Source organism: Chenopodium album, chromosome 10, assembly GCF_948465745.1.
Source record: "Chenopodium album chromosome 10, dcCheAlbu1.1, whole genome shotgun sequence".
Lineage (NCBI taxonomy): Eukaryota > Viridiplantae > Streptophyta > Magnoliopsida > Caryophyllales > Amaranthaceae > Chenopodium > Chenopodium album.
The window spans coordinates 42,816,746-42,868,197 of record NC_137843.1 but is presented as its reverse complement, the minus strand read 5'-3'; the positions used below and the strand labels follow the sequence as shown (position 1 = coordinate 42,868,197).

At 36.2% G+C, this 51,452-nt stretch overlaps 1 protein-coding gene across 1 annotated transcript; it reads left to right on the top strand.

The window, feature by feature from the left end:
- The first annotated feature begins 23,302 nt into the window (after positions 1-23,302).
- LOC145565220 (uncharacterized) lies at positions 23,303-23,983 on the top strand. The gene is made up of 2 exons (XM_081625291.1): positions 23,303-23,839; positions 23,918-23,983. Exons 1-2 carry the CDS (start codon positions 23,303-23,305, stop codon positions 23,981-23,983), a joined length of 603 nt encoding a protein of 200 aa, XP_081481417.1.
- Positions 23,984-51,452: the final 27,469 nt, after the last annotated feature.

Sequence of the window (51,452 nt, the reverse complement as noted above, 5' to 3'; positions counted from 1 at the left end):
TTCAAACGTTAAGGCTTTATCAGAAAATAGCAGCGGAAAAACTAAATCAATTATAAATAAGTTTCAAAACCAACGAATGAAACCAAATTAAGTCATACAACTTGGAACCATTAAGGCCCTTATTCAAAACCCAATAAAAGTAGTAAGTGATTAAATTCAGTGTTCAAATAAATTCAAACCCAAAAGAAATAGTGTCGAATAAAATCGAATTAAAATAAATTCAAACTTGCAAAAGAAATAAAATGCAAACAACCAACTCTCTACTCAAGATCCCACAACCCTGATGAATGCTGCATGTGTAAGAACCTGTGATAATTCTGCTCCCCAATATTACAAGTGTAAAAATTGGATCGTCACAGGGTAATTGAAAGGCGAAGGCCATGACCAAAGAAAGACACACAAAGCACGCAATCAGCAAAGCTGAGTACATACAAGCTGCAAAATAAATTAAGAAATCCATAACATGCTACTAATAATCAATCATCATGCATCATTAAATTATAGACTCAACACATGACTCAACTATTTATATTACTAAGACTCCATTAATTAATAATAGGTAAATCATTATTTTTATTCATTGGATTACGCAATAGACAAGGTTGTCCAACCCATGCTCCATTTGGAACATCAATAAAAGAAAAACTCCATGCCTTCTTTCGGAAACATCAATAAACATCCAACGACCACGGGCGCGACTCCGTGACCGTAGTTAGTATGAGATCTCACCTAACTCCTAGTTTTGAAAAATATTTGAAATAAGAGACTCGTAGATCAGACGGCCTCGAGAAAAGTACACGGCTTATACCCCATGTACCCCAACCCCTGATTGTCATTACTCCAGAAGTGCACCAATCCAGAGTTTTATTGCTCATCCATCTTGCACTTTACGTGATTTACAGGTTTAGACTTGGTGATGACTCATATGCATAACAATTCAATCAATCCAATATCAATTCAATCAAGTAAAACAACTTTTCAATTTCAATTCTTGATTTATTAGTGGCAAGCAACATTTATTATTTATTCCTTTACTACCTCGGTGTATAAACACCTTGAGTGCATAAGGCACCCCAAAACCTCAACCTCGTCTTAGAAGACTTAAATTCTTCCTTTACTCATTCTGCTTGCATAATCATGAATGAGTAATAAATTAATCATTACACCAATCATATACCTTTGCCTCTAAGCGCACCTTGCATAATTAGAGCACAAATAATACTTGCAATATAAAATAGGAAAAATTGGCCACAACAACACCAACTATGACAAAGGTGCGTGTAGCAGCACAACCTTTCAAGGGTGCACTCAACATCACAAACTATGCACTTGGGTGCACATAACAACATAAATGACATTGGCAAAATGTAGATTTCTTCTAAAAGTGAAATCTTAAATATTTTTAATGCCTTTTTGTTTAAAAATATTTTTGATTAATTTCATTCTACTTAATTTTCCATTTTCCATCACATGTAATTAAATAACCATTAAATTGAATTATTTCAAAAAGTTTTCGCCATTATTTTCTATCGTTTGTGTTTCTTCAATTACTTTTTTTACATCTCATGTGATGATTGACTTAGTTTCCTCTTCCATTATAATTAATTTTTTCCCTTTAAATTAATTCTCTCTTAACCTCCACAATTTAAGTGTTGTACATCAAAAACAAAAAAATCAATTTGACATATCCTAAAATCCAACTCTAAAATTATTTTTTGAATTAAGTATTTGAAATCACTTTGTGGGTTTTGATATTAGTATTTAGAAAGTTACCTATGTATCCTGAAATCTTGTAGAATAAAGGTATTTAAATGATTTTATTTTTTATTTTTTATTTTATTTATCAATTTAGTATTTAACTAGGTGGAAAGGGATAGGAAACTAAGTCAATCATGTGAGATCAATATTAGAAATAGTAATTGGAGAAGCGAACAAAGGAAAATAATAGCACAATTTTTTTTTTAAGGAATCCGCTTAATATAATGGTGGAGGTCAAGAAATGCTTAAATGAAAAAAAAAAAAAAAAGGTAAGGCTAATTTAGTTACGCATGATGGAAAATCATATATGTTTAAATAATGTTTAAACAATTATATAAAATAATAAAGATTCCACTTTTTTCCATGCAACCTTAGTTCATTAGTGTCATTTATGCTAATATGTGCACCCAATTACATAGTTTGTGCTGTAAACCGCACCCTTAAAAGGTTGTGCTGCTACACGCACCTTTGTCATAGTTGGTGTTGTTGCGGCCAATTTTTCCTATAAAATAGTGCACGTCATACGAAATTCACAATGTATAACCAAACAATTTAACTCAGTCATCCCTATACATGATACTAAGTTCTCGATCCGTCGTCCTTAAACATGCACCTAAAAGAAAGGTTTCATAACTTGTACGTACCTTGAGCAAACGAATTGGTATGCCACTTTACTAACTAGAAATCACCTTCAATAAACTCCTCTCCTAAGCAAAATAATAACATATCAATCAATTAATCATCATCATCACCTTCATTTTCAACCATTAAAAATACGTACCTTGAGCAAACGAATTGGTATGCTACAAGCTGAAGTTATTAAAAATCAAAAGATAACTATGAATACTATTATAAATTCATTAATAACAATTTCTACCCTTTCAAACATCAAACATGTAAGTACTCCATATGAAGTAGTATATAGCAACTACTATCACGGTTTGTATACAAATTATGAAAACACATTTTTTTTCAAGTACAAGAGCAATTAATATCCTACCTACACTTCCCTAAATAATAAACCTATAAAAGCACCAAGTCACAAAAAATAAATGGCTCCTTATGAATAGTGCACTGCCCATATTGCCCCTAAAATTTGTCTAGGATTTCCTTATGAATAATGTTCTTCCTGAATTGCCCTCAGTATATTTTGCATGTGAAAACACATGTGGTTTATGAGCTGGGAATCTGTGACCCTTTCTGATTTTTTTTTCTGAATTGATTCACCGTACTTATTTGCTTCTAATATCCACCTTAATCATCATCATCACCTTCATTTTCAACCATCACCACCATCATCGCCATCCACGTTAATCACCACCATCACCATATTGTCTTCATCTTCATCACCTCATCATCATCAATAACACCCTTTATTTTCTCCAATACTCCAATCATGACCTTTCAGATCTAAGCTGTTAAATTCAATCATCAATTATAAATTTCACAATCTAGGATTCACTTTTAATTTATTTGTCAGTTAAAGGACATTTTAGGGTAAATTCATCCGTCATTGTTCAGGTGTCAGTTATTATCGTAAGCTTCGTTTTTGGTGTTGATGCTGGTGTTAAGGTTGTGCTCGATGTCGGCGCTTTCTCTCTCCTCTTAGGTTTCGTCTCTTACTCTGAGGCTAAGGTAATTTTTTTTTATTTTACTCTGCTGCTTTCGGAGGTTGATAGATGAAAAATTGTCAAATAATTGTTCAAATTAAACTGTCTCTTTGTGGATTTTTGTGTTGTTGATGTAGCAAAGTAATTTCAATTTATTTGTCGTTTCCTAGGTGATTGAAATTATATATGGATTTTTAATTGTTTACGATAGAGAATGGTAAAATTGAAACTTATGCTTTAGTTTTTTAACAAATGTTATTAATTGCTGTGAAGAAGCCTCTAAGGAAACTGATTTCACATTTTGTGATCTACTTTTAACTATTTGGTGTTGTCATGTATGAAAGCCAGTCTCTGAGAATTTTGAGCAGTAATTAAATTCATTGCCTCTCTTTGTTGGTTCTTACTATATTTAAATTTGTTTTTAAATGGGTGATAAGAGTAACTTCATGTGGTTGTCTGGAATATTGGATGACAACTGAAAATCTGAAAATTTGTAGCCAAGTCATGGCCTTACTCCACTTGGTAAAGGCAGCCAATTGGTGTGTCCAATTTATATAGTATTTTACCCCCGTCCCTTGGTCATAATTGGTAGTGTTTTTGGCTCTTTAGAGCCACTTTTATTACTAATATGTGTTTTCTAGTGTTTTCGTAGTTTTGGTTGAGTTTTATAGGGAATTGCACTCTTGGAGCATTTTCCCGGGATTTTATGGAGCGACTACAAGCATTGGAGGAGCACGACCATCTTTCATAGCCCAAGATCGGTTAGAGTCATCGAACCGATGATTAAGGGCTCGACTTATGAGAAGAGAAACATTCATTGGGAGTAAAAAGGCGGGCCCGATCGGGCGGTGCCTCGCCCGATCGGGCGCGCATTGGCATTAGTAGATTTTTAATCGTCGTTTAAGTTTGTTTAGTTTAGGATTCTTGCTTAATATAAATACTTTTCCGTTAAGCAAGTTTAGTATCTTTTTTTAGACTCTTTTTTTATCTTCTCCTTTAGAATTTCTCTCTCTAATTAGATTATTTTCTCTCTCTACAACTTTGTTCTTAATTCAACTCTTTAATTCTGATTACTTTGGTAACGATTTCTTCTTCTTTAATCTCGGCTATTTACTTTATTTCTTTCATCATGACTTGTTTAATTGCCTCGTTTAGTTTATATTTAATTATGTCTGAGTAGTTTTCTTTCTAGGGTTTATGGGGATCCATAAATAATATGAAGGGGTAATTTATTGTTGTTGATTGTCAATGCTTGATTAATTTCCTATTGATTGATTTAATGCTCTGTGACTAGATTAGGCCTGATCTTTTATGCATGAGTTTGACAATATTGATTCGAGATTCGAGAGATGAGAATTGATGTTTAGGTCTAGTTTCAATAGGCAGATTAATTTATAAATGGTTAAGTCGAGATTCGAAAGATGAGATTTAATACCGGTAGATTAACTCTGTGATTGTGATACGTAGCGAAAGCCCTTTATGATCTGATTAATTGATGCATTGATGTTTGATTGTTATGTTTTACCCTGGAATATTATTTATTGGTGAACTTATGCCCTAGGTCTTTTATTATTTGATTTCTCCCTACTTTTATTTCTCCCTACTCATACTCTTTGTAGTATAGTTCCTTCAAATAACAACTTTTGGTTACTTAATAATTTAGATTATAATAATTAATTAGGAATAGAAAGACTCGTTTCCCTGTGGATTTGACCCTTCTTCCCTATCTACATAGTTAGTGGATTTAGGTATTATTTTTGATTGGGTGACTACGACTTTAGCCTGTCACCGATCAATCTTAAAACTTTAACCTCCAAAATATTTGAAAAAAAATAACAAATTTTCCAAGAAATAGCTTTTGCCAACCTCTGAGATTAATGTCGCCGTACATTGGGATTGTTAATGAGATTATTTTGTAATGTATATTTAAGCTAGCATTGGGCTTGAATAGGCGTGTAATAAGTAAGAGCTAAGAGTATATAGTCTGATATTGTATATATATATATATAGCTAATCCCAAAGTAATACAACGCATGAGAATGTTTGTTTCATAAGTTTATTGCTTCCCAAAGTACTACATTTATTTTAATTATTTTTTTCAAAACTTTTTGCAAATACCTTGATAAAATTCGAAACTTTGAGACAACCAATTGAAGTTAACATCCAAATTCAATTTTATAATTTTGGTTGTAAAGCTTCAAACTTTGATTTAATTAAGTGGGTATGTAATATTTTGTAAGATTAATAAAGAAAGAAGTATAATTTGTGGGTGGAAATTTAGGATTTTTTTTTTTTTTTTTTGAGTGGTGGCTGTAGCGGTGGAGGTGAGGGATGAGGAGAGATGTTGAGATTATCATATGCAGGGAGCAAGGTGAGGGAGGAGTGAGAGAGAGAAAGGGAGAGGATATAGAGGAGGGTGATTTGGGGTTAATAACAAAGTAATTGACCATTAAAATTTATTTCCCATGGTGTCAACCAAACAAATATTTACACTTCCTACACATTTAGCAAGGGAATTTATTTCCCATGAATTAAAACTTCCTACGGTAATTTAATTCCCACGATAACCAAATGAGTCCTAGGAGTGCTATTTAACATCTACAGAGTATTAAAGCTGAAAATGTGCTTCTTCTTAATTAAACGGTAGATTTCCCTGTAGTATTATAATAAAGAAGCTAATAATTTTCATATACAATAGTATTGAAATGATATAGAGTATGATATTATAGCAATGGAAATGATATATGATGTTTAATGGTTTATGAATGTAGAGTGGATTGTATGTAAGGTATTTAAGAGATATTGTTGTCATAAAAAATCGAGCTATGTTACTCAAATAGATACAAGTATCAGGGTGTGACTATATTATGATCTTGTTGATTAGACTCCTTTAATAGTGTGCTCATTCAAGTTATTGATGGTGCCTATTGACTTTAATTGATAGAATTAAATCATTTACCTTAAGTTATTTTATGGTAATCTATATTTGCTCAAGGTCTTCCAGATGTAATTTTGGTAATCACTATAACTTGCTCTTCTTTATTTTGTGACTTTGTACTTGTGATGACTAATTGTTCACGCCCAAAGCTGCCTATCGATTGAATGGAGAGGCTTGTAAGTATACAGACCAGTTCACTCTTTCTGTCTTTCACTCAAAAAAAATGATACAACTTTATTTTTATATCCGTCCTGAATTTGTTGTTATGTAATTTCTCTTCAATCAACTATGGAAAGATCCGGGTGATTAAATGTGTGTAAAAAACTAAATAAAAAATAAGCCTACATGTATTTTTAGAATTTGTTCCAATTTCCTTGTGTTGGATGTTCAGGTTTGGATCAAATTTATACTTTTATAGGGGGTTGAGACAATTTAAGGTTGGTGGTCAATCATAATACTCGATTAGAATTAATGTCATATCACTATAACTACAGATGAGAAAGAAGAAACAAAGACAGTCGTGGAGAACAAGAACGTGACAGAAATTATTAAGGAATGATATTTAGGCAACATTGGATTTGCATCCTTCAAAAATGTGCAATACGCGAAATAAATTGACAATAGTCAGTCAGTCACAAGCTAAGTAGCTCAAGATGAATACGATGACGTAGAGAGTTTTATTTATATCATTATTTATTTATAATTGATTTATACACATTAAGATTAACACCAACAAATATTTTAGCTTTATTTTTTAAAAAGGACAAATTGAAAAGACTTGCTAAAATGCGAATGAAAAAAGAGACTATATAAAAGATCACTTAAGAAAATAAAGACAACTATCTTAAGAGAGAAAAAGAGAAAACATCCACTTAAGAAAAAACATTTTTGAAAATAAGGTTAATTGTCTTTGGAGAGATGAGAGACCAATTAAGAAAGATCATATACAAAAATAGAGGCAATTAGCTTATAAGGGAGAAAGAGAGAGAGAAAGGGTCCACTAAGAAAGATCACTTAAGAAAAATGAGGCAATTAGCTTAAAAAATTACAATTAGATTAGAAAAAGGGTTACTTAAATGTGTGTGTGTGTGTGAGAGAGAGAGAGAGCACTAGCAAGAGAGACCACCGAAGAAAAACTACTTAAGAAATTAAAATCAGTGCAATTAGCTTAGGAAACGACCTACCAGAGAGAGAGCATTTACGAAAAATCATTTGAGAGAGAGCACTTTAGAAAGATCATGATCACTTAACAAAAAGAGGGAAGCCACTTGAAAGTTTACTTATGAAAATAAGAAAAATTAGGTTAGGAAAAAGAGTTATTAAAATGCTAGAAAGAAAGATAGACCACTTAAGAAATAACAATTAAGCAGAAAAATCCCTCAAGAAGAAAGATAAATCAAGGCAATTAGTTTAGATGAGAAACTTAGGGCAATTAGCTAAGGAGAGGAAAAGAAATAAACCATTAGTGAGAGAGACCACTTAAGAAAGAAAAATCACTCAAGAAAAAGAAAGATCACTCAAGAAAAAAGATCACTAAAGAAAGAAAGATAATTTAAGAAACTAGGGTAATTATAAACAATTAGTTTAGGAAAAAACTTAGGGCAATTAGTTTAGGAGAGGGAGAGAAAGAAACCATGAGTGAGAGAAACAACTTAAGAAAGGTTCATCATCTAAGAAAGTTAGGATGATTAGCTTATGAAAACACGATTAGCTTAGGAAAAAGACTTGCTAAAATGTGAAAGAAAAAAGAGACTACATAAAAGATTATTTAAGAAAACCAAGGCAACTATCTTAAGAGAGAAAAGGAGAAAACAACCTCTTTAAAAAACTATTTTTGAAAATAAGGTCAATTAGCTTTGGAGAGGTGCGAGACCAATTAATAAAGATCATACGCAAAAATCGAGGCAATTAGCTTATAAGAGAGAAAGAGAGAGAGAGAGAGAGAGAGAGAGAGAGAGAGAGAGAGAGAGAAAGAGTCCTCTTAAGAAAGATCATTTAAGAAAAATGAGGCAATTAGCTTAGGAAAACACAATTAGCTTAGAAAAAGGGTTACTTAAATGAGAGAGAGAGAGAAAGCACGCTAGCAAGAAAGACCACTAAAGAAAAACCACTTTAAAAATTTAAATCACTGCAATTAGCTTAGAAACCGACCTACTAAAGAGAGAGAGAGATCAATTACGAAAAATCCTCACTTGAGAGAGAGAAAGGGAGAGAGAGAGAGCATTTATGAAAAATCATTTGAGAGAGACCACTTTAGAAAGATCACTTAACAAAAAGAGGGAAGCATCTTGAAAGATTACTTATGAAAATAAGAAAAATTAGCTTAGGAAAAAGAGTTACTAAAATGCTAGAAAGAAAGGGAGACCAAGAAATATCAATTAAGAAGAAAAATCACTCAAGAAGAAAGATCACTAAAGAAAAGACGGATAACTTAGAAATCAGGGCAATTAGTTTAGGTGAGAAACTTAGGGAAATTAGCTTAGGAGAGGAAAAGAAAGAAACCATTAGTGAGAGAGACCACTTAAGAAAGAAAAATCACTCAAGAAAAAGAAAAATCACTCAAGAAAAAGGATCACTAAATAAAGAAAGATAACTTAAGAAACTAGGGCAATTGTAAACAATTAGTTTAGGAGAAAAACATAGGGCAATTAGTTTAGGAGAGGAAGAGAAATAAACCATGAGTGAGAGAGACAACTTAAGAAAGGTCCATCACTTAAGAAAGTTAGGGCGATTAGCTTATGAAAACACAAAAGCGCACTAGCAAGAGAGATCACTAAGGAAAAACCACTTAAGAAATTAAAATAAGTGCAATTAGCTTAAGAAGCGACCTACTAGAGAGAGAGAGATCAATTACGAAAAATCATTTCAGAAAGACCTTTTTATAAAGATCACTTAACAAAAAGAGGGAAGCCTCTTGAAATATTACTTATGAAAATAAGAAAAATTAACTTAGGAAAAAGAGTTATTAAATGCTAGAAATTAAAGAAAGAGAGACCACTTAAGAAATATCAATTATGAGGAAAAATCACTCAAGAAGAAAGATCACTAAAGAAAAGAAAGATAGCTTAGAACTCAGAGCAATTAGTTTAGATGAGAATCTTAGGGCAATTAGATAGCTTAGGAGAGGAAAATAAAGAAACCATTAGTGAAAGAGACCACTTAAGAAAGAAAAATCACTCAAGATAAAGAAAGATCACTTAAGAAAAACGACCACTAAAGAAAGAAATATAACTTAAGAAAGTAGGGCAATTATAAGCAATTAGTTTAGGAGAAAAACTTAGGGCAATTAGCTTAATTAGGAGAGGGAGACAAAGAAACAATGAGTTAGAGAGACAACTTAAGAAAGGTCAATCACCTAAGAAAGTTAGGGCGATTAGCTTATGAAAACACAATTAGCTTAAGAAAAAAATTTACTAAAATGCTAGAGAAAAAAAAAAAAGACTACATAAAAAATCACTTAAGAAAATCAAGGCAACTGTCTTAAGAGAGAAAAAGAGAAAACAACCACTTAAGAAAAATCATTTTTAAAAATAAGGTCAATTGGCTTTAATTTGTAGAGATGAGAGACCAAGTAATTGACTTTCTTTTTTTACCTTACCAAAAACATTATTATCAATTTTTATTAAAGTTACCCAATATACATTTCTTTCCAAACACATTACCTACTTAGAAAAAAAAACCCCATATTGCCACATCTCAAAGCAAGAATGACACATTAAAATTCACATTAGAAGGAGCGCGTAGCGCGCACGAGCCCCCTAGTAGAGATAAATAAAACTAGCATTAAAAACTTCATTCATTCTACTTGTATTCATTGTTTTTCCCATCCTTAACTTCTCATACAGTTGTCAAAAAAAAAAAAGACTTCTCATACAATCTATACTCTCACCACTCAACTTGCAACCTGCAACGTACGTAAGTTGATCTTGTTCTTTTTCATTTTTATTTCTAATCTTTGCAAGAAAAATTATTATCTTATGTGTTCATGCATGCTTAATATAATTTTTTTTTCTTGATGTATTACTTGTTGGTGACTTGATGTGTTTGATTAGTTAAGTGGTAGATTTTATATGTATTCTTGGTAAAATTGTCTTGGTTGATGTGATTTATCTCCAAAACATTTTTTTTTTACTATTTGTTATTGGGAAATTAATTAGTATATTGTTTGTATAAAATTAAAATAATAGGAAAAATTATCTAAAAGGGGGATATGACGTAGATGGAGTGAGGATGTTGTTATTATTTTTTCTTATACAATGTTTTCTTATTAAAAAAAAGGATTATACGTACCTTGGTAGATTTTATATGTGTTCTTATACTATGTTTTTTTTTTATACCTTAAAGAATGCTTTCAATTAATTAAATTGCAACCTGCCATTTTGTGTCTTGACCGTGGAAAGGTATTTTTGGTTCTTCCATTAAATACAATATTTTAGTAATATATATATATATATATATATATATATATATATATATATATATATATATATATATATATATATATATATATATATATATATATATATATATATATATATATATATATATATATATATAGTTTGGGTGCAAAAGATGATATATATTGTATATATTAGGTATATACTTAAGTTTGTAATATCTTTTAATTTGTTTTGAAGTTTATACTTTTTAATCACAAATGTCTCCTCCGAAGAGAGTGACTTGGAACAATGAAGATACGCACAATTTTTTAGAGATTTGCATACAATTGAAAGTTGGAAAAAAAGGGTTCTTAAAAAAAAAAAAAAGGAAAGTTGGAAAAAAGGGGAGTAACACAAATTTGATTAACATTGCAACTAGTTTGAATTTAGCAACCGGCAAAGAATTTACAGATAAATAAGCTAGGAACAAGTACGATGACTTAAGGGGACTATTTAAAATCTAGAATGAAATGGAATCGAATTGGACTGGCCTTGCATTTGACCCCGAAACCGGTTGCCCACAAGTTGATCAAGATGATAGATGGAAGGGGTTTGTGGAGGTAATATACTAGTAGCTCTTCCATATTGAATTACTTTCACTAGTTTTCTTTGTATATAATAAAGTAACTTTTTAAATTTGTATAACACAGAAACATAAGGGAATACCTGCTCGGTTCTTGAAGAAGCCTTTGCCCCATTTACCATTACTTCGTAGTCTTTTTAGTGGATCATTTACAACTAGTAAATATAGTTATTCCCCGGCATGTGAAAGTGAAAGGGCATTACTTCGCAAAGGAAATGGAGATGGAAATGAACACTCTGGTGATAGTGATGAAATGTATGATTTTGAACCAGCTAAGGAACCATGTCAATCTAGTGAAGAGAGTAAAAGTCCCCCTAAGACCATCTTAAGGGAAAAACGTAAGAGTGAGGGAAGTGTTAGTAGTGCCAAAAAAACTAGAAGTGACATCCAAGCATGTTTGGATATTTTGAAGATGTCTATTCAAGCCGGGGGACCATCACCACCACCAACTAATAAATATTCCCAAATTGCAGAAGCTCTAAATGATATAAAGGAAGTTAAAGAGATGGGTGATTTTTTTGTGTTTCAATGTATGGAACTTTTACGACAAGGTGATAATGGTGATTTTTTCTTGCCACTCTCTTCAAAAGAGCAAAAACTCTTATACTTAAAGACGACTTTTGACTCACAACCGCCATATCCACCACATCCATGACTTGCTTTGCTTATCAGAGTTTGTTTACACTAAGCTAGTTTATTCCTTTTGTATTAGGTGTTGATGCTAACGTGCTAATTAGAATTACTCATTGCACCTTTGACTTTAATTAATTAATATTGTGTAATATATGTTTTTCTTGTAATATACTAAGTTAAGTAGAAACTTAAGTAGAAAGTTCTACGCATGGTATATTTTACTTTTTAGTATCATTATTATTATTGGTAATTAACATTATTGTTTCGATATACTTATAAAGCATATATATGATGATAACTAATGTCATTGTTTCTTTATTTTAATATATGTTATATAACTTTGCAACTTTATTTAAAGGTCCATATATTTTTGTTATAATGCTACTGCGTAATGTATGTGTTGGATAGTAGGGAATATTTCAAGCCATCCCACACTTGAGCCCTACTGTGATCATACACTTAAGCATGGTGGCGTCCAAAGGGAAGGAAGCTAGAGCAAAAGAGTCGCCAACAAGTTTTAGGAACTTGTAAACCGTTCACAAGGTGAAGGTTACACCCCTTAACGATCTAGGAGATCGTTAACTCCAATAGGTCTGGAACCAAGACTGGAAGTTCGGGGATGAAGGTACAAATCCAATCTAAAAGAGAAAGAACTCGCCCTATAAAATAGGCCTCTACTTTATTCTTCTTGTATTCATGTGCGCTTTCTGACTAACATGCAATCAATAGGTTAACCCTAACCCTAAACCTGTTTATCTATGTTGGTTGAATATTAATGCACAAACAAAACTATTATTGGCGATCACTTGAATTATAATCATATTAGCCCTAAACAAGATTATTAATTATCTTATTAAGCGTGATTACAAGTACAAATTCCCTTTAATCCTGCAAGAGAGGGCGTGATCAAGCAATAACAATGACAATATATATATCAAGCAACAATAATAAATAATGATTATCATAACAATCACCATAATCATAATCATATCAACGCTAAAGCATAATAATAGCAAGATCCTAGGCATGATACTAACAAGATTAATAACAAACCCTAACATGTCACTAAACATCAAAAATCAAAGCTTTAGCCCTAAAATGATACTAACATGATATTGATATGAAATTAGAAAGCTAGAAAGCACCCTAAACATGATACTAGAAAGCAATAATAACATCCTAACATGATGCTAGGAATTAATAAATAATAAACATGCTTTCTACAAGAATAGAGCATTAAGACTACATACTTTGATGCCTCGTGCCTCTTTCTAATAACAAAATACACACGTTAGTAACTTCAAGAAAAATAATAAATCAAACAATTAAACTAAATAATTGAAATAGAGATTTGGGACCAAACCCTCAGAAATATCAAACCTTTCATGTCTAGGGCGAAGGCAACTTCGAACTTGGCTAGGTGTGTCTAGTGCTAATGTATGAGGAATTTTGTGAAAGGGAAGGTTTAGAAAAAGAAGAGAGAGAGAAGGAAAGCTTCTAGCTTAGAGAGAGAAAGAATTAGAGAATTCTAGTTCTTGAAAAACGGAGGTCCAGGGACCCTATTTATAAGAAAATAGTCCGGAATTGATAGAAACGAATCAGAGTTCGAAAAGAAATAAAACACACTTCTATCGCCAACGACATGGCTCGTTGCTAGGCGACGAAATCGTCGCCAGGCGACGAAACTGTCGTTTGGCGATGCAGAAGGTTTTCCACGCGTTTTCAACACGGAATCTATCTTTCTATAAAATCAAGTCGTAAAATCCGTACGAAGAGTAAAATCGTAATTTCATTTAAACACTTCTTTTATTCCAAATAAAACTCATAAAACATAATTATCAATCCTAATCCCTTTAGGATTCAAAAGAACCTTCTAGAAGATTCTAGAAGACTATAATCAATCCTAATTTCATTAGAAATGATAATTCATAATAGGCCCTCCTCTAGATCATTGGGCCACATATAAGAACCAAACTGGGCCCAGTTTAGTATTTTGGCCATAGCTTCCTCATTATTCATCGGAATTGGGCTTATAATATATCATTGAAAAGCTCTTTTCGAGCCCAATCCAACTACACCATTATTGGACCCTTATCATGGACCAAACTAAACTGAATTGGCTATTTTTATAAAATAGAGCAGGTTTTTGAAAACAGAAAGAAAGATTTTTAATAAAAACTAACCACAACATTAGACTTTCCACACTTTCACCTCGTTTGATTATGATTCAACGCGAAAGGTATTCATCACTGGGTTTGATTTTGGGGAGACACATTTGGGTGTCTACAGATATGAGTTTGGTTCGTTCTTGAGCGATGATCATTGCTTTAGAAGAATTAAAGAGAGTACTCACGCCACTTGAAAGGAGGCCTTTATGGGTAGGGGTGAGCCTGGGTGTGATTACATATACAGATTATTATCTTGTCATCCTGACTTATGCATTGAACAATTAAGATTAGATCGAGACATATTCATTGATTTAGTCAAATATGTAGAGGCCAGAGGGCTACTATCAGATGGTAGATTTATAGATATCGCTGAGCAAATTGGGATAGCTTTATTTATAATGGGACAAGGAGTTACATATAGGCAGGCAGCTAATAAGTTTCAACATGGTTTGGCAACAATTAGAAAATACTTTAGAAATGCACTACATGCATTTAATGCTCTCTCAACTGAAGTTATTAAACCATTTCAAAAATTGGATGAGGTTCCCGGAAAAATTGCAAGCTGTTGAAAATATTGGCCATTTTTTAAGGTAATATGTCATTTGTGTTTCATCTTTAAATTTTTTTAAAACAAAAAAATATATTTAATTATTATGTGTTTTAGAATTGTGTTGGAGCCATCGATGGAACTCATATAAAAGCTGTTACATCAGACAACGATGGCTAGCCATTTCGGGGACGTAAAGGAAACAAAACATGGAATGTTATGGCTAGTTGTTCCTTTGATAGACTTTTCACTTTTGTTAATGGGATTTGAAAGGAGTGCTCACGATATCACAGTATGGAGCCATTGTTTGTCGGAGTCGAAATTTCGATTCCATATCCACCTCCATGTAACATGAGATGTATTTTATTTGCTTAAATATACAAGTAAAGCAATAATGTCATATACTAAATTTAATTATATTATAGGAAAATACTACTTGGTGGATTCAGGATATACAAATACCCTTGGATATCTTAGTCCAATAAGAGAATACAATGTCAGATATCATAATACCAGACTTTCGTGATGGCCCTCCACCAGACGGAATACTTGAAAATTATAACTACCGACACTCGTCTTTGAGAAACGTAATTGAGAGATGTTTCTCAACAATTAAAAATCGATGGAGGATACTAAACAACATGCCTAAGATGGAAATTGAATATCAACTAGCAATCATAGTGTCAACATTTGCACTTTACAATTTCATATGCCTTCACGAGTTGGGTATTCCAATATCTAATGGTGTGAACATTGAACCAAGATCTGATACAAGCATATTTGATGACAATCGGAAAAAAAGATGGATCAAGTACGATATAAGATAGCAAAAAAATTTGGCGTTTAATAGGGGGGACCGTGGAATCTTCTGATTCTGATTCCGATTTTGAAGGTGAAAACATGGAAACATAAATTAATGTACTTGTATGTTATTTTGTACACTGAAATTAGTGACCATTGATTTCCTATTGTATTTTAAACAAAAATTTTTGAATTAGAGTACAATTTTTTTTTTTGGTCATAATAGGTCATAAATATTATTATTATTAAAGAGTTAGTAATAATTATAATAAAATCAATAATAGTATAAAATAAATATATATATTTCAATTAAGTAATAATTATAAAAATAAAAAAAAGTTGTTAAACAATGATAATAAAATTCAAATCAGATCAGACAGATTTAGATCAGACCAGACCAAATCAGAAATATTCAGATCAGACCAGAAAGATTCAGATCAGATCAAACTAGATCAGACGAAGAGAGCAAGTCCTATAAAAATAAATACTACGAAGTACCTCTGTTTTTTTAGTTGACACGTTTTGACTTTAACACTATTCATACACTCCCTTTTGACCGTGTTTTATGATTATAAATAATGAAAAGGAAATTTTAGATTTTAACACCTAAAAAACCGAAAATGGTTTTTAACACCCCCATAAAAATAATTAATTTTAACACCATAAATTTTTTTGAAAATTCAATTTTACCACCACTTAACAAATTGCGTCCATGAATTTGTTACGTGGGCTGTACACTGCCACATGTTGCTTTCTGGTTAGTCAAGAAAATAAAAAAAATAAATCAAAACAAAAAAAGAAAAATTAAATAAAAAAATCTAAAACTACCCGCCACCACTACCTCCCTGTTTTCCACCCTGACTTAGTGCAATTGCTGGCCCTTGCCCCATCACCGCCACCAAAACCTCTCCTAGCCTAACCTAGCCCACCGGAACCCAAACTCCTCCCTTTCCCGCAGCCAAAACCGTCGCGGAAGCACTAGATCGCATCCCCCTTTTCCACAAAAACGACACGATTTCGGCCACTAATGGCCGAAACCGGCCACTTAAGGCCACTCAGCCCTAGAACTGGCCGATTTTGGCCATTACTAACCGATTTCATGGCCGTTTTTAGAATTTAGGGTTTTGATTTAGATGGCTTATGGGAGCGAGAATGGGAGGGGGCCGGGATGGGTTCGGTGGTCAGGGATGTAGAGGATAGTGGGTTACGGTGGTCTAGGTTGGGGAGGGTGTGGGTTACGGTGTCGGCGGGTTGAAGCCGTGCGTGTGGGGTGGGCATGTAGTGTTGGTGGTGGTGGTGTTTGGGTGGCTGTAGGTTTTTTCTATTTTATTTATTTATTTTTTTAACCAATAGTATAACAACATGTGGCAGTATGGACCCCACTTAACGGATTCTTAGACGGAATTTGTTAAGTGGTGGTAAAATCAATTTTCTAAGAAATGTTTTGGTGTTAAAATTAATTTTTTTTTCTAATGGGGGTGTTAAAAACCATTTTTAGTCTTTTTCTGGTGTTAAAATCCAAAATTTCCTAATGAAAAATATATTCATGTGGGGTCTTGTTAGATTCGTCACGATATATATTTTCAAAATATCAAATTTTTGTAATTTTTGCTTTCGATATTAAAGATATTAGTTAGTTGAATATGTGTGTAGGGAATATATCAAGCATCCCACACTTGAGCCCCATTGTGATCATACACTTAAGCATGGTGGCGTCCAAAGGGAAGGAAGCTAGAGTAAAAGAGTCGCCAACAAGTTTTAGGAACTTGTAAACCATTCACAGGGTGAAGGTTACACCCCTTCACGATCCATGAGATCGCTAACTCCATAGTGGTCCTGAACCATGACTGGATATTCGGGAATGAAGGTGCAAATCCAACCTAAAAGAGATTGAACCTGCCCTAAATATAGGCGTCTACTTTATTCTTCTCATATTTATGTGCCCTTTCTGACTAACATACAAAAAATATATCAATCCTAAAACTGTTTAATTTATGTTGGTTGAATATTAATGCACAAACAATACTATTATTGGCGATCACTTGAATTAAAATCATATTAGCCTAAATAAAATTATTAATTATCTTATTAAGCGTGATTACAAGTACAAATTCCCTTTAAACCTACAAGAGAGGGCGTGATCAAGCAATAACAATAATAATATATCAAACAACATAATAACAACAACAATCATCATCATAATAATCTCAATAAAGCACAATAATATTAGCAAGATCCTAGACATGATACTAACAAGATTAATAACAATCCTAGCACGTCACTAAATAATAAAGACCAAAGCTTTATTCCTAATATGATACTAACATGATAGAAGAAATAGGAAGCAATCTAAACATGATACTAGAAAGCAATAAAAACATCCTAACATGATACTAGGAATTAAAATAATCTAAGCACGCTTTCTAAAGATATAACAATGAAACAACTTACTTTGTTTCCTCGTATCTCTTTCTATCAAAACAACACACACGTTAGTAACTTCAAGGAAAATATTAAATCAAACAATTAAACAATTGAAATAGGGATTTGGGAACAAACTCTCAGAAATTATCAACCTTTCACGTCTAGGACGAAGGCAACTTCGAGCTTGGCTAGGTGTGTCTAGAACTCGTGAATGCGATATTGTGTTTAAAAAGGGAAGGCTTGGAAAGAGGGAGAGAGAATAAGCTTCTATCTTGGAGAGAGAAGAAAGAATAGAATTAGATGATTGTTGATGATTGTGAATGATTAAAAACGAGGAAATACGACCCTATTTATAAGAAAAATAGTCCGAAAATGATTAGAAAAAGACCAAATCCAATATGGAATAAAACTACTTCTGTCGCGGCACGACAGGGTCCAGCGCGGCGTGACAGCTTTGTCATGGCGCGACATGTTTGTCGCGGCGCTAGTTCTGTCGTTTCGCGATGGTTCACGCGTTTTCTAAAATCCATATGGAATCCTTAATCTAATTAGATTAATTAAAGTCCGTACTTATTTTTGAAAATCAGATTTAATCCTTTAAAAACACTTGTTTTAATCCAAATAGAATTCTTTTATTTTCTAAAAGATATAATTACTAATCCTAATTCCACTAGAACTTAAAAGAACCTTCTAGATTATTCTAGAAGATTAAAGTCAATCCTAATGACTTTAGGAATATTAATTAATGGGCCCTCCACTAGATCATTGGGCCGTATATAAAACTTGTTTCAGGCTCAATTTAATATTTTGGCTATAACTTCCTCATTATTCATCGGAATTGGGCTTATAATATATCATTGGAAAGCTCTTTTCGAGCCCAATCCAACTACACTATTATTGGACCCTTATCATGGACCAAACTAAATTGGACGGGACATTTTCATAAATAGAGTACATTTCGAAAACAGAAAGAAAGTATTTTTATTAAAACAACCGCATCACAAGACTTTTCACACTTTCACTTCGTTTGATAATCAAATGACGTGAAAGGTATTCATCACTGGGTTTGGTTTTTGGGGAGACACAATTAGGTTTCTACAGAAGCCCCCACTTTGACTGAGTTTGGAGAAACACATGTTTCGAAAACAAAAGTCAAAGTGGCGATAGGGATGGAGAATGATTCAGAACGTTCTGCGATCCTATATCATTCTTGTAACGCCGTTACCTGCAAACTAGCATTAGTTTAAACAGATAAACGAGTTAGAAACGCGTATCTTGCACCGTCGAGCACACGTCTTTGGAGTAACCGATTTTATTGTTGCATTTTTGTTGTGACGACCTCCACAAGCTAGGGAACGCCATCTCGCTGTTGTTGATGTTCACTCGTCTCTGAACAAAAAAGCTTCTTTTTGAGGAATGTTCACTCGTCTCTGAACAATGGAGCTTTTTTGGAAGAATGTTCACTCGTCTCTAAACAATGGAGCTTTTTTGGAAGAATGTTCACTCGTCTCTGAACAATGGATCTTTTTTTGGAATGTCCACGCGTCTCTGAACAAAGAGCTTGATAAGAATGTCCACGTGTCTCTAAACAAAGAGCTTTGAATGATATGCCCATGCGTCTCTAAGCAAAAGAGCTTTGAAAGAAATGTCCACGCGTCTTTGAAGAAAAGAGCTTTGAATGCTTGAATGTTTGTTGAGATCGTTCGGTTGGTCGCGAACAGGAGCTTTGTTGAATGGTTGTATCCTGTAAAATCAAAAGATTGCCAAAAGACTTTGTTGGGGTTTTTCTTAGGGTTGACCTAAGGCTTGACTGATTGCTTTGACTTGAGGTTGACTCAAGGTGCTTTGACCGACTTGAGGTTGACTCAATGTGTTTGATACGTGTGTGTAAACTCAACTCGATGTGATGTGACATGACATGACTTAGCGTACACGAATCGTGTGTGTATTGTAATATGATTGTGCGACTCGAAAATGCAAAAAAGCAAAAATTTTCCGTCATTAGGGTACGGACTTTCTCCCAAAAAAGAAAGACACGACAAAGAATCGAAGTGAGTGTTTGAGCGTTTGCGGTGCATGTTGAATGAGCTTAGTCAAATGTATGCGTTGACGTTGTATCTCACAGTGCAAGGAGTAATTCATCCTAGGCTATCTCAATTGTTGACTCGATGATGAAAGTATTTGGGTAACTTACAACTTAGGCACGGAGGCTAAGTATTTCATACTTTGTGATGCAATGATGTTTATGAATGATAAGTGATCTTGATATGACAAGGCATGCTTCAACATCGTGTTAAGATTTCATGAAAAAGGGTTCCTAAAGGAAGGTTTATTTGGTCATGTATATGTGATGTGTGTGAAAGTGATACTAAAGTTAGGCCGCAAAGGCTAACGGTGTGGAAATATATTGAAAAGAGTCAAATAATGGTGACTCTTAGGCTGGGTAGGCTAATGATGTAAGGATCAAGCCCCCAAGTCTAGCTCTAAATGGATAGGGATGAGCATTGGATATCCCTTGATATGATCATGTATGAATATGAATGCATTTTATTATGGCCCCACCTCGATGTAAGGTTGCCTACGTATCCATTAGGAATCAAGCCGAACGTAGCTCTAGCCGAACCTCGCACAAGTGTGTGTATACCTAAAAGAGGTCTTTGAAGGGTTGTAATGTGGTTAGGCTAGGTTTAAGAAGAAGGGGATAAAGGCTCAGGACCCTAGATAAGCCCCCAAGGTGTACAACCTTGCTATTGAAATCTTTATATTTTTATGCTTGAGGTTTCCTCACTTTTTAACTCTCTTTCTTTTGTTTATTTTTTGCTCTCTCTTTTTTGCTTTATCATTTTATTTTGATAAGTGTGGGCAATCCCAATCATGCGGTCTATCACTCACTTGGAATTCATGTTTCTCAGGCACGGTACCGAGCACTCGATAAGAGACGCAATCTGAGACGTGTTCATATCAAAGACATGTTTATGTCAAAGACATTGGAACACTTGCTCTCTTGCACGCTTTTATTGTTTTTTTGCTTATTTTATATTAATTTTTTGAAATCATTCAAGCTTTTGTTATTTGGAAATTGCATAAGTTGCACACCATCCCATCCCAAGGTTAGGTAGATGTGGGTTGAAGAAATAAAAGTCTATCGTTAGACGAAGCTCAAAGTGGTTCATCAAGAAAGGATTGTATATTTGAAGATGATATGATATGGCTACAAGGTGTGCCTCAAATCATTAGTATACCTTGTGCTTAGTCTAGCATTTTTTCTTTTTTTGGGAAATTCTACATGGTGGCTTGATACTTCTTATTTTTCTATGTGGAAGATGATGTTTTTTTCAATTCTCTTAAGTGGCACCCAAATTTAACTAATTTGGTTTAAATGGCCTAATTGTCATTAAATGGGCTAACCAACTTCTAAATGGGTCATTTTCTAACTTAATACACAAAAAGACTAACCTACCCCTGAATTAATTCATTCCCACCCCTTTCATTTATGCTAACTGCATCTCCTCAGTCTTCCTCACTGTTCCTCGACATTGAAGAAAAAAATCCCAAAATTTTCTCAAATGCTTCAACCTACATCAAATCAGTAATGAAACAAATTATTTAAAAAATTGTAGGAATCAAACACAATTGATTGACGAATTATTTGCGAACGGTTTGGAATAGTTCAACATTTGGTGAAGCGCAATTTAGGGTTTTTGGTTGGAATTCTAACGGAATTTGCATAATCGTCGACCTCCTACCAGTTGCTAAGTGGTATACAGATCTTAAGCAAGGTATGTCCTTAAATAATGCGTTTGTTGAGGTTTTTTTCAAACTTGTAGAAGTTAAATGCTCTGTTTTGGTTGTTTGAGTATACGTTGATTAAAGATGATATCTTTATGCTTATTAGTACATGTTTGATGTTAAAATATATGTGTCTTGTTGTTATGTTGCAGAATGGATCAAGTTATGCTTAAGTTTGCCCATATGGGTAATTCAATTGGTGTTTTTGTTGAAGATGTTGACAAAGTCATGTGGATAGATTTGATCATTGAGTGTGAGGAAGGGTTTAGGAAAAACAACTTTGAGTTCCCTAAATTCCCTAAATTTCACTACTGCTATAAGATGAAAGATGTTAAAATTACTTCTGATAGTGATCTAATAGGTATGCTAGATAAATTAAGGGATAGGGAAGAGATTACTATTTGGATTGGGTATGGGGATAAACCTAGTGACTGTGTAATTGCTGTTAAAAAGCTAGTTGAATCACTGAAACAAAACAACCCTACTGTACAGACAAAAACTAGCCCACCTAAAACAAAGAAGATTCTAGAAAGGGAACATTCTCAGATCGAGGGGGGGTTGAATCAGGTTGAACAATGTTTGAATGAAAACTGCCCTGAAGATGAGGATTACTTTAATGATTTTAGGGTAGAAGCTGAATTAAACTACAGTGCAGCACTTGATGAGGAAGATGAGTATGAACAGGAGATTCAACAAAAGGGGAAAAGAAAGATTGCACCCAAAACTAGGAAACCTAAGAAACTACCTGTCAAGAGAAAGCTGTAAGTAACCACTGATACAGAAAACTTGCCCCCACAAGAAACTTTCTCAAATGCTCCTATAGTTCCTCAAACATTAAACACTGCCTTGCCAACACCCTGTCCTCTTGTCCTACACAAAATTCCAAAGAGTACAACTGCTAGAAAGAAGGGTTCTCAGAACAATAACACTATGGTTGAAGTAATGGTGGTAAGTGAGAGTGAGTTCAATGAAGCAGTTAGGAATAGGCAGGATAAGGAAGCTGAGGTTGTGGGAACACATGAGAGTAGTTAAAATAGTATGGCTATGACAAATACTAGTGCAAGGATGGAAGATGAAATGGATGCAGGAGCTGAGCAGGAAAATGAGATGGATGCAGGGGCTGAGCATCAAGATCAACTGGATGTAGGGGCTGAGCAGGAAGATGATATGGATGCTGATATTAAAGAGGATGAAGAAATTGGGAATATTCATGACATATATGACCCATACATATCAGATTGCTGGCAAAGAGATCTAGGTGCAGATGAAACTTATTTCAGCAGGATGTATAGAAATGGTGAATTTGTGTCTGATGTTAAGTTTGGCAGTATAGTGTTGAAGCCCTGGATGATATTCAGTGATAAAGACCATTTCATGTCTGTCTTCAGAGATTATTGTATACAATGTGGCTTTGCAGTAGTGGTTGATAGGAGCAGTCCAAGGAGGTTCACTACTTCATGTCTTGATTTACATTGTGGTTGGAGGCTTTATTCAAGTAGGCTACCAGATGGAGTTACTTGGGCAATAAAGAGCATAAAGAACTCTGAGCACACTTGCAGAGGTTTAGATGAAAGGAATCCCTTGGTGACTGAAATGGGCTGCAGAAAAACTAATGGAAGATATAAGGGCTAATAATGACAATTCTAGGAAGACACTTAATGAGCTCTTATTTAGTAGATATGGAGTGCTCATGGCAACCAGTACCCTTTATAAGATGAGAGGGGTAGCTTTGAGGGAGATAAATGGTGGGCATGATACTTCCTATGGACATTTGCCAAAATACTGTGAGATGGTGAAAGCAACCAACCCAGGATCTGTAGCTCACTGTGTATGGAAGCAACTTAATCCATCTTATCTATCCTTCGCCTTTTCAACTATATTCATTTCATTTAAGGCTGCCATAGATGGTGTTATTACAGAATGTAGGAGTTTAGTGGGGGTTGATGGAGCCCACTTGAAAGGACATTTTGGTGGGGTCCTTTTGTTTGTTGTGGTTGTAGATGGAAACAATGAATTGTTTCCCTTTGCTTGGGCTATAGTTCCCAAGGAAAATGCTGACACTTGGAAGTTCTTTTTTTGGCATTTGAAGAACATTCTGTTAGATTCTGGGAGGGGTAATGGCTGGTGTATCAGTTCAGACAGACAAAAAGTAAGTTTTCTCTAGTATTAATACTTTGATTTATGATATTGCAAGAAATAGCTGATTTTAAGTTTGTGTATTTTACAGGGAATAGATTTCACTACTAGAAATAGGCCCATTTTCGACGAAAAAATTCCGTCGGAAACACCCTGAAATCCGTCGAAAAAGGTGTTTCTGACGGAATTCCGTCGGAAATGGTTGTCGGAATCAACATCGTAGGAAAAACCACCTTTTTCGTCGGAAATTTTGTCGGAAATACTTTTCCGACAGAATTTTCCGTCGTTGGATATTTTCAGGCACCAGAAAAGTCCGTCGGAAATTTCCGACGGACTAGTAAATTCGGTCGGAAATTTCCGACGGGAATTCCATCGGAAAGTTCATTTATGCAATTAAAAAAAAAACGCCGTGCCACCTCCAACCACCCAAAACGCCGCTGTCAAGCCCACCCTAACCGACCCACCAGCCCCCACCCAGTACCACTAGCCCCCACCCGAGAACCATTGCACACCGACCTCAACCACAAACCCACCCTTATCCCACCACCACACACCACCATCGACACACCACCACCACACATAACCACCGACACACACCACTACCACAAACCCAGTAAATTAAACACCACACACCACCACCACAAACCCAGTAAATTAAACCCATAAACACGAAAATCAACCCCAACAAAATGAAAATCCCCCAAAATCGAAAATTAACACCAAAAAACGAAAATTGGCCCAAAAATCTTAAAATTAACAACAAAATCGAAAGATACCACACCAAAAAAAAAATCAAAACCTGTAGATCTACATATTTGAGTATAATTTCGTTTAAAAAAACGATAATTTTATTACAGGAAATATATAAATATACAATTATCTAATAAATTGATAAATTAACATAACAATTACAAAAAAAATTAACTAGATCTACAATCTAACCTAAATTAAAACTAGATCTACAAAACAAAAACCTTGATAGTGGGTGGCTCGAGACGGTGGTTGTCGACTTTGTAATTGTTGCGTTGTTATTGTTGCGGTTGATGTTGTTGCGGTCGATGTTGGTGGTGGTTGACGTTGTAGCATTGTTGATGTTGTTGCGGTCGATGTTGGTGGTGGTTGACGTTGCGGTCGATGCTGGTGGTGGACGGAAAGAGAAGGGGATGACGGAGAGAGACAAGAGAAAGATAAGAGGAAAAGGAAGAGGAGAAGAGGAGAAAGAAAGAGAAGGAGAGGAGGGGTAGAGGGGAAAGAGAAGAGGAGAGGAGAGAGAAAGAGAATGAGAAGGAAAAGGGGAAAGTGAAAAGAGGCGGAGGGGAGCACTTGCTGTCTAGGGTTTTCATTTTGAAACAAGTGATTTAAAAAAAAAAACAATTCTGACGGAAATTCCGTCGTAAATTTCTGACGAAATAATCCGTCGGAAAGTGCATATTTTTCGACGGAATAATTTTCCGTCGGAAATTTTTGATTTCGTCGGAAATGTACGATGGAATATAATTCCGCCGGATATTTTGGTTTTTCCGACGGAATTTCAGGTCCGTCGGAACCTTTCCGTCGGAATTCGACCCGATTCTTGTAGTGTCTAGCACTGACTGAGATATGGCTTGAGGTGGACAGGAGGTATTGTTGTAAACACTTAGCTTCCAATTGGAAAGGAGCATTTCCTGGCCCTTTGATGCATTCACTGTTCTGGTTAACCTGCAGTGCCACATCTTCTTTCACATTTAAAAAGGCCATGGATAGGATTAAGCCTGTGAATCCTAAGGCTTGTGAATGGTTGGCTGACTTGGGGAACCAGTCAAGGTGGACAAGGCACAAATTTGATCCCAAGATCTGCAATGATGAAAACAAGACCAACTTTGTAGAGAGTTACAATTCAACATTGGGTGTGAATAGATGCAGGCCTGTATTAACACTTTTGGAAGGTATAACTGGTCTTTTGTAACTTCTTTAATGTTAATTGACATATACTTACTGATGCTAACCTAGCTTAACATGCTTGCTTAGGTATAAGAAGAATGTGTATGGTGAGACTTTCAACAAGAAGGTAAAAGTGCAACAGCTGCAATGAGGATGAACCTTGCCCAAATATAGTAAAGAGATTAAGGGTGTTTACCTTTGAATCAAGAACTTGCAAAGCTTATCAATCTAAGGAGGGTGAATATGAAGTGAGGGATGGGAAGTCTATGCTTCCCGTGTCACTGAACAAGAAGACTTGTATATGTGGTTTATGGCAAATTTCAGGTTTGCCTTGCAAACATGCTGTTAGAGCAATATTGGCTGATGGATTGAACCCATACAACTTCTGCAACACATGGTTCTTAGTCCAAACTTATAAGCAAGCTTATGCCAACTCTATACACTCTGTACCAGATTTTAAGCACTGGCCAGAGATTGATATGCCTACAATATTACCACCACAAGTGACAAGAGGCATTGGTAGGCCATCTAGACAGAGAAAGAGGGCAGCTGATGAACCAGACAAAGGGAAAAGGTCAACAACAGTCCAATGTTCTAAGTGCATGTGCTATGGACACAACAAACAGACCTGTAAAGGTGGACTCACAGTAGCTGAGCAAAGTGCTAAGGATGGCAAGAAGATTGCAAAGACAAGAGCTAAGAATGCAGCAGAGAAAGCTTCTAAACAAAGTGTAGCACAGAGTACTTCCACATCACAGCCTACTGCAAAGACAAGATTCATAAGAAGCTCATTGAAGTTTGCTTCTCAACCTGAGCCCTCCACTAACACAACTCAGCATTCCCATAAAGCATTTAAAGGTCCTAGTAGCCAACCTGTTACTAGGGCAAAGACAAATGCAAAAGGAAAGAACAAAGTCTAAGTTGTCCTGTGACTTGTACCTTGCTGAACTAAGTCTTTAGTTAGGTGTTTTTTTTGTAAATGATAGTGCAATTGCTTGTCTTTGATTAGGTTTTTGCCTTAAGACATATATATGATCTGTACTTTGACTAGATTCCTTTTTGTCCTGTTTTTTGACATTGCCACAGGCTTTTGATTTCATATTTATGTGCAATATCATTTACATATTAATCTTTCTGGAATTTCAGAGATTATTTGAAGTGTAAGTTTGCTTTTCAATCTGTTTTGTAACATATTCCACTAAATTAGGGGCTAAATTAACATAACCAAAGCAAATACCATACATAAACATCCATTAAATATAATAGACAAAAGCAAATTCCATAACCAAGTTTTATTTATACTTAATTAAATTACATAACTTCATTCATAAAACCCATACAAATGAGGATTCACCTACTTGCTACTACCCCTTTCTTTCATTACCCTGAGTACATCATTTCATGTAAAAAAAACACAAATTACTAATATGAAAAAAGCAATTTTCATAACCCTCTTGTAGCAAGCAGAAAGGTCTTCCACCATGTTATGTATTGTAGCAATCTCTGAATTTGGTGAAGCATCATAAAAACTCACATCATCTTCAGTAACCCAGTCAAAAAACCCGCAACCTCTGATTTTTTCCCTGTATTTGTAGTACAGCTTCTTAGGATTGCTCATGGAATCAGAAAACCTAACCTAAGCGTTTTTAGGAGGGTTGCAATTGTAGAGCTTCATCCTTACCCAGTTGAAACTTCCATTAGATACGCCCCTCTTCCTTGAAGAAACTCCCCGAAAATTCATGGTCAGAATTTTTTGTTTCGATTGAAAATGGAGATGAAACCCTAATTTATGAATTGGAAGAGGGAAGGAATATATAAAGGGGGAAGAGGATGATAGGGCAGGAAAATGTTTAAAAAGGGGTGGGAAATAAATTAATTCAGGGGTAGGTTAGTCTTTTTGTGTAATTAAGTTAGAAAATGACCCATTTAGAAGTTGGTTAGCCCATTTAATGACAATTAGGCCACATAAACCAAATTAGTTAGATTTGGGTGCTACTTAAGGTAATCGAAAAAAACATCGTCTTTCACGTAGAAAAATAAGAAGTATCAGGCCACCATGTAGAATTTCCCTTTTTTTTAATGCAATGCAATGAAATGATCATATGCAAGGAAAGAAATGCTCATTTTATTAAAAGAAAAAAAAAGTAAAATCCTATAAAATAAATCTAATAAAAGATGCCTATACTAGACTTATTGGGAAAGGATGAATAAAAGAAAGAAGAAGAGGTCATGAAGTCTTGTTGTTGAAGCCCGCCTCGTGTCTTGTGCTTCATCACTCGGTCTTCTTGCCAGTTGGTGGGAATGGAAGCTTATTTGCATCGATGAGGTCTTGAATGAGATTTCGAAACTTGCAACATTGATTTGTAGTGTGACCGTTGCTTTGATGGTACTTGCAATAAGAGTCTAGATTCCATTAGGGTGTTCTCCTTTTAAGAGGAAGATCTTGCATAGGCCCAATTGGTGTGATGAGTCCCATAGCAAGGAGTCGATCAAAAGCGATATTATAGCTCATCCCAATTGGGGTGAACTTTCTTTCTTGTTCTTTTGCCTTTAAGGTCTTTTTATCGATGCAACTTCCATTATGATAGGAAGAAACGAAAGAAGGATTGTCGTTCTTCCTGCTCTTGCCATCAATAATATTGATTTTGACTTTCTTGTCGCTCAGAGAAATACAAAGGTAATTTGAATCAAGAAGGTCTTGAATTCGGTCTTTGAGGGTGAAGCACTCTTCAGTGGTGTGACCATGGCCTCTATGATATTTGCAATAGGAGTTTGGATCCCAGTTGGGAAGCTGTTTCTCAGGTGGTGGGTCTTGGCTTAGACCAATGGGATGAATGAGACCCTGACCGTGAAAACATTCGAAGGCTTCACTATAAGTCATTCCTATTACTGTGTATTCTTCAATGGTTTGTTTTACCTGTGTTTTAGGAGCACTGGATTTTCCTTTAAGTTCTTGATGGGAAGAAGAAGAAGGAAGATACCTGTCCTTTTCATTCTTATGGTCTTGGTGATGGTAGCGTTGTTTGATGACTGGTATCCGATTTGCTAGGCCTTCCACCATATTCAATAGCATGGCGATGATATCTTGCAGTTTTCGAACGTCTTCTTTTAGACTTGTCGAGTTTTCCTTGGTATCATCTAAGAAATTTCCTTCATCCTCCTCAATCATGGTCACTTCATCGATAGAGGTTATATAGCCTACCTCGATCAAGGGCTCACCTACAAGTGTGATAAGGAGCGAAGGATTGAAGGATGTTTGATCTTTTGCGATGGCTAGAATCTCAGAAGTTTTATTGTTATTGATCAGGTCTTGAATAGCTTATTTGAGTTTCCAACACTCCTTAGTGTCGTGACCCTTTCCTTGATGATATTTGCAGTGTTTATTAGGATCCCACTTAGGTGGCCTAGCTTCTAGAACTGGGTCTTTAATGGGTCCTATGGGCATGACTAGTCCTTTATGGTGTAGATTTTCGAAAGCTGTCTCCTAACTCATACCAAGTGGAGTGAACATTCTTTTCGACCTTTGGATTCGTTGTTTACAGGTGTTTGTAGAATGTACTTCATTAATGGGAGAGGAAGAAAAAGGATGGTTGTTCTTCTTTCCTTTCGCATTATCAACTTTCAAAAGGTCGTCTTCGATATCAATGCCTATGTCATAGACAACCTTGAAAGTATCCAACTTGTGTTGGTATTTTAAGTGCTTTGAATATTTTTCTTGGAGGTTCTTGATGAACATCCTTACAGACTCCTTTTCAGTAGGAACCTCAACCATATTAGCGGAAATTTCCCTCCACTTGTTGAAGAAAGAGGTGAACCCTTCGTTTTCTTTTTGCTTTAGAATCTCAAGTTGTATGTGGTCTGTTTTAACTTGAATGTTGCACTTATATCTATCTATGAAAGCGTTTATTATGGAATCCCAAGAAGAGGTCTTCTCTTTTTCAAGGGAAAAGAACCATTGTTGACAAACAGTTTCTAAAGATAGTGAGAACAAAGAATGAAAAACCTTCCTATCAATGCCCTTAATGTTCATTATTATTTCAAAAGCTCTTAAATGGAAATAGGGGTTGTCAGTTGGCTTGAACTTAGGGATGTCATTGGAATTGAGCTTCTGCAGAAGAAGTTTCTTGTCCACTAAGACTCCTTGTGAGCTAATCTCTTGAAACTTATAGTCATTGGAGAGTTTGCTTAAGCTTTCCTCCATTCGCTCCATCTGTTGTTGTTTCGCAGGATCATTGACTTGAAGAGCAATGGTCTTCATTATCTCAGTTAAATTGGCTAAGCTTTGCCTAATTTCATTAACTTCTTCTTGAGACGCCATTCTCTTTTTAGTTTTTCTTCTTTGTCGAATCGGTTTATCAAAGAGTAGTACTTGGATGAAAGTGTTGTCCTTGATTAATCGCCCTTCTCTCCTTGACCAAGTGTTGTGGAAAGGGAAGTTAGGGATACTTTTTGTTAATTATTTGACTCAATCTCAATTCAACATGCAACAGATGGGAAAGAGTATGGAAGAATGAAGAGTATGATATGCATGGAGAAAGCATTTAGAGAGTGGAAAGATGATGTAGATGGAGAGATACGGAAGAATTCATAATAGAATGGACCCCTAATTCAAATGACGGAAAAAACGACTCATGCATGAACCTAGGACATGATCATGGTGACATATACACAAAGTGTGTGCTAAGACTAGTGAGTGTAAGTGGCATGTTAAGACTTGTTTAAGACCATGGGGATATGTGCTTGGACTCAATTAAGGACTAAATATGGTTTTTGTCATTAATAAACTGATAAATTAGACTCAGCGTGAAGACTCAAGCACGAAATTGGACCATCGCATAAACAACGGTACTGGCGCATCATTGCTGAAACATTGGTCTGGGCTTGTTTCCAGCGTTCTACCTTAAGGGAGAAAACCTATAGTCGTACTAAGTCAGGTTCGATCAATTTATTTAGACTTTAATTACTTATATTAATTGGTTAATTAATTAAGCAAATTCCTTCAGTCATTAATTAGTTTATTTAAGCATATTTATAATCACAAGTCAAACCAAACGGTTAATTTAATCACATATAAGTATGCACAAGCAAGGATGCACAAATAGTCAAGTAAGCACAATATGATGCAATGAGTTTGTAACCTAAAACCATGGCTCTAGTTCTCTAAAATTCAAGGATAAGGGTTAGTCAAAGAGGGTCCATGGTTATGAGTCCGGATGCATCGCACGGAAGCCTTATCTTTGAGATTGTTGGCGCGTATGGATGGGACCCCGCAAGTTAAACTTGCTTCCATGGTTTGGTGAATTCATAAACTTGGATGTACCCTTCGTTACAATGAGCGTTCGATTGGGTAGATGGGGCGTGAGTTCCCATAGGGTTATGGAAATATTTAGAACACATATGGGTTCAGAAAAGTGAGAAAAACTCAATCAGGAAGTAGAATCGAGCAAACAGTACTAGAACTAGTCAAAGCTAGAAGGTAGATTTCTGGCTCGATATTGGAACAACTTAGTGCGAGAAAACAGGGCCTGTCGCGAGACGATGACCTTGTCGCCACGCGACATTGCTGTCGCCCAGCGACAGTGCCATCGTACTGCGACGGGCACTGTTTTCTCAGCACCAGTTCCTACATGCCTCAGTAGCTTTTTGTTCTTAGAATTTTCCAGTTTTTCGTAGCGTTATTTCAATTCTAGTTGTGAAAGATATTTCCCAAATTTCCTACGTGTAAAAATCCTATGTTTTTGACGCATTACGGATGGTCTATCCAATGCAGACCTTTTTTATGCTTATGCTAATAATGTCAATCAAAATTACGCACGTGAATACTTAGAACGTTTCGAGTCTCATCCACTCATTCTAAATTATTGCCAAAATAAATTTTAGGAATTAAAATAGAAATCCTCCCCAGCAGAGTCGCCAAAAACTGTAGGGAATACTTCAAGCATCCCACACTTGAGCCCCATTGTGATCATACACTTAAGCATGGTGACGTCCAAAGGGAAGGAAGCTAGAGTAAAAGAGTCGCCAACAAGTTTTAGGAACTTGTAAACCGTTCACAGGGTGAAGGTTACACCCCTTCACGATCCATGAGATCGCTAACTCCATAGTGGTCCTGAACCATGACTGGATATTCGGGGATGAAGGTACAAATCCAACCTAAAAGAGATTGAACCTGCCCTAAATATAGGCCTCTACTTTATTCTTCTCATATTCTTGTGCGCTTTCTGACTAACATACAAAAAATATATCAATCTTAAACCTGTTTAATTTATGTTGGTTGAATATTAATGCACAAACAATACTATTATTGGCAATCACTTGAATTAAAATCATATTAGCCTAAATAAATTATTAATTATCTTATTAAGCGTGATTACAAGTACAAATTCCCTTTAAACCTGCAAGAGAGGGCGTGATCAAGCAATAACAATAATAATATATCAAGCAACATAATAACAACAATCATCATCATAATAATCTCAATAAAGCACAATAATATTGGCAAGATCCTAGGCATGATACTAACAAGATTAATAACAATTTCTAGCACCTCACTAAATAATAAAGATCAAAGCTTTATTCCTAACATGATACTAACATGATAGAAGAAATAGGAAGCAATCTAAACATGATACTAGAAAGCAATAAAAACATCCTAACATGTTACTAGGAATTAAAATAATCTAAGCATGCTTTCTAAAGATATAGCAATGAAACAACTTACTTTGTTGCCTCGTATCTCTTTCTATCAAAACAACACACACGTTAGTAACTGCAAGGAAAATATTAAATCAAACAATTAATTTAAGTAATTCTGACTAACTGGTTTGTCAAAAAGTAGTATTTGAACAAAGGTGTTGTCTTTGATTAATCGCCCTTCTCTTCTTGACCAAGTGCTGTGAAGAGGGAAGTTATGGATACTTTTTGTTAATTATTTGACTCAAACTCTATTCAACATGCAGTAGATGGAAGGAGGTAGGAAGAATGAAGGTTGTGATATGAGGAAAGCATGTAGAGAATGGAAAGATATGAAAGAATTAGGAATAGAATGTACCCCCAACTCAAATGACGGAAAAAATCGACTCATGCATGAACCTAAGACATGGTCATGGTGACATATTCACAAAGTTTGTGCTAATATTAATGTGTGTGAGCGGCATGTTTGACTCGTGTCATGACCATGTGACTAGACTCAAACAAAGACTAAGCTAAGACTTCACGTATGTGCACTAAACTGGACAAGCTGTAGTATTTTAGTCAAAACTTTTGATCTGTGAATCCGAATTGGACGAAACCAACGACAAATGAAATATAAAACTCGAGGCTACAGATCCATAGGTTGGTTGACTAGTAACTCTTCCTAGAACTCCGGCTATGACCAAAACAAGTTGATGTTTGTGCAGTATACAGGAATAAAAATCCGGGTTGACTCAAAGGAACTATGACTTGATTTTAGGAATATTTATTGGTTCAAATTAATTAATTAATTAATTAATTAAGCAAAGTCTTTTAGTCCTTGGTTAGTTTATTTAAGCATATTCATAATCACAAGTCAAACCAAACGGTTAGTTTAATCACATGTAAGTATGCACAAGCAAATAATGCATAAGTAGTCAAATAGTCATAATATGATGCAATGAGTTTCCAACCTAACCATGGCTCTAGTTCTCTAAAGTTCAAGATATGGGTTAGTCAAAGAAGGTCCATGGTTAGGTATGATACTAACAATATATATAATAAGCAACATAATAACAATCATCATCATAATAATAATATTCTCAATCTCAAAGCATAATAATATTAGCAAGATCCTAGGCATGATACTAACAAGATTAATAACAAACTCTAGCATGTCACTAAACATTAAAGATCAAAACTTTATCCCTAACATGATACTAACATGATATTAGGAAAGAAATAGGAAGCAACCTAAACATGATACTAGAAACATACATGATATTAGAAATTTTAGTTATTACCCTAAACATGATACTAGGAATCATAAAGACATCCTAACATGATACTAGGAATTAATAAAATAATCTAAGCATGATTTCTATATCAAAAGAATTAAAGCAACTACTTACTTGGATGTTTCGTATCTCTTTCTAATAACAAAATACACGCGTTAGTAACTTCAAGGAAAATATTAAATCAAACAATTAAACTAAATAATTGAAATAGGAATTTGGGACTAAACCCTCAGAAATTATAAACTTTTTCACGTCTAAGGCGAAGGCAACTTCGAACTTGGCTAGGTGTGTCTAGAACTTGTGTATGTGGAATTTTGAGAGAGGGAAGGTTTAGAAAAAGGATAGAGAAAGCTTCTAGCTTTTAGAGAGAGAATAAGAGATGATTGGTGAATGATGAAAAAGGGGAGATACGACCCCTTTTTATAGGAAAAATAGCACGGGATCAAAGCAATTCATATTTGGAATAAAATACCTCCTGTCGCCAATGACAGAAGTCAGCGCTAGACGACAAGCTCGTCGCCAGGCGCCTGGCGACGAGCTTGTCGTTTGGCGCTGGGATAGTTTTTTTGCGGATTTTGTTTTTATCATATCTGTTGATCCACAAGTCCAAATAAGTCATATTATATGTCGTTGGAAAGCTCTTGAACTCTACTTTCCAACCCAATTAGAATCAGATTAAAATATTTTGTTGATAAAAAGATATGGTCGAAATAGTGGAAGGGTGTCAGATTTGAATAGAGTTTCGTATTCCTTTCATATCTTTTTCGTTATAGCTCGGAATTAATATTATAATATATCATTGGAAAGACAATTTCAAGATCTATCCATCCAACCATATAAGATTTGGATAAAGATTATGAGGTACAAAAATAATATCTGACTATCTTTTAACATCATTAAATTCGAATAGAATTAGGACTTAAAAAAGGAAAGTTTTATTCAATTTCAAATTCTTTGATTTTATCTTTTCAAAAAGGATAATTAAGATCTTTTAGAAATTCATAGAAGCTTCTAATTAATCCTAATTAGTTTAGGAATAGGATTAAACCTTTGGACCCTCCACATGATCATTAGGTCGTAGGTAAAATCCGGTTTGGGCCCAGTTTAGTATTTTGGCCATAACTTCCTCATTATTCATCGGAATTGGGATTATAACATATCGTTGGAAAGGTCTTTTCAAGTCCCATCCAACTACACTATTATTGGACCCTTATCATGGACCAAACTAAACTGGACTGGACATTTTTCATAAATAGGGTACGAAAAAGAATATTTTAGAAAACAGAAAGAAGCATTTTTATTAAAAACAACCACATCACTAGACTTTTCACACTTTCACTTCGTTCGATAATCAAGAGACGTGAAAGGTATTCATCACTAGGTTTGGTTTTGGGGAGACACATTTGGGTGTCTACAACGACATTTTTCAAATTCACTATATACCAATCAATTTCACAAAAATGTCACAACATGCCCTATTGACTCTATTAGTCATCAACGTTAGTTGTGTCACGTGGAAGCTTGTAATTTGTTTTTAATAATATTATTAGTTTAATTAACTAACTTTTAAAAAATCACTAATTAAAATTATATAAAAAAGCACCAACCCAACCACCGCCGCCCCCAAGCCTAGACCCCCACCCCAGACTGGCTGGCGCCCATCCTCATTCCCCCCCAGCGACAACCCCACCCCACCCCACCCTCCCCTCTCCCTTTCCCCTACATACCCTCTCCCCGATTTCCTCAACTCGACGCCACCCTCTCCCTTTCCCCTGCACACCCTCTCCCCGATTTCCTCAACTCGACGCCACCCTCTCCCCTATTTGCCCCACCTCAGAAATGACCCTCCCTCTTGAAAACTACCCTCCCATTTTTGCTAGCCCCTAAAACTAAAGTTGTTCATGGGCGGGATAGCCCACTAAGCCCACCAACCCGGCCCGTAAATAGGGCGGGCTTGGACAACCTTTTTGAAAAAAATTGGATACTTGGGCGGACTAGGCCCGGCTCGTTAATATAAATGGACGGGTATGGACAAGAAAATATGTATCGTGGGCTAGCCCGCCTAGCCCATTTACTAAATAATAATAATAATAATAATAATAATAATAATAATAATAATAATAATAATAATATGAATAATATTATGGGGCGATTAGGGTGCGATCAAGTTTCTCGTCCTCGTCAATAACCCGGCAGGTTCCACGTTAATTTTCTGGCAGGTTCATCGGCGGCTTCTGCAGCGGTGGTCCGGCATACATAGAGGCAGCAACGGCTCTATTTTCAGGCGATTTCCTCGTTCAATTTGGTGCTGTTTTAGGGCGTAATTCAGGCAGTTTTCTGGCGGTTTTCAGGCGAATTTTCTGGTGTATTTTGGTGCAGCGTCGGGTTCATTTTTTTTGGTTTATGGTGATCGTTATAAAGCGGCTTTCTAATCAGGTCTGTTTTCTAGGTTTTTTTGGCAGTTTGTGGGCAGTTTTGGGATGTTTTTGGGTGCAATTTCAGGCGATTTTCTGGCAAAAATAGGGTGTGTTTCCGGCGTATTTTCTGGTGTGTTTCAGGCGTGTTTTCTTGCTGCTTTCTGGTCAGTTTTCTGGTCGGTTTTTGGGCAGTTTGGCAGCCATTTTTTTGATCAGTTTTGGGAAGGTTTTTGGGTTGTTTTCTGGTGTGTTTCAGGCGTGTTTTCTTGCTGTTTTCTGGTCAGTTTTCTGGTCGGTTTTTGGGCAGTTTGGCAGCCGTTTTTTTATCAGTTTCGGGAAGGTTTTTGGGTTGTGTTCTGGTGCGTTTCTGGTGGATTTTCTGGTGCATTTCAGGCGGGTTCTGCAGTTGGTTCAGTGGTATTTGGGGCGTGTTTCTGCAGTGGTTCAGAGGAGCTTCTTCGTTGGTTTCTATTTTGGGTTTCGGTGATCAATATTTCCAGCAATTTTTTCGATATTGGGGGCTGTTTTGGAGCAGTTTTGGGTGCAGTTTCTGGTGCAGTTTCTGGTCCAGTTTTGTCAGCTCTTGGGTGCAGTTTTGGGTGCTGTTTTGCGGCAGTTTCTGGTGCTCTTTCGGGCGTTGTTCAGTTTTGGGTGGTGCAAGTCAGCTATGTCGGCTGCCGTTGTGAAGTTTCATTGTCCCTTTGTGGGTCTTAGTGGTTGTCAAGATGGGAGTGGAAATGGCCTTACTCGACGTTCTCTAATCAGACATCTTAGTGATCGTCATTGTTGTATCGGTGCGCGAGATATCACCCGACATTCTCTTACTTCTAATTTGGCTGTTTATAATGAGGCAGAAGTTACTTTTAGGCGTATGGGGATTTGGTTATGTGGAGTTTGCTATAAAACGCACACGGTACGTATTAAGTGTCGTCATGGTAGGGATGAGGATGTGTCACCCCCCGATGAAGGAGATGGTATTGTTCATTTTGTGCTTCATAATTTCACCAAGCCGCAATCTCCTTCTTCTACTGCTCGAGTTAATCGTATGGATGGATTGGTACGAGATCATAACGGTGGTTTTGATGTGGCTCTCCTTGATTGTTTATTCTCTAAGGGGTTTCGCTCTGTTAAGTCTATCCCTCCCAAGTGTCGTTTGGGGTTTTCTCGGGTTCTGAAAGGTGCTCTTGATAAGGTGATCTCTAAGCCTGATGACATTTCTAATTGGGTCTCTCTGTTGGTGTTACCTCTTTGCATCCTTAAGATCTTTCGCCCGCGGAGTAGTCGTGAGTCTCGGTCTTCGGTAAGACGTCGGCATCAAGAAGAGACTATTTCCCGTGCTATTTGTTCTTGGAGTGTAGCGGGTGGTAATTTGCAGCTTGTGAGGGAAATTTTGGCAGAGGATTCTCCTACTTTGTTGGCGGTTGATGATGAGGACATTGATTTGGAAGAGCGTAATATTAAGCAGTGTCGTAGGAAGATTTGCGATGGTCATTACACTGCTGCAGTTCGGGTTCTTTCTTCTTCAGGCGTTGCTCCTTATAATGACGCCACTCTTGCAGATTTACAGTCAAAGCACCCTTCATCTCCAGCTCCATCCTTGCCTGATATACCTATTGATCACCTTCATCTCGTTACGACTTCTGCTGTTGTTTTGGACCGGATTAGGAGTGTCCTTGTGGCACATCATGTGGTAGGGATGGTTTGCGTGCTCAACATCTTATGGATTGCTTGAGTGGTGCAGCTGTGGCAGTCTTAGATGAGTTGGTTGACTTTATTACCGGGGTGGTTAATCTCTTTCTAGCTGGAAGATGTCCAATGAAATTAGGAGAGTACATTGCTAGTGCTCCTCTTACGCCACTTGTCAAGCCCGGTGGTGGTATCCGTCCTATTGCTGTGGGTACGGTTTGGCGGCGTCTCGTTTCGAAGGTGGGTGCTGTTATGGTTGGTCAGTCTTTAGGGAGTTACTTTGATGGCCTTCAATTTGGTGTTGGGGTTTCTTCAGGTGGTGAGGCAATTCTTCATGCGGTGAATCGGTTGATTGAGGATCGTGGTTCGGATGTTGGTCTATCTATGTTGTTGGTGGATTTTCAGAATGCCTTCAATCTAGTTGATCGTTCGGTCATGTTACGTGAGGTACGTCGTCGTTGTCCGGGCATTTCGCGATGGGTAGAATTCTGCTATTCTAATCCAGCCAGGTTGTACTATGGGGACCAAACCTTATGGTCGTCTCAAGGGGTGCAGTAGGGTGATCCCCTTGGTCCTTTGCTTTTTTCTTTGGTTTTACAACCCCTGGTGTGTAAAATCAGAGAGACTTTTGATGTATGTCTTCAAGCTTGGTATTTAGATGACGGCACGATTATTGGTGACACTTTGGTGGTGGGGCAAGTTCTACAGTTGATTATGGAGGAAGGACCTCATTCTGGGTTATGTCTTAATGTGGAAAAAACTGAAGTTTTCTGGCCTACAGAAGACCCTCGAAGCAGGCTGGTGGGTGTCTTTCCACCTAATATTGCTCGACCTTTGCGTGGTGTTAGGTTGCTTGGAGGTTTTAGTGGTGAGCTTGTGATGCAGAGGGTGACCAAGACCATTGCCCTTATGGATAAGGTCGCTATGCTCGATGATCCTCAGTGTGAGCTGTTGTTACTTAGGGCATGTACTGGAGTTTCAAAACTCTACTTTGCATTGTGTACTTGTCCTCCTAGTACTTTTGAGGTGGCTCAGCGCACTTTTGATGGAGCTCTTCGATCTTCCTTGGAGCGTATTGTTACTGCTTCGGGGCCTGGGTTTGGTGATTGGCAGTGGGGGCTTGCCACCTTACCATTTGCGTTTGGAGGGCTTGGTGTTTATTCTGCCGGTGATGTTCGTCACTATGCTTTTCTTGCTTCTCGGTTACAGTCTGCTGGGTTGCAGATACAACTTCTTCGGCATGCTGGCATTGTTGGTCTTGGACGAGCCTTTGAGGATGCGTTGAGTCTGTTTAATGGAACAGTGGAGTCTGACATTTTGAGTAATCCTAGTGAGGTCGCTGCCCCTAAACTCATGAAGAAATTGGCAGATATGTATTTCACAAAGGTTACCGCTTCCGCAGAATCTGCTTATTCTTTAACTCCTCGACAATCAGCATTATGGAAATCACAGCAGGGTGATCACACCTCTGCTTGGCTTCGGGCGGTTCCTATTTCGGGGTTGGGTCAGACGATGAACGCCAAGACTTATCGCTGTGTGTTGTCCTATCGGTTGGGTGTTCCATTGTTCTCTATCTCGACGTTGTGCTCTGCTTGTTCGAGGGTTTTTGCTGGAGATATTTTCGGTGATCACGTGGTGTCTTGTGCTGGTATTGTGGGTATTAAACATCGGCATAATTTTGTTCGGGATACCCTTGTTGATGTTTGCTATCGTTCTGGGATTTCCGCGAGAAAAGAGGTTGACATTGGGTTGGCTGGAGGGAACGACGAGGCCCTCAGACCTGCGGATGTGTTACTTTATTCATGGGATCGTGGTCGCGATGTCTGTGTTGATTTGACAGGGTCTTCTCCTTTGACACAGTCAGGGCTATCTGACTTCATTCCTGGGCGGGTTGTGGCTGATGCAGCTCATCGGAAGCGGGTTAAGTATGAAGCTCGATGTCAGGCGATTGGATATGGTTTCATTCCCTTCTCCTTTTCTTCGCTTGGGGAATTAGAGAAAGAGGCTGATGCGTTACTGAAGCGGATTCAGAGGTTCTCGACGACGCAAGACATTGGGGCTCGTGCTGCAGCTCATATCTTCACTAGGGTAGGATTTGCAATAGCTAGAGGAGTGGGGGCCCAGATTGTATCTCGGCTTCCCACTAATTTATTGTAGGTTGTATGCCTTTTGTTTTTGAGATAATAATAATAATAATAATAATAATAATAATAATAATAATAATAATAATAATAATCACTGGTACACTCCAACTTCTGGCTTTTATCTTTGATACATCTCATTAAATTTTCATTATCAGCGGTACACTCATAATTAGCACTTATTTACTTAAGTAACTAAAATGTTAAGTAAACATTTAGTTAGTTAATCTAAAACATTTTAGTTAAAAAAAAAGAGGAAAAGACTCTCAATGCCCTCCCACTTAATCTCCCTCCAACATTTCCCTCCTTATTTTGAAAAAAAAAAAAAAAACCAATTGCCACTACATTAACCCTTATAAATACATGCTCTTCTCCATACTTTGTTTTACAATCTCTTTTCCTTTTGTTTTTTTTTCTTTATTTATTTATTTATTTTTTTGCTATCTTACTTCTAAGTTCGAAACTACAATGGCTTCCTCTTCTGGCACAAAATCTATTTCAAGCAACAAAAATATAAGAGGTGTGTGGGTTAAAACCATTACTTACAACTGTAATCCTCCAAGATCTGCAGACATCAAGTTCTTAAACTCAACAGCTAATCTTGGAAGGTCCTATTATAAGTGCAAGCTCTGTGATTTGTTCTTGTGGCTGACTGATGAACACATTGTAAAGGAGGTTGATGGCAGACCTGGTGTCATGTCAGAAGCAGCATATGTTCAACTATTAAGGGCATAATTCACTAAGTTCATGAAGAAGACAGATGACTTTGCTGATTTTGTTCACATGGTTGTTAAGATTGTTGTTGTTATGTATTTGGTACTATTGGTTGTAGTTTTGAAATAGATGCAGTTCAAGCTAAGTGTGGGTGTGTGGCAATGAGAACTCAGTCTTCAGATGTAATTTTAAATAATATAAATAAAAGTGTTTGCTTTATGTTATACTCCCCTGTTTCTTTAATTATGAACACTTAATGGTGCACTAATAAAAAAATAAGGATAAGATGAAGTGACATAGACAAAATGCATATATAGCATATTGTATCATAGGGTTACATCAAAAGTAAGACAAACCTAATAAAAAACCTGAACCAAGTTCCCAGCAAGAGTAATTGTTTCAACAAAGCAAATCTTAACAAGTTTAATGTATAAACAACACTAAACTTATGTTTATGTTGTTAAAAAAATTACATCTTTGTCTCAGCTCTAGGATTGTGATAGATCTTGAGGCTAACTTGACAGTTGTGAGATTGTGAGCTTTGTTGTACCAGACCCTTCACCCTTTGCTTTTGCTTTTTCTTCTTTTACAGCATTTGTCTGATCTCTCACTCTTGGGTTTTGTATCACAAGTGCTTGTCCAGCCCTTAGCTCTTTTCCAGTCATCCCTCCTTTGCAAGTTTTTTGTTAAGTCCAAAACAACCACAACTAGAGCATCTCACAGTTCTTGATCTTTTGCGCTGGTACTCTACTTCTCCCTTTTTCCTATTTCTACTAGGTCTACTAACCCCTTTTTCATCTTTGGTGGGTGAACACGATGAGCGTTCTCAGCAGCAGATTTAGGCCATTGACTAAGATCAGGGATAGGTGTGATACAATTACTATACACTTTTTTTTTTGTAGGTTTATGCAGAATACCAAGAACTGGCATATTTGTGAGGGTCAACTTAAGCATGAGTCTTTGCCCTGATAGCATGTCTGCAAGGTATGCCAGACAATTGCTAAGCTCCACATGAGAAAATCTTACTGTTTAGGCTAAGAGGGAACCGTGATTTACCCTCATGAATCTCATATTCCCCTAGGCTTGACTGAAAAGCTCTGCAAGTTGTAGTGGCTTTGCTGATGTCTCTTACCAACGTTGCTATCTCGGGGCACAGTTCATCATCACTCAAGGCCATTTGCAGCCTCATGCCTTAAAGCTATCCTGACCATGCAAACTCTCCTTATACCTAGCATAGCATAACAACAAAATTATACATGTAATCATTAAAACTCTCCTTCTACCTAGCATATCATAACAACAAACTATCATTACCTGATACATTATCTAGTAAGCTAGAGTAGGCTATGAAAAGTGCTAAAAAGAGTACTGCTAAGCATAAGTTGTTTCTTATGTATTTTGCCAAGTGCTTGTATGCTATATGGCTATATAAGAATGATCAGATCTTTAACTAAGGCCAAAGAACTATGATTGCTGCTGTTATTTTTCGACAAATCAGCTTTAAGGTTGCTAGCAGATGGAGTGATGATCAGAGGAAAATTTTGATTAGTTGATTGTTATCTCTTTTTTTGGTGTTTTTGCTTGTTTTGGTTGATTTTGGCATTCAAGTCAGGTTCTTTTGGGAGTGTGGGTGTAATTTTCTTATTCTTCCTTTGGTAATTAATAAAATTTCTTTTAATTGCCAAAAACAAAAACTACCATTACCTTCTAATAAAGTTAATACTGGCCTGCACTTGTCAGCTCCAAGTGTCGAGTTGAAACTCTCAACAAAGTTTGAAGTGTTAGAGTCATTGCACACATTTGGATCAAATTTGTGCTTACTCCACTTAGACTGATGCCCTAAATCTGCAAACCATTTCATGACCTCCTCTCCACCTTCCTTTTTAAGTCTCTATATTGCCTTTCTAAATGTGAATTTGTTAGTTTCAATGCAAGCTCTCCAGAAAAGGATGTACATAAGTGGACCTAGGAAAGCTTTCTTGTAATTTCTACTCAGGTGTCTACAATAGTACCTTCTCTTAGCTTTAGGCCAAACTTCTTTCAATGCAACATCAACACCCTACAATAATCAAATTTATCAATGTATGCCATAGACATGCAATTAAAATATGCAATCAAGAAATGAAAAAAGGAAATAACACACACCTTCTGTCTGTCAGAAATGATTGTCCAGTCTTTCCTCCCTGAATCTTTGACTATATTGTGGATGTGCCAGAAAAAATAACTTAATGTGCCCTTGTCTTCACTGCTCACAATTGCATATGCAACTGGGTATATTTCATTACTACCATCTAAGGCAACAACAGAGAGTAAAATTTCACCATAATTGCCCTTCAAATGAGCACCGTCACCTCCAATAAATGGCCTGCAGCCTGTTAGAAAGCCTTGTCACTGTCCAGCAAATGAGATGAATATGCTGCTAAACAAGTTAACCCTTGGAATGCTTTCATGCCATGCCACAAAAGCCTATGAACCTAGGTTGGTGCTCATCATCACTTGAGCATATCTAGGAAAATGGCTGTATGACTCATCATGTCCTCTAAATAACTCATGAACAACATATCTCTTTAACCTATACAAGGTGGCTTGCTTCAAGTAAATGCCAAACCTCTAAAATAGAAGCTCATTAAGGGCCTTTTCTAGAATGTCTGGATTTCCCTTATGTCTTCCATTACCTTTGGAGCAGCCCATTTAACTGTACAAATTGGGTTAAACATTTCTAACCCCTTGCAATTATGCACATATGGCCAAATCTTCTTTATAGCCCAAGTCTTTCCATCTGGCAGCCTACTAGCGTGCATCCTCCACCCACAGCATTGTGCCAAGCAAGTTACAATGTACCTCTTATTGTCTGCAGCCACCTCAGTAATTGCAAAGCCTTCCCAAAGTACATAATCTTTTAAGGTCTCTCATGGGCCTTGCCAATACATATCATCCATGTTCTAAGCACTATCTTCCTAAATTTGACTTCTTCATACATTTCCCCATGCTTATAAAGATTATCCATATAATTATCATCATCAGAATCATCAATGAAAGCCGACTAAAAGGTAGGTTCCCAGTTGTCTTCTATGTGGGGAACAATGCTTAATTCACGCAACTCATCCTCAAGAACGTCACCATCAGGGATTACGTCACCATCTTAGTCTACAGGGTCATCACTAACCTCATAATCCCCATTAGAAGAATCATCACCATCAGATTCATCACCAGAACCATCAGGATCACCCCCAGCACCACCCAAACCATATGCAACCTTCGTTCTAACACTAGGTGCACTACTCTCCCCTAGCTTTATGAGTTTTGTACCCTATTTAGGCACTCTCCCTTTCTGACCAGTCCATATACCCTTCCTAATTTGAGTACTCTTAGGAATTTTTCTGCTAAATAGGTTAGGGTCAGTGATAACATTTGGTGGTTGGCTGTTTGGGCTTGATTTGGGAAGGGGAGTGGTGTATTTAGCTGTGACATGGGCTGGTGAAAACCTAGGAATTCTTCTCACAACAAGTGTTTTGAAGACAGTGTGTGGTGAAATTGGAGAAAGAGGTAACTTCTCACTCCTAGACCCAACTGACTCTAACTGTTTGGACTTACCCTTACCCTTCCCACCACCAGAACCAGCCTTTCCCTTACCCTGAGCCTTTTCACAGTATTTCTCAAACTCCTTCCTACCCTTAGTGTATTCTTTTCTAGACTACTAACCCTAACTTTCTTCAAACTCGTCCTATTTATCAACAAATGTAGTGTCTGGGTCATAATTAAATTCAGTCCAAAAAATCACAATGTAATGGAGGGCTACTAGGAGTAACCACACTGGTAGGGGCAGTAGCATCCTCAGAGTATTTCAATCTCAATCTCCTCCTAGGCTTTAGTTTGGTGTTCTCATTCCCTATCTCAGAAGGAGTGGGGTTCACACTCACTGTAACTGGTGGGGATGGTTGGTTTAGAAGTGGTAATTCTAGCTCTTCATGTTCAGGTGGTGAGTCTGGTTCTTCATCTTCACCCTAGCCAGCTAGTTCAACACCTAATTTGTTCCTCCTAAACTCAGAGACTAAGTCATTCATAAAAGTTGAATTTAAAGTAGTCCCAACCACAATCTCATACATCTTAGCATCAGGTAATGTCCTAAACATCCTAATCAGACCACCACCATTATCATCTATTGGCCAATGTTTACCCCTATATTCATAAGAAAATGTAGGGTTCAAAATAACAACTTCTATCCCTTCTTTTGTTAAATATCTTCAAATTCTATCATTAATTCCATCAAAATTGATCTTATCATAGTCCACATCAATATCAACATTATGCTGCTTATATTTAAATCTCAGGGTAATCGTGTCATCCATTCTGCAAAGTAAAGTTACACTACCACGATTTAATCACAACAGTAGATCGCAAAACTCAAGAACACATATTTAAACCTAGAATAATCATACAATTAGTAACACTATAGCATGCAAACTAAAAGTCATCAATTTAGAATAAAGTAACTCAGAGAGTACAAAATTTAGCAAGCATACATATTCATATGCAAATCAAACATAAACCAAGGCTAAATTAAGAAACATTAGAGCATAATTCAACCAGTCTACATAATCCAACCACTCCTAAGAATTTGCAAATTTCATCTAAACCCAGCAATTTAAAACGAATAATTCAGAACTTACAACAAGAAATTACCACTAACCTTTTTAAATCCACAAAGCAAGCCTGAAACTCCAAGGATTTTGCTCTAGAAGCACGAAAATTAGGGTTTGAGGAAGAATAAGAACAGGGAAGAGAGAGAGAGAGAGAAGGAGATGAACGATCAAGTTAAAAATTTGGAGTAAATGAATACAGTTGGGCTTGGAGGGAGAGTTAATGAGTGGGAGGGCATTTTAGTCATGTCAACTGTAAACAAAATCCCTGCCATTTACCATAACTTAATGGTTGATTAACGTTTTAGTTACTGTAGTAATTGAAGGATTTATGTCTTCGTCGTGTGCAGTTACTAAATATATAAATGGATCAAATTATGGAGATAATTAAGTTCGGACATTTGGGTCGTCGTTTTATCATAGCTAGAGGTACTAACGATCTTTGGGCTAGTAAAATAGCCCAAAGCCCAATTGGACGGATCCTATAAGGTCACACAAAGGGTCTAGATCGGGCACGAGAGGACAAGGCCCATGATGGGCCTCATCCTCTAGTATGGCCGGCCTCATGGAGTGGATTGAAGGGTTTTGGGCTTCCTAACCCTAGTCTAATTATAATGGGATTATAAATAGACTAGGTGCCTAGGGTTTGCTAGTAGTATGCAATTATCTGATCAGTGTGATCAAACCCTAATTAGCAAACACGAGACCAACCCCTCTCATACTCCTTTCTATCTCACGGCTCTTTCCTCCTCCCTTGGCGCCAGTGTGGTGGTTCGTGGTGGTGGTGGATCGTGGTGGTCGGCTTAGTCCATTAAAGGTGGTGATCGCGGTTTTCCTCAATCACTCGATCAATATAGTATTGGTGGACGGCTCGTTCGAAGCTCGTGCACTAAGTAGAGGAGCAACACTTGGGGCTCTATTCTCTCCCTGATTTTTCAATCAAATTGCTACGTGGAATTCACGCTTCAAAGGTATGATTATGTGTCTTGTGTGTTATGCATGTGTTCTTGGGATTAGGTACTTTTATGAATATGATTCATGATTTTCCGCTGCGTAGTACCTATAAACTCCTACATTGGTATCAGTTAGCCTCTTGCATGAACGCGCTTGATCATATTAATACGATTAATTTGAAGTCTATGTTAATTTTATAATCAATTAAGAGGGAGAAATTAATTTAATTATGGTTCAATTGTTATATTTAATGTGATTAAAATTTTAGAATTGATTAAATGTGATTTAATTATGCTCAAAATAGCCATGAAGAGGACCGAATTAAGCCCTAGATCATTCGAAATTTTCGAAAACCCCTAACCCTAGTTTTCGAATTATTTCGAAAATTCATAGCCTAAAATATGATTTTTGTGCTTGATTTTTGATTTAATTCGATTTGTTTTATGCTTCATAATTTTAATTGGATTGATTTATGCATAAAAATGTTTTGTGTATGATCATCGATTTAATTTTAAGAGTTAGAATTAAATTGGGATTATTTTATGATGAACCCTAATTTTAATATTGAATGATGATTTTTTAATTTTTGGACTGATTTGATTTAATTTTGATAAATGTTATTTTAATTAAATTAAAAACCTAAAAAAAGAAAAAATTGTTTTAAGGCTGGCAGCCGCGGCTGGGTGGCGCAGCCACAGCGGCTGCCGACTTGGTGGTCAGTCCAGAGGGAGGGAGGGCAGGAGGTCCGTGGTGGCTATGGGCAGCAGCGTGCAAGCGTTGCACGACTGCTGCCACGCTGCTGCCCTTGCGGCAGTGGCTGTTGTTGGCAGCCGGCCACCGTGGCTAGCTTCGTCTAGCCAACCACGGTGGCCGGCGTGGTGGTGCTCGGTTTTCAAAAAAAAAATTGTTTTTTGAAAATTTTTTGAAGATAATTACAAAATTATTTTGGGATAAAATCGGTTTTATTTTGGATAAAATCTTTTGTTTTAGGATAAAATCAAATATTCAAAAGTTGTTATATTAGATATTATCCATATTTAAATTTGTTAAATTAGTAATTATCCATGATTAAAGTGGTTAATTTTGGATAAGATTGATTAGGATATTCTGAGCATATTCCAAAAGGATAATAATTGATTTAAATAATGTGATTATCCCATAATTAGATTAGGATAATTGATTTTAAAATTATTTGATTGCTAATAATTAGGATAGAATCTCCTAAAGTTGTTAGGATAATCATGGAAGATCAAATATGATTTATCTTTCTAGATTAAAATAAGATTTGATTCTATCTCATGTCTAAATTAAAATATATGATATTTTATGATTTGTCATGAATAATATATGATATTATCTAATTATGATTTAAAATATGTGATATTTTAGGAAATGCGTTGCCTTAATTATGAACCATTCGATGTTGTAGTTTAGACAAGCATGTTGAGTGATTTATTATATGGCACTTTTATAATATATGATATTATGTTGCTATATATAGACTAGTATGGCCCATAGATTCTAAAATACGATCTGCGCATCGTGATATATTTTTGTAATCTAAATACGGTCTGCGTACCGTTAAGTATTTTTGTAACTTTTATTTAAAGTAAATAGATTAGTTATTTAAATAGTGTTAGTCCATAGAAGCTCATGAAGTGAAGGCCCAAAGGAGCAAGGTGGATGGAGATCCATGATGATTCAAGTGGGAGCTTTTCATTTCTAGTTTTCTTAGGACTAAGGGGCCATACTATGTCATGTTTTATTGCATTAGTAGATTATGCATGTTAGATTTTATTTATGTTGATTGATGATGCGCTAGAGTTCACTAAATAATCACATCATAAATGAATCTAAGTCCCAGTAATATTGAGATTACCTTTCCAATTAGATACCCAACCATCCTTCGATCGTGAGTGATGGGTCGGCCTCAGCAGAGTGTCACTTGTTATCTTGGGTAATTTGGGGTAGATCACGTTCTACATATTCAATTGGTTATGCTCAACAAGGTTACCTAAAGCGTTTAGAACCTTGAAGCAAAGGGTAATAATTAAGCATGTGATGGTTAATTATTCAACCAAGAGTTACAAGAGTTTTAATCAGTAAAGAGTTTACTCACCTTGAAAATATAATGCTTGATGGTAGGGCCTCAGTCCGGTCAACTATTACACAAATAAAGGATCTTGGAATCACTTAAAATTCAATTGGAATCAATTAATATTGAATAAAGTGCTTTAAAGTTACCTAATTAATTCGTATATGGTACTTTAATGTTAAATTAAACATAATTATTAAACTTTGCCTTATTTTGACTTAGATGGGTAGCCGTAATCACAATGACAACAACATTTACAATCTTCGACCATTCCTTGAGAAGGATAGGTTGACAGGAGAAAACTTTTCCACTTGGGAAAGAATGCTTAGGCTCGTTTTGAAATCTGAAGGTAGAGAGGATGTCATTGACACTCCATTGCCAAGACCTCTGCCAGAAAATGCAATTACGGCAAAAGTCAAGAGGCACAAGGAAGCTCATGATAGAGCTGTGCCTATTACTTGCTTGATGATTGCTACCATGGAACCTAGTATTCAAAAGCGTTTTGAGGATCAGGATGCGTACACAATCATGCAAGAACTAAAAGCTTTGTTTAAGAAATAAGCTAGAGTTGAAAGGTACGAGCTCCACCGTGAGATTCTGGATTGTAGGATGGAGAAGGGTGCCACAGTTCATGATCATGTTTTCAAAATGATCGGCCTTATTCAAAGTATGGAGAAACTGGGGCACCCATACAGTGATGAGATGGCAACAGACATCATTCTCCACTCACTTCTAGAAAGTTTCAACCAGTTTATCATGAACTTTAACATGACTGCGACTGCAAAGACTATGAATCAATTGCACGCAATGCTGGTTAGTGCTAAAAAGAAAATCCCTAAGGAACCTAAGAAGGAAGTTCTTATGATTCAAAAAGGAAAGGGGTTCAGAAAAAGGGGCAAAATGCTAGTGCCAAGAGCAATGGCAAGCAAGTTGCCAAGGCTCCTGAGAAGCCTAAGGCGAATCCAAAATCCAAGGCTGCAAGTGAAAGTGAATGCTTTTACTGCAAGAATAAGGGTCATTGGAAATGCAATTGCCAGAAATACCTTGACTTCCTCAAGAAGAATAGAGCATCAACCTCAGGTATTATGTTATAAACATTTTAACTTTCACTTAGGTATGTGATACCAAGTTGCAGTGCTTAACATTATTAATGTTGTAAAGAAGCTGCAAAGAAGTGAGGCTAGCATGGAATAGAGCTTGAAGGTGCACTAGAAGTGTTTGAGTGGCCAGAGATAGCTTCATAGTTCTGAATTTTTATGATGATTTTAGAATAATTTCCAGTTTTGATGAGACAATATTTCAGTTTTCTTGTTTGAATACTGAATTGTTTTTACTTGGCGTGGACAAGTGTTGACCCATAACCAAGGTAATAAATTGTTTTCATTTTGCTAGATACGAGTTAAATTTGTTTTATGACATTGATATAAGTAGATCACAAAAGCAAAATTAGATGATTTAAAGTAGACTTACTTATAACAAAGTAAGATTAGGTCATATAAACCATTTGCACATCCAAAGTACATTGGATGGACTCTTATTCTAATTTGATTATGAATCACTTGAGAATTAAAAGTCATGCTTGATAAGGTAAGATGACCAAGTTGCCTTTTAGTTGAAAGGGTAAAGGAGCTAATGACCTTTTGGAACTCATACATATGATGTGTGTGGACCATAAGTTCGAGAATTAGCAAAGAGTTTTAACTATTTCATTGCTTTTACTAACGATTTAAGTAACTATATCGATAATTACTTAATGAAGTAAAGCTTGGAATCACTGAAATGTTCAAAATTCCAAAAAGAAATGTAAAATCAGTTTGAGATGAATAATTTAACACCACAATATGATTGTTGTGATAAATATTTAACTCAAAAAGTAAATGATCATCTAAAGGGGATTGTTGAATTAGTTCACAATCCAGAAACATTACAATTAAAATGTATGTTTAAAGAAGGAATCAAACTTTTCTGGTCATGGTTTACAAATATTGTTTGATCCTAGTTTAGCTTTAATGATTTATAAATATCGTTTGAGGATATGCATTACAACAACAATTGTGAATATACTAAACAGAAAACTTAACCAAACCAGTAGAAAAGATGTCATAAGAGTTATGATTAGGAAATGTTCCAAAAGTCATCTTTTCTAAACAGGATTAAGGTTTATGAAGTCGATGTAAAATGTTTACAAAGATGACATAATGCACCCTAAATCAAACAATAGTTCTTCATGGGTTTTCTCATGGAAACTAAGAGGTATTATTCCTACAATCGCGCAGAAAACAAAGTGTTTGTTGCTCGCGATAGTGTCTTTATAGAAAGAAATCTCTTCCTACAAAGCCAAGTGGGAGTAAAGTTAGATCTCAATGAGATTCGAGACGAGCAACAAATGGATGTGGATAATACTACATCAGAGACGAGGGCGTATGAAATCAGCTAATTTGATAATTCGTATGTCGAAGCAAGCTAATTCAACTAGCAAGACTTCTATTGTCCCAACTTGAATGAAAGGCTTCAAAGAGTTGAAGAGAATAATTCTATTGTCGCTCATACCTATTGTAGGTTACTTGGGATCAAAACAAACAGTTTGTTGAAATTTTGAGAAAAGGTGGATTCTAAAATTTTCCTATTGGAATGGTTAGAACCCATGCCCTACAAGCAAGCTTTGGATAAGTGCCAACTCAAGAAATGGCTTAAAGCTAAGAAATCCAATATGGGCTCCATGTTTGTAAAGATGTATTAGTCCATGATAGTCTTACAAATAGGGTCAAACCTATTAGATGTGTAAGCCTATTCGGATTCTTCTAGTGATTGCTGATTTCGATTATGAAGTTTAGCATTGGAGATCAAAATCACCTTCTTGAAATGTTCTTGATGGAGGATATGTATATGATACAACCTAAGAATTTTGAAATCCAGAATTCACATAAAGTTTTGCAAACTTCAGAAATTCATTTATGGATTGAAGTAAGCATAAGGGAGTTGAAACATTCGTTTCGATTAGGAAATCAAACAGTTTGATTTCCTCAAAGAATGAAAAAGGAATCTTGTAGAGACAAGAAGTTTAATGGGAGCAATTGGTCTTCTTGGTC

Bases quoted from the DNA above. Each gene is read 5' to 3' on its own strand.
- LOC145565220 (XM_081625291.1), top strand. From the start codon at position 23,303: ATGGAAGATATAAGGGCTAATAATGACAATTCTAGGAAGACACTTAAT. The intron at 23,840-23,917 runs GTAAGTTTTCTC...TGTATTTTACAG, and splicing joins TCAGTTCAGACAGACAAAAA to GGAATAGATTTCACTACTAG.